The sequence below is a fragment of the Rana temporaria genome, chromosome 3 (assembly GCF_905171775.1).
Source record: "Rana temporaria chromosome 3, aRanTem1.1, whole genome shotgun sequence".
In the NCBI taxonomy this organism is placed as follows: Eukaryota; Metazoa; Chordata; class Amphibia; order Anura; family Ranidae; genus Rana; species Rana temporaria.
The window spans coordinates 258,507,329-258,579,417 of record NC_053491.1 but is presented as its reverse complement, the minus strand read 5'-3'; positions in this window follow the sequence as shown (position 1 = coordinate 258,579,417).

Genomic DNA, 72,089 nt, shown 5'->3' with positions numbered 1-72,089 from the left:
TTTGTGCGCGCATGCGCAGTACGGCCGGACCTTCATTTGCATGGGGTCATGGCTCATTACAATGAAGCACGCCCACTTCCTTCCCACTTGCCATAACCCCGCCTTACGCCTCCGAATTTAGGTTACGGCTGGCGCAATTTTGTGCGCAAATGCGCTGTGGATACGGCACTTACGACACCAACTTAGGGCGCCGTAACTTAAATGACATAAGTTTAAAAAATTTGCGCCGCTGGCTGTGGATTTGGCCCTATATTACTTCCGCTCCCTCCCAATCCCAACTAAATTTTTCACACAAATCAACTCGAAATTGAACAACTTGATCTGATTGGAAAAAAAACTAGAATTGCTTTGTTTACTATGTCACTGAGTAAAGCTAAAGGAGGCCTAAACCTCCCGGACTTACGTCTATATTACTACGCCTCGCTACTTGATCAAATTAAGTACTGGTTTAGATTCAAACGACAAATTATGGTTGAACATTGAACGAGAAGTATCTAAAGGGAAGGATCTATTTTCCCTCTCCATAGCCTGCCATGCCCTACCCAAAATTAATACACCCAACTTCCTAACAATTAAAGCCACCCTGACAGCCTGGAAGTTTGCTCTAACAAAATTACAGCCAACATTTAACCCAGTCCTTATGCCAATACCGCTAGGAGTAATCGAGTACTGTAAAATAAGAATTATCACCTCACCCTGGTCCAAACAGGGAATCAATTTTTTTGATCAATTATCACCTGATAACATACGTAAAATAACGAATAAACTTGAAGCCAAACCGTACAATAACAATTTTAGCCCAGAGAGAGGGGTGGAACTCCCTAGGGCGCTGTGGGAATTTTTCACTTCCTATAAAGTAAGCGGGAAGAGAGGCATTTCACATATATATATAAACTACTTTCATCTTTTCCAACCCAAACCAAAACTTCAAATATGATTAAGTGGGAGAAGGATCTATCCCAAACCTTTACATGGGAAGAGTGGCAGAAAGCTATCCATATTAACAGTTCCTCTTCTTCATGCGTAGAACATTGGGAAAATGCCCAGAAAATACTGAACCGCTGGTATTTGACCCCTTACAGACTATCCAAAATATTTCATAGCTCTTCCTCCATATGCTGGAGGTGTGACTCCCATACAGGCAATTTATTACATACTCTTTGGGAATGTAAAACCCTATCTAGCTTTTGGAATAAGGTTTATCCTTTATCGCATCCTTCACTGGTAATCTAAAAATACTCACACCTGAAGTGGCCCTACTGGGTTTAAATCTAGATGTTTATCCCCCTCATTTTAGAACTATAGGGCCAGATCCACAAAAGGGATACGCAGGCATATCTGCTGATACGCCGTCGTATCCCTGTTTCTATCTATGCTGCTGATTCATAGAATCAGTTACGCATAGATATCCCTAAGATCCGACATGTGTAATGGACTTACACTGTCGGATCTTAGGATGCAGTACCTCGGCCGCCGCTGGGGCATTTCTCGTCGAAATCCAGCGTCGGGTATGCAAATTAGCACTTACGGAGATCTACAAAGCTTTTTCCCTTCGTTATTTCTCCGTAAGTGTTAGTTTGCCGTCGCAAAATTAGGGCTGCTTTTACAAAGTGTAAACTTAGTACACCATGTAAAAGTATACCCTTCTTTCCCGCGTCGCTGAGCATGCGCAGTACGTCCGGCGCGGGAGCACGCCTAATTTAAATGGGACTCGCCCCATTAGATTGGACACGCCTTGCGCCGGACAGACTTAAGTTACACCGCTGCAAATTTCTAGGTAAGTGCTTTGTGGATCGGACACTTAGGTAGAAATTTTGCGGCGGTTTAACTTAAATCGGAACATTTAAGTTGCGCCCGCTGGTTGTGGATCTGGCCCATAGTCGCCAACTTCCTTACAGCAGCGAGACAAACCATAACAAAACTATGGAAATCCACCTTATCACCTAACTTGTCTGATGTTATCCAGCGACTCAATACTCAGGCTCACTATGAGCTAATGTTAGCACATAAGAAAGGAAACATAAATAAATTCATTAAAAATTGGAATGAATGGATTACACATCCTAGGGCCTCGAATTTCCTGAAGAATTCGAATAATTATTAATTGTGCTCCTGATCGACTACGCCCCTTAAAATAGACCGGATATAAAAGATAACTTCCTTCTCACCTTCCCTTCCCCTCCTCCCCTTGATACCCTTTTAAGTTGATTTTGATTTTATAATATTATCTTATGAGCCATAATCCCTTGTTTACAGTATGATCCCGTTGGGGTAAACAGGGATTGCTAGTTACTTGTTTAAGCACTTGTCCATTATCCATCTGGACTAAGGTCCTATGTTATCACTGTTAAGTAAATTCATAATTTGTGGCCTACCCAGGCACACTGATGAACACAATGTATGACTAAGAAACTGTTGTATTATTAAGATTTTATGTGTGCTTTATTGTTTATCTTTGAAAAATACAATAAAATCATTTGAAAAGGAAAAAAATTATCGTGTGTGGGCTAAAACGACGTTTTAAACCCGCGCATGCCCAGAAGCGAGTTATGAGATGGGAGTGCTCGTTCTGGTAAAACTACCATTCATAATGGAGTAAGTACATTCATCACGCTGTAACAGACAAAAAAGCGCGAATCGTCTTTTCCTAACAAGGAATCAGCTAAAAGCAGCTCAAAGGCGAATAGAACTTTCCCTTCAGAATGCTGTTGTACGTGTTGTACGTCTCCGCGCTTTGTTCATCATTTTTCAAAAACGATGGTGTGTGGGCAACATAGTTTTTAATGATGAAGTTGGAAAAACTTCGTTTTTTGGACATGCTGAAAAACAAAATTTTTTCATGCCAAAAAACGACCGTGTGTACACGGCATTAGTTTTTTTTGCAGGCTGCACAATTAATTGGAAGTGCCGTTCCTATTTATTAGCTCCTGTATTGTTGGCCAGTTTCCAAGAGTCCTAAAATGCGAGGCTTGAAACAAACCTTGTTCCAGTAATGCCGCAAAAGGTGCTTTTTGTATACCCGGTAAAAATTGAGGGTTACCTAATATAGGCATCAGTGGGGAATTGTATGTAGATATTTTATCCCTACGGAAAAGATTGTAACATACTCGCAATGTAGGCCCTATTGTTGGATGTTTCTTAGTATTATCTGAGATATTCCTATAACACCAAGGGGCTCTAGTTAACAATTCCCTACATTGTGCTTGTTCTAAATTCGTCCAGACTTTCGTATTTTTATGTCGGCACCAATCTAAAACCTGACCAAAGTGAATCGCTTGATAATACTTATATACCTCAGGGACTACCAACCCACCGTATTGTTTTGGTAAAAATAATAATGACCTCTTAATCCTTGATTTTTTACCTGCCCAAATAAATTTCATAAATAATATTTGAAGATTTCTGAAAAAGGTTATTGGTATTTCAATTGGGAGTGCCTGTAGGAGATAAAGGGCCAGATTCACGTAGAAGTGCGGCCGCGTAACGTATCGTAGATACGTTACACCGCCGCAAGTTTTCATCGCAAGTGCCTGATTCACAAAGCACTTGCAATGAAAACCTACGCTGGCGGCCTCCGGCGTAAGCCCGCGTAATTTAAATGGGCGTGTGCCATTTAAATTAGGCGCGCTCCCGCGCCGGACCTACTGCGCATGCTCCGTTTAGAAATTCCCGCCGTGCCTTGCGCGAAGTGACATCATTTTTTCGAACGGCGATGTGCGTAGCGTACTTCCATATTCTCGGACGTCTTACGCAAACGACGTGAATTTTTTAATTTCGACGTGGGAACGACGGCCATACTTTATACAGCACATACGTGTGCTGTGTAAAGTTAGGGCACCCAAAACGACGACTAAATTTGCGACGGGAAACTAGATTAGCAGCGACGTAGCGAACGCGAAAAACCGTCGTGGATCGCCGTAACTCTTAATTTGCATACCCGACGCTGGTTTACGACGCAAACTCCCCCCAGCGGAGGCCGCGGTACTGCATCCTAAGATCCGACAGTGTGAAACAAACACACCTGTCGGATCTTAGGGCTATCTATGCGTAACTGATTCTATGAATCAGTTGCATAGATACTCTGAGAGATACGACGGAGTATCTGAGATACTCCGTCGTATCTCCTTTGTGAATCTGGCCCAAAGTATCTTAGATAAAATATTAATTTTAATTATATTAATTCTTCCAAACCAGGAAAACATTCCCTTATGCCACTTCTCCAGTAATCCACGTACTTTACTTAATATTGGCAGGAAATTGAATTCATACATTTTAGACGAATTTGCTGCAATATTGGTCCCTAGGTACTTCAACCCTTGGTCTGACCATTTAAATGTATAACTTAATTTTTTTGACTCCATCATTTTCCTCGGGATTGCTACCATCAGTAGTGGTGCACCGAAATGGAAATTTCAGAACTGAAACAAAATCGAAATAAAAAAAAATGTGAGGCCGAAACCGAAACCGAAAATGACTTTTCTTTTATAATAATTAAAAAAATTTTTTATGGTGATTTATTTTTTATTTTTTGCTATTTTTTTTACAGTGATATTTTTTTTTGAGGGGGAGGGTAGTGGATTGTCAGTGTGTTTTTTTCTTTTTTATTATTATTCACAATTTATTTTGTATTATTATTTACATTTTATTTTTTAAATTATTTATTGCAATTTTTTTTTCTTTTTTTTTTATCCCTGTTGGGGGGGCTTTGGTGAGACAGGGAAAGGGACTAGGGACACACATTCCCCAATCCCTTTCTCTGCAGCTTCAGCTGGGCTGAAAATGAATGGACAGAAGCCACTGGCTTCTCTTCATTCATAAACTGAAACATTGTAAACACAGTTTACGATGTTTCAGTTATGTGAATGGACAGTCAGTCATCACTGACTCTGTCCATTTGGAACATTAAGGAGCCGGATTTACCGACTCCTACCCCCCTCTCCATCCTGACAGTTCCAGGGGGTGGAGGAGGAGCACGGAAGGAGAGAGAAACACGGCGCGATACACGGCGGGATACACAGAGGGATACATGGCGGGATACACGGAGGGATACACAGAGGGATACACGGAGGGATACACGGAGGGATACACGGCGGGATACACGGAGCACGGAGGAGAAGGAAACACGGAGGGGGACATGGAGGGAGAGAGACTGCAGCAAAACGGAGGGGGGGGCTGGAGGAGGACACGGGACAGTCAGCGGTGATCGTGCAAACAGTCATTATCGGCAATTTTTAAGCTGTTTCGGCATGTCCCCAAAACAGCTGTTTTCGGCCGATATGTATCGGCCACCCATATATCGGTGCATCCCTAACCATCAAGGCTTCCGATTTGGTGCGGTTTATTTTAAAGTATGAGAGTCTGCCATATAAATCAATCTCCTTAAATAAATTCGGGAGCGAAACTATTGGGTTTGTCATGGAAAAAAGCATATCATATGCTTCGACTATGCTGTATTTTCCCTATTTCAATTCCCTTGATATCCTTATTAAAACCCTATTCTGCACAGAAGAGGCTCTAAAATTAACGCAAATATCAAAGGTGATAGTGGGCATCCTTGCATTGACCATTTGTTATCTTAAAAGATGAGGAAACTACTCCATTCACTTTCACTTGGGCTATGGGGTCTTTATACATGCTCGCAATCCATTTAATAATTTTTTCTCCTACTTTTATATGTCGCAAAACTGCGAACATAAACTCCCATCCCACCCGATCGAAAGCCTTTTCCGCGTCTGTTCCTAAAAAAACACAGGGGGTCTGTGTTATGTGCGCTATATGCATCAGGTTCACAGCTTTGATCGTATTATCCCTAGCTTTCCTTGTAGGTATAAATCCCACTTGGTCTTGGTGTACCAAAAAGGTAAGTTGCTGTTGTAATCTAAGGGCTATTATTTTGCTGAATATTTTCAGATCAGCATTTAATAAAGATATTGGCCTATAGCTACTACACTGCTTAGGATCCTTACCCTCTTTTGGTATTACCGATATCATAGCTTTTACTGTTTCTAAGTGAAAGGAGGCTGTAGCCCCTATTTCATTAAACATTTTAACCAAAAAAGGTCCCAGCTCATGAATAAATGACTAATAGTATTGAGCTGTAAATCCATCTGGTCCTGGTGCTTTTCTGGTTTTTGCTAATTTTATTGCATTCTGGACTTCTTCTAAAGTTATTGGCAAGTCCAACTCCTCACTTACTGCAGTCGTCAGACTCGGCATTCTGCTTGATAATAGGTATTCCTCCAACTCTGCTTGATTTGGTTCCCCCAAATTCAAATTGTACAGTGAGGAGTAGTAAACTCTTGCAAAATTTGTTCCGGTAATTGCACTTCTGTCCCATCTCTTTTTTTAACCTGAAGGTATGTATGTCATAGTTTGTATGTCCCTTAAGGCTCTTGCCAGTTGCCTACCACATTTAATACCTGATTCATAGCTACATTTACGCCCTATCTGTAACGCCATTTTTGCTCTATATTGTAATAACTCCATTACTTGTCTACGTGTTTTTAATAATTCTAGTTCTACATCTGTAGTCTGGGAATGTTTATGACGTGCCTCTAAGTTTTGAATTTTTCTTAATAGCCCTATTAACTTTGCTTCTCTCTCTTTCTTAATCCTTGCAACATGTTTGATCATTACTCCCCATATTACAGCTTTGTGTGTTTCCCAGATTACACACAGTGTACTTTCTGAATTATCTTTTGCCTCAAAGAACCATTTCATCTCTTTCTGAATATCCTCCATCACCAAAGGGTCTTGGAAAAGACTTTCATTGAGTTTCCACCTCATTGAGGTTGAATGGTTTCTCTCTGTCAAACTATACTTCAGAAAGATCGGGGCGTGATCTGACCAGGTTATCATGCCAATGGTAGTTTCCTTGACTGAATATAGTTGTTTGTGAGGGATAACAAAAAACATCTATTCGTGAATACACTCTATGTGGGTTAGAAAAGAAAGAAATATCTCTTTCCTTTGGATGTACTAGTGTCCATATGTCCACAACTTTTGCTTCTATCAGTGCCTTCATAATCTCCTTCCTTATTTTGGGTGATACCAATGATGTCCCTGAGGAAGTATCCTGACTGGGAATTAACGGTATGTTTAAATCTCCCCCAAAATTAACTGCCCTTCTGTAAACTCCATCAATTTCCCCAACATTTTCTTTACAAATACATCTTGCTGTATATTAGGGGCATAATATGACGCGATCGTCAATCTTATCCCTCCAATTGTTCCTTTAATAAACAAAAATCTTCCTTCCACAGCTATAAAAGAGCCTTCATGAACCAAAGCCACCCCACTAGATATCAATATTGATACACCTTTAGTTTTATCGTTTGGATTAATTGCATGATATACCACTGGGTAGTCTCTATTTCTTAACACAGAGGGATTATCTTCTCTAAAATGGGTTTCTTGGATACACGCAATATCAATATGCTGTCTCCTGAGATCTTGTAATAGCATCCAATGTTTTTCAGGGGTATTTAATCCCTTTACATTAAATGACATGATTAAAAGAGATTCCATTATCTCTCACTCCCACCCCCTTGGACAGAGAGGAGCATAAAAATAAAAAATAAGGAGGAGCAAATAGGAAAAAGAGACCCGAGAGGAGGAGAGAGAGAAGGATTTTAAAAAAAAAACCTCCCTTTAAGTCCTACCCACCCCTTCCCTCCCTAACTATGTGCTCCGCGGGTGACAATTGAGTATGTCCTCCAGGGGGCTCTTAAAGCAATTCCTGCTTTTTTAACCTCTTTGCGGATTTGCCGCGAGATCGCCGTTATCGGTGGCGGGAGAGATGCCCCCCCTCCCACCGTGCTCCCGCGCCCTCCGCCGCTTACCGGAGCCGTCGGTAGCGATCGGGTGCGCTCGGCTGCTGACTGGGGTTGCGAGTGAAGGAAAAATTTCCTTCACCCCTTCCCATAGCTCTGCTGGGCGGAAGTGACGTCAAAACGTCAGTCCCGCCCAGCGTCTTAAAGAAATTTTTTTTATTGTCATTTGAAAAAATGACAGTTTAATTTTTTTTTTCTTTTTTTGCATTTTAGTCTAAATATAAGATCTGAGGTCTTTTTGACCCCAGATCTCATATTTAAGAGGACCTGTCATGCTTTTTTCTATTACAAGGGATGATTACATTCATTGTAATAGGAATAAAAGTGATAATTTTTTTTTTAATTTCAGTGTAAAAAATTATTAACTAAATAAAAATAAATAAGAAAACAAAACAATTTTTTTTTTAAAGCACCCCGTCCCGACGAGCTCGCGCACAGAAGCGAACGCATACGCGTAAACACTGAATCTGAAAAACAAGCCCGGTGGGAAAGAGGTTAATTCACTCAGTTCTAGATCCACTGATCCCTTGAGTGTTAACCTATCGGGGGGCCTGGGTTGAGAATAGCTGCTCCAGGCTGAGCGTTCCGAGTGGATTCCACCTGATTATATAAAAAAGAAAAAAAAACATATTATCGCTGGCAAATACTTTTTTGTGTTAATCCAAATTATTACCAAATTATTACCCCCTACTACACTTCTCTCCCCTTCACTCCCCTTATGTGTATAATTCCTACCAGTGTAAATTCTCCACTATAATGCCCCTCCCTCCCCCTATCCCCTTAAATTCCCCACTATAAACCGACTTGTTTAAGAGAGAGTTACGGTACCCCGAGATACTCTCACAAAAAAAAAAAAATTGTCCTCCCCTAATCTATTTAAACCTATTCTATTCCACCTTTAATCCCATTTGTAATGTGTAATTTGAAGTAAAACTATGCCCTCCATTATTAATTAATTAACCCCCCCCCCACCCCCCAAAACCACCAAAAGAAAGCTCTATTTGTGGGGAAAAAAGGACGTAAATTTTGTTTGGGAGTGTAAGGGGTTAGTTCGGTAGCGGGGTGTGTGACCTCCTGAGTGGGTTCACTACACACTGAATTATACAGAGAGGCAGCCGTGGGTGGTTGAAAAACAAGGGTTATGGTTTATTCTTCCATATTGCTGGAAACAAGTGCAAGCATCGAAACAGCATAAACAAAATAAAACATAAAATAAACCCTGGCCACTTGGGCCATCTACCTTCACAACACAGGAGCCTACCTATGGAGTCTGGGACAGCCTACTGCTGGGCAGACACTGCTGGTCTTCCAGCAGAAAACAATAGTCTTTTTGATTTTCTTGTCACACAGCAAAGATATCAACTACCACTTCACCTTCAGAAGTCTTCCTCAGCTCACTGCTCTCCTTAACTCAACAAGCCTCAGGATGCAGCATTGAGTAGTAATCCTCTGGACAATTTATAGAGGCGTTAATTTCCTCATTCTGAACAGCTGAAGCTATCCAACGTCCTTAAACCTTTCTGGCTACTTCTGCAGCCGACACCCGATAGTAATTGGTGAATTTTCTAAACAAGGCAGAAATGTATCTCCCATCTGTGACAACACCCCCAGATTTACCTGACTTCCTGTCACAGAGCCACGTCGCACGACCGTGCAATTGTCAGTTAAAGCGATGCAGTGCCGAATTGCAAAAAAAGTGGCCCGGTCATTTGGCAGCCAAATCCTCCAGGGCTGAAGTGGTTAACAGTGGGAGGGCTTTAAAGGGGCCAGAAATATGCTTAGTTTAAAAAACAAATGCCACTGTAAAAGTATAACTACTTGCAAACATATCCTACATTAAAAGTGTGCAGTGGAGGGTGTCAGTAGGGCAGTGGAAGGTGTCAGTAGGGCTCTAGATAAAACACCGAACTGTACTGCGTTAAACGGAAGATATTGCACTAAAATATACAGCGTTAAACTTGCAGTAACGCAATAAAATATATTGTGTTAAACGGTCACTACACTCACACTGACTAAACTTCCCTACATTCACAATGTAAAGATTAGGGATGAGTCCGATGTTCGAACATCGGGTATTCGCTGAACAGCAAACATTACGCAGTGTTCGCAACAAATTCGAAAGCAGTGGAACACTGTTAAAGTCTGTTAAAGTCAATGGGACACAAAAATTATCACTTTTGCTGTAATGAATTGTCGGATCCTGGCAATATAGATAAATACCATTGAATTTTTTTTTTTAAATGCATTGGTGCCCCCCCCCCCAAATCCATACCAGGCCCGGTATGAATATTAGGGGGAACCCTGCTCCATTTTTTCAAATGGCATAGGGGTTATCAAAGCATGAAACCTGGCAGGCTGCAGGAAAAGGGGGGAGTGTACCAGGCCACATGCCCTCAACATGAGGAAGGTGCTTCTCCCCATGTTGATGGAGAGAAGGGCCTCATCCCCACAACCCTTGCCTGGTGGTTGTGGGGGTCTGCAGGTGGAGGCTTATTGGAATCTGAAAGCCCCCTTTAACAAGGGGGGCCCCCAAATCCCGCCCCCCATGTGAATGGGTATACTCCTACACATTCACAAAAAAAGTGTAAAAAAAATGTAAAACTGTCCCGCAATGTCCATTCATCTTAGATCACAGCGTCCAACGACTCGAGAAAAAAAATGCAACAACTTCGTCTCCATGGGAGTCTCCCGCCGACTGAACCCCCTTCTGACATCATGTGACGTAACATCAGAGGGGACGGGGGTCATCCATTTACGTCACCAGGTGGCCCCGCCCTCAGCTATATAACAGCTGTCATCGCAAAGAGGATTCAGTCGGCGGGAGCCTCCCATGGAGGTGGAATTGTTGCAGAGTTTTTTTTCTCAGGTCGTTGGACGCTGTGATCGAAGATAAATGGACATCGTGGGACAGTTTATTAAAAAAGATAAAAAAACAGGACTTGTCCCAAATTGTCTACTGTAATTTTTACCAAAACCCATTCACATAGGGGGGGCGGGATCTGGGGTCCCCTTGTTAAAGGGGGCTTTCAGATTCTGATAAGCCCCCCGTCCACAGACCCCCACAACCACCGGGCAAGGGTTGTGGGGATGAGGAGCTTGTCCCCATCAACATGGGGACAAGGTGCTTTGGGGGGATCCCAAAGCATCCTCCTTATGTTGAGCGTATGTGGCCTGGCATGGTTCAGGAGGGGGTTGGGTGCGCTCTCTCATTCCCTCCTTTTCCTGTGGCCTGCCAGGTTGCGTTCTTGGATAAGGGTCTGGTATGAATATTGGGGTGGACCCCACTACAACATTTTTTTTTTTAATTTTGGCGCAGGGTTTCCCTTAAAATCCATACCAAACCTGAAGGACCTGGTATGGATTTTGGGGGACCCCTACACCATTTTTTTAAACATTTGGCACAGGGTTCCCCTTAATGTCCATACCAGACCTGCATTGCCTGGTATGGATTTTGGGGGGACCCCCACGCCTTTTTTTAAATTTTGGTGTTTTTTTCAATGATTTTTATCTATATTGTCGGGATCCGACAATTCATTACAGCCTGCTCAGTGGGGGATCTCTCCGCTAAGAGGGAAAATCCATCCAAAAGGATCAGTGGTTTTGCACAGAGCAGTCCAGATCCTTCTCTTCTCGGGTCTCTCGCTGGTGCTCCTGTCCCCTCCTTTCTGACTCTACAGCAAGCAGTTTGCTATGGGGGCACCTGAGCTGAGCAGCTGCTCTCTGTATCCATTCAGACCCACTTCCTCTCTCTCCCCATTGGCTCACTGACTTTGACAGCAGTGGCAGCTAAAGGCAGTGCTATCTCAGCCAATGAGGAGGGAGAGTCCCAGGCAGCCCAGTCTTTCAATCAACATTGCTGGGTCGAGATGGGGCTCAGGTATATATTAGGGTGGCTGAGGGGGGCTGCTGCACACAGAAGGTTTCAACCTTCTGCTTTTACAACCACTTTAATGTATATGAATGCCCACTATTAGGGACCTCTACTTCCTTATACATTTATGGCAGCCACAGATGGATCAAAATTCAGCCCATTCAGCAGGAACCAGCTGGATTCCGATCTGTCTATGGGCAGGCTGGTTGTAAGTCGATCCATCGATGTAGCACCTGATGGCTCAAACTGCATAATCAAATGGTCCGTTCGTGGTCTACAGTCCTCAGTGCCTTTGTAAATGAGTCCTTATAATAACTAATATGTCATTTTAACCACTTCCCGCCCGGTCCATAGGGGATTTACGTCCAGGAAGTGGTTACACAATCCTGACTGGACGTCCATGGACATCCTGCAGGATTTCATGCCGCGCTTGCCCGTGGGGGCGTGCAGCGATGCGATCGGTGATGCGGGGTGTCAGTCTGACACCCTGCATCTCCGATCTCGGTAAAGAGCCTCCGGCGGAGGCTCTTTACCACGTGATCAGCCGTGTCCAATCACGGCTGATCACAATGTAAACAGGAAGAGCCGTTGATGGCTCTTCCTCACTCGCGTCTGACAGACGCGAATAGAGGAGAGCCGATCGGCGGCTCTCCTGACAGGGGGGGTTCGCGCTGATTGTTTATCAGCGCAGCCCCCCCCCCCTCGGATCGCCACACTGGACCACCAGGGAAGCCCCCACTGGACCACCAGGGAAGGGCAAAAAAAAAAGAGGGCAACAACAAAAAAAAAGTCAGTGGAAAAAAAAAAGCAGTAAAAAATTAAAAAGATGCCAATCAGTGCCCACAAATGGGCACTGACTGGCAACATGGATAAATCAGTGCTGTCCCACAGTGTCCATCAGTGCCAGCCCACAGTGTCCATCAGTGCCACCCCACAGTGCCCATCCATGCCCAGTGCCCACCTATCAGTGCCCATCTGTGCCACCCATAAGTATCCATCAGTGCCACCCATAAGTGCCACCCATGAGTGCCTATCTGTGCTGCCTATGAGTGCCCAGTGCCGCCCATGAGTGCCCATCAGTGCCGCCTATGAGTGCCCATCAGTGCCGTCTATGAGTGCCCATCAGTGCCGCCTATGAGTGCCCATCAGTGCTGCCTATGTGTGCCCATCAGTGCTGCCTATGTGTGCCCATCAGTGCCGCCTATGAGTGCCCATCAGTGCCGCATACCAGCGCCGCCAATCAGTGCCACCTCATCTGTGCCCATCAGTACTACCTCATCGATGTCCATCAGTGCCATCTCATCGGTACCCATCAGTGCCGCCATATCAGTGCCCGTAATTGAAAGAGAAAACTTACTTATTTACCAAAAATTAACAGAAAAAAATAAAAACATATTTTTTTTCAAAATTTTCAGTCTTTTTTTAGTTGTTGCGGAAAAAAAAAATCGCAGAGGTGATCAAATACCACCAAAAGAAAGCTCTATTTGTGGGGAAAAAAGACGCCAATTTTGTTTAGGTACAGTGTAGCATGACCGCGCAATTGCCATTCAAAATGCGACAGTGCTGAAAGCTGAAAATTGGCCTGGGCAGGAAGCTGCGTAAGTGCCTGGTATGGAAGTGGTTAAGTAAGATTATAGCCCTTTTTCTTTTTGATGTTTGCCCTGAAATGACACTGAGATTATTGTTTTTGTTGTTGTCCTCCTCCTATCAGTGTATGACGTAGGAATTTACAAACTGCCTAAATTAGGGACCACTCCAGACTCAAATTACCCAGTTAGAAGCCACCTTTCAATGTTCCCATTAAATAAGAAGTACATGATGTATAGTTTTTTTAATAAAAGCCTTTCATTTAATGGATAACCTTCAGTGTATTATGATTCACCTATAGAAGTATCTGCTTTTATACTGCAGAATGCATTAACCTAATGCAATGGCAATTAGAGAACTGGGACAATATTCTGAAAAGGTTTAAAGTTTACTGGTATTTTAAAAGCATCATCCATTTTACTTCCTTAAGACTAGATGGTATATTAGTTCTTTACATATTGCTGAATGTCGTTCCTTTTTCAAAGGTAAAATAATAAAAAAATAAACATATGTCTTTACAGGTCAGTAATTTTTGGCCCAGATCTCAGGACTGAAAAATGTCTGAGTTGAACTGTGAGGATTTAGTACTAAAACTTGTGCCAATGATAAGGTAAGTATACACTTTTGAGCCTCATTCACACTGGTGGCACTCCATACTGTTCCTTTATGGTGGATTGCTTTTCAAAAGGGCAGTAGATCAATGACTGGCAAGCATTCAGGAGGAGGCAATTCTGTATTTTTTCTTAAAATACTGTGCTGCAACCTAAAGTAAATTTTATGGCTTATAGTTGTGGCGCAGCACTAGGTTGTATTTGGCAGAAGTGTTGCCACCTGAATGAAATATGTGCTATAAATGTTGCCATGCTACAAAACATCAAAGCTGTCGCAATATGTACTACCCCCTTCCAGTCATAACTGCAGGGGTAAAAACACAGATTAACCCCCTTTTTTTTTACCCCCCCACCAATACCCATATTAAATAACGTTGTTATGGCAGCAGATAGCTTCCATAACCTGGTATTTCTGAAACACTGGGTGGTCCGCTTTCAGATAAAAGTAGACTATATGGTGGATTCACTTAACGGAGCCGTTGGTAGCACTGGAGAGGATCCAATCCTTTCCCCTCTGAGGCAATGTGTCGAGTGAGGAAATGATGGCCCCCCACTCGACTCAATGACGTTGGATGACGGAAGCGTCGTCAAACGTCACTTCTGCCCAACGACCTTAAAGGGACATCAGGTGTAAATGTGAGATCTGAGGTCTTTTTGACACCAGATCTCACATTATAGAGGTCCTGTCATGCTTTTTTTCTATTAAAAGGGATTTTTACACTCTTTGTAATAGGAAAAAAAGTGATCCAATTTTTTATTTATTTTTTATTTTATTTTTACAGTGTAAAAACATAAAATAAACATTAAAATACATAAGATTTTTTTTAAAGCGCTCCGTGCCTCGGTGCTTGTGTGCAGAAGTGAACGCATACGTAAGTCGTGCCCGCATATGTAAACAGTGCTCAGACCACACATGTGAGGTCTCGCCGTGATCATTAGAGTGAGAGCAATAATTCTAGTAAAAGACCCACCTCTTTAACTCAAAACTGGTAACCTGTAGACATTTTTAAACGTTGCCTATGAAGATTTTTGAGGGTCAAAGTCTGTCCTTATTCCACAAGCGGGTGCAATTTTGAAGCATGACATGTTGGGTATCAATTTACTCGGTGTAACATTATCATTCACAATATAAAATAAATTGGCATAACTTTACTGTTTTGGGTTCTTTTGTTTTCCCAAAAAATGGTGTTTGTAAGACCGCTGCGCAAATACGATGTGACATAAAGTATTGCAACGACCGCCATTTTATTCTCGAGGGTGTCTGAAAAAATGTAAATTACTTAGAACCCCCCAAACATAATATATACAAGTTAAAACCAGTTTTTTTTCACTAGAAAACAACACGTTTGAAAAATAGGCCTGGTCCTTAAGTGGTTTTAAACATTGCAAACGTACGTTTTTTTTTTTTTTTGTGTGTGTGTGTTTACAAAATATGTCCCAAATTACTTATAAATTGCTTTCAAAATTATTGCCTACTCGTTTTCTCTCACAGTGACACTTCCCCAAACTTCAGGAAGGATAGCATACACTGTAGACTCTACTTATACTGTAAGTCACATATGCACCTACGTAGGACTGTAAGTCACATTTGCACCTACGTAGGACTGTATCGCCCATCATCCTTAGGACCATGAAAACAAAGTGCATACACCATAGAGTTTCTACTGATGTCTCTGTTCATAACTGTTTTCGGAATCACTGCCAATCAATTTCTGGAGGAGGCTTTCTTGGGCTTCACAGCTGCCTAAACCAGCAGAAATTGATGCAGGTGGTTACAGGCAACCCATAATGGGTTTTGGATTAGCTTAATTTTTATAGGTTATAGGTTTTTAAACTGATGTTTTATGTTTGCCTTTTTATTATATGAATGCTGTCTTATTTTATATATAATCATTAAATACATAGCAAAGGATCCCTGGAGCACACCCAAAGAAATAGCACAGTAAAAAGCATTCAGCTTGAAGGAATTGTCTAACTGAATGTATTGTCAGATGAAGCACCCCACTAATGAGCAATTTTTTTGTTTATAGACATCCATCAAAACCTAAGGCTAAAAATGACATGCTTTAAGTGAATGAATGTCTTGTTTATAGACACCCTTTAAAACCTAAGGCTAAAAATGACATGCTTTAAGTGAATGAATGTCATTTTTAGCCATATGCCCTGTACACACGATCAGTTCATCCGATCAAAACGGTCTGATGGATTTTTTCATCAGATATCCGATGAAGCTGACTTTCATCAGTCTTGCTTACACACCATCAGTTAAAAAAACGATTGTGTCAGAACGTGGTGACGTAAAACACAACGACGTGCTGAGAAAAATGAAGTTCAATGCTTCCGAGCATGCGTCGACTTGATTCTGAGCATGCGTTGATTTTTAACCAATGGATTTCCCCCCAGACGATAATTTTTTTCTATTGTTTTTTTAACCATCAGATCATTTTAAAACAGGTTCTAAGTTTTTTCACTGATGGGGAAAAAAAACGATGGGGCCCACACACGATCGGTTCGTCTGATGAAAACGGTCCATCAGACCGTTTTCATCAGACGAACCGATTGTGTGTACGCCGCATTAGATTTTGATGGATGTCTATAAACAAAACACTGTTCATTGCATGTAGTAAAAAGATTAAAAGAAAACATGTGAAAAGGAATTTGTAGCTCTGCTTGCTGGCTCATATGTAGTATTTCATAAAAGGGTGTTGTTTTATATACCAAAATGTTTGTATTTCAGTCTATTCACGTCTGAAATTTACACAATTCTGCCCAACAGCACAGCTCTGTCTAACAGAAAAGGGGACCTTATTTTAATCTGATGCAGTTTTGTAAAGTGCTAATCACAATCATGTACTGGAGGTAAACAAAGGCAGTCATATTTTAAGCTCAGCATAGGTGATAAACATGGCTCCCTTCCATAAATACAGTAAAGCAGTGAATGTAGCCATCCAGGGACAAGAAATGTGTTATTTGCTGGATTATCAAGTGAAAAGAAAAGCAAAAAAGACTAAAAAAGAAAATAAATACAAGCATTTAATTTGAGGACTGGTAAGCTGCAATAAACAAAAATTGCTCCTCTCCCCCTCCTCTCCGAGACACCAACATTCAAACTGTGGGCGCCCAGCTGTGGCTTCACAGCCGGGCGCGCACTGTGCATGTGTGAGCGAATGGTTGGGCAGTTTTCTGGGACCTGTGATGTGTCCCAAAAGATTGCAGGGACGGAGGGGGGAGAGGTGAACTTCCTTTTTGGCGCCACAGAGCCTGGGGTGGAAGTGGGAACTGGGTGTCCATAAAAACTGGGTATCTGCTCCCCCCAAAAAAATGTGGCATGTCAGGGGGTCACCATCAGCGGAAGTTCAGTTTTTGGATGGAACTCTGTTTTAAGAAGAGGGCAGGTGGCGATTCTGCGAAACAAGGAAATTCTGGCAGTGAAGTGGAGTGACAGAAGGGATGTCGATCCACTATAACACCTACGTGAAAATCCCCAGAAGGAATGGCCCCATCCAAAAGCCAACATGTGTCCACAAATACAGTGAGAACAGAGAAAAATACTGCGCTAAAAACGACGTCACATCTGACGAAACGTACGTCGGGTAGGAGACGCTCTGACGCATAGCGTTCCAGTTCACGAGGACGGGTGATTGTACAAGCCGGCCGCCTTACCTCTATCTTTTTATCGTTCATCCCTTTGTAAGTGTATATTTTTATATTTTATTAAACCCACATCCTACGGTACTTCACTATTGTCGGATCTATTCATTTTTTCGGTAGTTCATTGTGCCGTGGAAACTGGGGGAGCCCTCTACCATCCACATTGGGGATAGTCCCTTAAAGGCCCTGGCTGGGGTGCAGCTGCTTTTTTTTTTTTTTTGTCAAATTAGTTTATTGGGTTTAAAGTAAAGAGAAAACAGTAGATACAATTGACAATAAAAGATTACAGAAAAATAAAAATGGTATCATGTAATAAGAGAGTATTTGAAACATAGAAAAATCCAATAAATATTTGTAGATCCTATGAGGAATATTAAAGGAATCATTAAAGCAGGTTATAGTCAAACCAATCATGTTATTCTATTGCATTTGAACTCATATAAAATATTATAGAATATTGTGATATAAATGGAACCGGATATAATTATGATATGAACTATAGCTATGGAGCAATTGTAATTTTAGCAATGAATCGGTTCAAAAACTGGCCGAAATAGGGGGGAGAAGGATCTTATTCATGTTAAGTATTAAAACAATAGGAGCAAAATTAGATATCGTATTTACATATTCACATTTACCATTTTATATAATGAGATAGCTTGAGCTATATATTTGAAGAAGTGAGAGATAAAAGAAAGAAAAAGGACAGAATGTGGAGTATAAAAAGTGGAAAGTGATGAAAACAATAGGATAGGAAAGGCAGTACAGGATAGAGGAAAGGCTCCGGGATCGTTACATAATAGAGATAGTAATAATATAGAGGGACTGTATCCAGAATGTTACTGGCTTACAATATCCTACCAAGGTCTCAATAGAGAATCATCTGGGTTAGATGAGATAGTATAGGTCACCCATGGGTTCCATATTGTTTCATATATGTCTATGGAATCATTGGTTATGGCTTCTGATTTTGAGTGGAGCATGGCTTGATGTACTCTATTTCTGGTTTCAGAAACTAGAAGCGTAGCTGTTTTCCAAGCTTTGGAGATGGTTTGCTTTGCGGCTGTGGTGATTTGTAGGAACAGTTTAAATTGAGCATAGGAAATACAATCCGGTTTTAAATTTAGGAGTGCGGTAGTCGGATCAGGAGTAATGGATTTCTTGAAAACTGCTGAAATCATGAGGAATATTTCTTTCCAGTAATTTTTTGTAACAGGGCACTCCCAGAAAATATGTAAATGTGTTCCCGGATCACCACAGCCGCGAAAACAAAGCGGGGAATAATGGGGAGCAAATTTTGCTATTCTAACAGGAACCAAATACCAGTACATGAGAACTTTATAATTTGTTTCAATAGCAAGTATATTTTGGGAGGACGTTTTAGTATTTGACCATACTTTATTCCAGGTAGATATATCTATATTGAAACCAAGGTCGTTCATCCATTTTTCAGCATATGAAGGTAATTTTGCGGTAAGCTTAGTACTTAGTTGGCTATATAGTATTGAAATGAGTCCTCTTGAATGAGGATCTCGTTTACATATTCGTTCAAACTGCGTCATGTCACTCAATTTATTTATACCTTGTAAATATGGTGCAAAGAAATTTTTAATTTGTAAATAGCGAAAAATTTCTGATGCCTGAAGTTTATGACTTTCACGTATTTCTGGAAATGTTTTAAATGAGGCAGGTTTTAAAAAGTCACAACATTGTGTTAGACCCGCTGAAATCCATCTTGTGAAGGTTCTAGGAAATGTGAGGGCTGGGTAAAACTTTGAGTTTCTCATAAAAGATATGAGGGGTACATGTGGGGATTGTAAACCCTGGGTCATTTTAAATCTTTCCCAAATAGTGATTGTATGTTTTGTAATCTTATTGTCGATTATTTTGTGGTTAGAGGAGGTGGACCATATGAGATTTGGTATAGAGATTGGGTCGCTATCAATGGTTTCAATTACTACCCATAGTGGAATTTCGTGGCTTACATGGTATTTGGGAATGTTTGCTATTTGCGCAGCATGAAAATAAGTGGCAAAGTTTGGGAAACCTAAACCTCCTTTAAGTTTAGGGAGGTATAGGGTGTGTGGAGAGATTCGAGATTTTAAAGTGCTCCATATAAATGATTGTGTTTTTCGTTGTAGGTTTCTGAGGAAGTAGGCTGGAATAGGAATGGGTAAAACTCTAAAGAGATATAACATTTTGGGTAATATAGTCATTTTTATGCAAGCCAACTTTTAATATCAGTCTGGTAAGCGCATATTTTAACGGTGATCCCTGTCGGTGGTGGTTCTCCCCTCTAGTGTGCTATCATATAATCCATGACAATTTGTTTGGTACATCACTATGTGAGTTCTTTATTTTTTGGAAATTCCATGCTACCCCTCCTTTGGGAAGGATTCCAACCTCTAATTTGGACTACAGCTCCGGTTAAAGACCCTGGCTGGGGTTCAGCCACAAGCTTTCTATTGCTTGCCTTCTGGTAAGCATACATCTTATATATCCTCTCGGTGTGGATCACGTTTGGCTTCATTTGCATTTATAATTATTTACACGTTATTTATCCTACAATTTTGAGGACTTGGGTGGACCTGTATTTTTTGGACTTATTCACATTGAACTTCAATATAAATTTTTTCAAATTTTTCACTTTATCAGCGCAACATATTATTCTATTGTCCACAAATACAATTTGTTCATGGGGGGAGTCGACTTCAATGACCAAATGCTTGAATTCTACCTTGCCACAAGAGGAACATACCATTGGTATAAAAAAGTAGCAATTTTTTTTTTTAATTTGGCCATATACAACTCCTATATCATTTACTGCAACTCCACCGAAAATCCCAACCCTTCCTTGGCTATCAGGAGGAAATGCACTGTAGGTCCTCGGCAGAGGCCAGCGGTGCTCTGCCCTGTTGCCAGTGCTTCAGCTGGGAGTAGGAGCTTCACTACATCAGCCTGTCACTGGGGAGAGGGGGCATCTGTCCAGGGTCCCTGGAGCTCTGGTGTTGTTGCCGGTGCTGGGCAGAAGTTGGTCACACTCTGCCCTGAAGTCAGCACTTCTGCTGGGGACCCCACATCTGCTCTGGGTGTGGAGGAAGCTGGCGTCCCTCCCCAACAGTTATCCAGACTGTGGATCTGATGCTGGGGAGGAAGGATGATCACCTCCTCTGCCAAACTGTGGATCTGCCTCTGGGGAGAATGGCTTCCTACCCATCCATCATCTCTGACCGCCGCTGGGAAAAAAGAACTGAAACCTTCTCACCCTGGTCCCCGGAACTGCTGCCAGTGTGGTGCAGAGGTCTTGGACCCTCTGTCCAGTTGCCAGTTCTTCAGCTGGGAGTTTAAGGTTCTCTGGGCTGTCGCTAGGGAGAGAGGCCACCTTCCAGGGTTCCCTTGAGTTCTCAAGTTGTTGCATAGTTAGGTAGCACTGCTTTTCCCTCATAGGATTCAGGGGCAACAGCAGGAGCCATTGGAAATGTTGTGAGGAAGGAGCGAGGAGTCGGGCCACACTGTGTATGTCAATAAACGCATGCAGCCTGGCTTGGGATGGATCCTGCATATGTGCCGCCATAGCTAGCTGCTTGCTATGGGGGCACAAAAGGAAGAGGAGGAGCCAAGACTAATGGTGGGGGACCCCAGAAGAGGAGGATCGGGGCTACGCTGTCAAAAACAATTGCACAGAGCAGGTAAGTATAACATGTTTGCTATTCTAAAAAAAAAAAACTTGAACCTTTACAATCACTTTAAATAATGCAGGGCATGGTCAAAATATGAGAAATTATTCTTTAAAGGAAATAGCTATACTATAAAGTAAACCTATAGGTTAAAAAAAAAAAAAAAACGATGATGCAGTCTGCTAATAGCATTAATACAGAAATTCCTTTTACAGCTAAATGTTATAGAAAAAGTTTTAGTCACAAGGGTTGAATCAAATCATATAATACTGACAGAAATGCTCACAATAGCCCTAAACCTGACTTGCTTAAACGTAACTGTCCACAACAATTCTGTGTGATTTCACTGCAGAATTAAGTGTTTTCAATCTATAACCTACGGGAATAAAATAACAGCTCTACTGGTAAGGCTAAAAGGTAGTAAAATAGAATGGACTCAGCAAAACAGACTGCATCGTATATGTTATTTTTAATTCGACCAGTACATTTTGTACTTCTTCCCACATAGTATACACAGAATGCCTAAAAAGGGAAAGTGTTTGAAATAATGATACAACTCTTTATCCATAGAAATGGGTAACCCATAATGTATATAGACATGGGAACCAATAAGACAGTAGAACATATTTTCGAGGGACTGTCCCTGCTTTGGAGCAATGTCCCTCTGTCTCTCATTCCTCCTCATTTGTCCCTCATTTTGGTCTGATCTAAATAGATGTATATAAAATGCATATATAAAATTTCATCTGATTTCTAAATGGCTGTAAATTCCAAAAGCCAATATAAAGGAATAGTAGTGGTAAAATAATCACTTGTGGGTTTAACCAATCGTATTTTTTGTACAATTCTCCTTTAAGGGGGTGTGGCAAAAGTTGTGTCCTATGCCTGCATACTTTTGCTGATAGGTGTCCCTCATTCCCATTTCAGAAAGTTGGGAGGTATGGTATATCTTTCACACCAGCAGACCGTATGTCCGTAATTCATCCATCCATTTTCGAATGAAATACGGACATACATGTATCCCTATGGGATTGCGGATGTCAGCGGATGAACATACGCTGACATCCGATCTCATCGGTCTCCGCTATGGTCCGTTTCTGCAGACGGAGGAAAATCCTATTTTTCCATCCATCTGCGGATCAGATCGGATGAACACGGACAGATGGTCTGTGTTCATCTGATCCCCCCATAGAGGAGAGCGTAGATCTAACAAGGCGGTCCCTGCACAGTGTGCAGGGACTGCCCTGTCATGTGCCGGCTCAGCGGGGATCAACGGAGCGATCCCCGCTGACCAAGCGGATGATAAAGGTATGGATCCTCACGGGATCCGTACATGTGAAAGGGCCATTATGGTTACAGGGTTTTGTCCACTGTCCTGATAAAAAATATATCCCAAAAATATTATATATTTATTTATTTATATGAGCTTGACTGAAACATGTAAATACCTGTCCTTCAAGAGGAGTTTACTGTGCTATCTATTCATTCAGTTGGAGAGCTTTTTGACTAATTTAGTCTATTCTCAACATGACCTGTGTGGTTACAATATCTCATTATTTGATTAGCAAATGTATATTGAAATAAGCATTATTTTCCTAAAAATAAAATGTAGTGTGTGTACAGTCATAAATATACTAATAGGGAAAAAAACTTGAACATAAAATTTAAATTAGCACAAAGGAAAAAGCAGTTTCAACAGACCAGTTCTACTTATTTATTTATACATGTTTTATTACATCTGTTTCATTTCTAGTGTAAGATAGATAGATAGATAATGTGCTTACCTCTTCCTCTTAAAATGGTAGATCTATTAAAAGAGATACCAAAAATGGAACTTGCCTTTAAATGCACAAAAAATATATGTTTTTTTTTTCAAAGTTTTTTATTGTTTTAAAGAGGTAAAATAACATAAAAATTATACAGAAAGAAATCATAAAGTCATGTAACAGTGTACATCATAAAATTGTTTTAATTGTTTCATATTGTGCTTTGGATGTCAAAGAACAAATTCCAAAGCATACAGAAAAAGATATGAAAAAAGAATACATAAAGGTCTTGTTTTGTTATGGCATAACAACCTCACGCAGACTTTAGCTTTGTGCTAACAAAATGTGCTTATCTGTTTTCCAAGGTTCCCATCTACTATCAAATAGGTGCATTCTATCTTGTAGAGTATACAATATCCTTTCCATAATCATCACCATATCAATTCTGTAATGAATGGGGGTTAGGGGTACAACAGGAGACCTCCAGTGGAGAGCAGTGACCCAGAGATATACAGATAGTGGGCAGGATCCACGTACATCGGCGCATATATAGGCCGGTGTAGCGCATCTCATTTCCCCCATACGCCGGCTCAACTCAGAGAGGCAAGCACCGTATCCTCAGAGCATTTGCTTCCAACCTTGCGCCGGCGCAAGCGTAAGCCGGCGTAATTCAAAGTAGGAAGGAAGTGGGCATGTTCCATTTAAATGGACCGTGACCCCATGCAAATGAAGGGCCAAACGAACGGCGCATGCGACGTGACGAGGACGTCTGTCCCGCTCCCCTCTGCGCATGCTCACAACTCGGCCCGGCGTAGCCCCTGAGATACGCCCAGGGCTTAAATACGCCCAGACATGCGCCCGTCGAGCGCAAAAGTACCTTCGCTTGTTTCCCCCCCTGAAGCAAGGTACTTTTTGCTGGTTGGTTTTTTGAGCCATGTCTGCTCCAGCTTCTGAGAAGAGGAGGAAGCTAAATTTTTCTGACCAGGAGAAGGATGTGATAATCAGGGCCATGTCGAGGTATGATGTGTACCTCCATGGTGCAGAGAGTGGCAACACCACTAAGGCCAGGAAGACAGAGATCCTGACGCAGATTTCGGCAGATGTCAATGCCCTGGGATACGAGGTCAGGACCTCCAATGACATCCAAAAAAAAATAAACAACCTGCGTCGCCTGGTCTGAGGTAAGCTGGCCAAGATCAGGACTCATGCCAGGGGCACTGGAGGGGGATCAGCAACTACTCTCACGCTCACTCCTGATGAGCAGGTGGTTGCCCAGTGTCTCCACAGGCATCAAGTGGAGGGAGTGGAGGGCTTTGACTCAATTGAGGATGCCTTGAGGACAGGTAAGTGTGTTTTATCTCCTATCTGGTGTGTAGCATGTGTGGGGGTGGAAGGGAACATGTGACAAGTGTGTGGATCCACCAACATGTGAATGTTTTGTGTCATCCTCAGATGTGCAGGAGGGAGCGGGGGCCATCTGATGACGGTGGCCATTCTACACCATCCCCCGAACATCAGTCTGAGTCTGACCCCCTGGGAAGCCGTGAGTCATCGGTGGAGGGGAGTGGCCACACCTCTACTCAGGAGGCGGTTGAGGAGACAGTGACCAGTGGTAATGAGGTTTGCCTCTACTTGGAGGAGTCTCCCCCTTTGGCTGGGTCCTCTCAGACCTCCACCTCCATCAGGGGAAGCCCCTCAGGGTCCTCCCCCAACAGATCACCCCCCTCAAGGGGCTCCCATTCTAGACGGCCCCAAGCCTCTCCTGGCCCCAGGAAGGCGACCAGGAAGACTAGGGGGTGTCTGAGTTCCTCCCGGAACACCTCAAGAGGAACAGGCCCGCAAGACCCGCCATCTAGGCGAGGTTGCGAGTGGCAGACAGCATGGCCTACTCTGCACAGATCATTGACAGTGTCCAGGACGTCAGTGGCAATGGTGCTGTTGTGGTCACCTGCCTAGGGGATCTGCAGGCCACCACAGCAGGCCTTGTGGAAGAGGTCCACACCCTGGCAGAGGCCGTGCGTGAAAATACTGCTGCCATCCAGGCGGAGGGGAGGCACTCAAGGCTGCTGCAGGCCGAGACCAATGCGGTCCTCACCCGCATCGCCCTGGCGTTGGAGGGCAGGCAGCCAGCCATGGAGATACCAGGGGAGGCTCCTCCTCCTCCTTCCCCCCCCATGAGGCTCCCATGAGGAGCCGGGGCCGTGGCCGTGGCACCAGGCGTGGGTCACGACAGCGCAGATGATTGCGTGTTTTTTGGAATACTCAGGTTATGAGTTTTTTTTTTTTGTAGACCCAGCACACAGTCAGTAGTGCAGGCTACAGTGTGACTGATGTGTGAATGTGGGGGTGACATTCCTACCAGGAAAGGGGTGTCACCCTCGGTCGTTGGGGAGAAGTGATCCCCACAACCCGTGTGAATGTGGTATGAATGGACAGCGACATAATTGGAGCCTTGGCGTAACGTTGCTGCTTCCAAGTCCTGCATGGTGGACTTGGGCTAATCCAATGTGATGTGGATGTGGGGTGTGTGAGCTAGGGACCACAGTGGTATGCATGCGTGCATTCTCCTTGTGCCATGATGAATGTGTGTGTTTAACGTGCAAAGATGCCTACTGTGAGGCATCTCCTGACTGCTCTTCCCTCAGCAGACGGGGTAGCCTCGGTCAGGGAGGGAATGTCTGGTTCGGGGATCAGGTCATCATGTATGTCAATCTCCAGGCCCTTTCTCACGGTGAAGTTGTGCAGCATGCAACATGCACCAATGATCTGGCACACAAAGTTCAGGGAATACAACAGGATCCCCCCAGACTTATCCAGGCATCGGAAACGGGACTTTAGGAGGCCAAAGGTGCGTTCCACCACTGCACGGGTGCGTATGTGTGCAGCATTGTAGTTTATCTCTCCTATGGTTTGGGAATCCCGGAATGGAGTCATGAGATGGGGCCCAAGTGCATATGCAGAGTCACCTGGAAGGGAAAAGACAGGAGGATGTTAGTCATGCATGTGCCCCTTGTGATGTCTGCACCATGGGGTCGGACAGTCATGCCTGACACCCATGTCACTCACCAACCAGCCAGCTGTTCCCGTACACGTTCTGTTCAAATTCTGTTGGGATGTTGCTTTGACGGTATATGTAGCTGTCGTGGCTGGATCCTGGGTGTTTGGCACGGACGTGCCATATGAGGCATTGGGCATCGGCTATCACCTGTACATTGATGGAATGCCAATGCTTACGATTGCGGTATATGTGCTCTGTGGCACGGGGGTGCCGTAGTGCCACATGTGTGCAATCAATGGCCCCCACGGTGCGTGGGAATCTTGCAATACTGTAGAAATCACGCATTGCCTTCTGCCGCAGATGCTCCTGGGTGGGTCTGATAATGTGGTGGGACATGCGTCTGAGGATTGCAGGGACAACCTGGTGCACACATCTGCTAATGGAGGATTGTGCCATCCCAGCCACAACTCCACTTGTATGCTGGAACGAGCCACTGGCAAGGAAATGGAGTGTTGCCAGTACCTTGACCAGTGGCTCCACTGCTTGTGAGCGATCTTTCTGGCTGGTGATGTCATCATGCAGGGTTGTGGCTATTTCCAGGATGGCAGCAGGGCTGAATCTGAAGATGCGATACACCTCCAAATCACCCATGCCAAAGACGTTTATGCGCGGTCGGTATATCCTCTGCCGTGCCCTCCTCCTACGCGCCTGTGAAGCCAGTAGTATAGCTATGACCATGTATGCCCCTGGCATGTTGGCATACAGATTGTTGTCCTGCAAGTGTGGATGCTCAGCTCGTCCATAACGGTGCTGCTGCAGCTGCTCTCCGGCTGACCTGTGCATGTCTGCTGCTGACTTACCCCTGCTTTATGAGAGGTAACTTTAGGCCGGACGTACAGCTTACGCGCGGCGCGCGTAGCCGGCGTCGGGCACACGTACGTTTGTGGATCGCCGTATCTCCCTGATTTGCATATTTGAATAGGAAATCAATGGGAGCGCCAGATGCATCCAGCGTATATATGTGCCCACGCTGCGCCAGCGTAGGAAAGTTACGTCGGTCGGAAGAAGCCTATTTTCAGGCGTATCTAGTTCTGTGGATACGGCGCATAGTTACGCCAGCGCATATATACACTTATGCCGCACATCTCGAGATATGCTGGCGTAAGTGCTTTGTGGATCCGGGCCAGTATGTATAAGACATTCTTCCTTGCGAAGGATCCCTGGGATCGTTGCTGCAAGTAAACACATTGGGATCATGAGCTCCAAAGAAGTTCCAGATATTGCAGAGGCAACAGCAGTCACCTTTTTCCATATAGGGGCAAGGAGCTCACAATCCCAAAAGATATGCTTAAATGTGCCCTGCAGCTGGCAGCACCTAAAGCACAATCCAGACGCTCCTGGGAACATTACTTGGAGTCTGGAAGGAGTGTAATACCATCTGGTCATTATGTTATAGGCTGTTTTTCTAACTTCCAGTGATTTAGTGGCCTTTGTCAAGGTTTGTCAGCATGGCATCCCAATCCTCCGGAGCGAATTTTTCATTACAGTCAGTTTCCCATTTTAGCCTACAAGGAGGTTCACCTAAAAAACCTGAAGCCAATGCAGTTTTATAGAGAGTCGAGATGAGGCCCTTACCTCTGGGGGGTTCTTGGCAGATCAGTTTGTAGGAGGTGGAGGCAGAGGAAGGAGTTAGACCATAGTGGGAGATATAAAAGTGTCTGATTTGCATGAAATGGAGGTATTCCCGAAGTGGAATCTGTTTTTGTGTGCGTAGGAGCTCAAGCAAGGCAAACGAATCTCCAAGCTGGAGATCTCCTAAAGTAGTCAAGGAGTTGGATTTCCACCAAGCAAATCAAATCACTCTCAGGGTGATGAAATGCTGAGGGAAACAATGGATCTCCAAGGAAGGACAAGCCTGAAGGAGAGGGTGATATTAGCCTGAGTTTGCTTTTGTAGCGGTGCCAGAGGATGAAAGAATGGGATACCATCGAATTGAGGTGTGTAAGCTTATGCACAACGTTGGAGGGTGACCATAATATAGACTGAATCTGACTCTATCTTTCCCTATGGCCTCCAAACTTAACCCATGGTACTTTTGATTCTGGGATATTCCATTGCGCTATCTGGGAAAAGCGTGCAGCTAGGAAGTAGAACCAAAGGTTGGGAAGACCCAGACCTCCGGTGGGTTGTGATTTATAAAGAATGTTTTTTGAAAATCTGGGACGTTTATTCTGCCAAATAAATCTGTTAACATCCTCTTGGAGCTTGTCAATAAATGCTTTTGGGATATTGACAGGGAGGGAACGGAATAAAGACAAAAGCTTTGGCAAAAGGGTAATTTTAACCACCATCACTCTGCCCAAGAATGATATGCGGTACGAGGTTCAAGTCTTAAGTAGGCACATAGTAGTTGGGACACACATGTTGGGTAGTTAGCAGCAAAGATGGATGAGTATTGTGGAGTGATAAAAATGCCAAGATATGGAATTTTGTCATTTGACCATTGGAATGGGAAAGATCCTCGGAGAGCTTCACACTGGGCAGAGGGTAGATTAATGGGAAGAGCTGCGGATTTAGTCATATTCACTGTAAGTCCCGAGATAGAAGCAAATTTATTCAGTATAGTGAATAAAACTATGGAACCAGATACAGATGGGGCTGCCAGGAGAACTGGGGACACTGGGCCTGGAAGAGACAGGGTCTGAGGGGTCCGGACCTGAAATCTCCACAACACACCCCTCTGATATGGAGATACCCGTCACTAATAATGAAATTGCAGAGAATTCTAATTTGGATGATAATGCCGCTGTTCCTGGTCGCAAAACTAAGTAGATCTCTGAGGGGGGGAAGTCTTACCATTACAAGTTATGCTGGGGTAGGATGATGAGGAGCTCTCCCCGATTGAGGAGGATGAAGGGAAAACATCCTCAAGGCCAGTGCATCCAGACCTGGATGTATCCAGGGGTGCATTTGGCACCGCCCAATTATAGGATCCTACCTTGGTCAATGCTCGAGAGCAGGTTTCTGTTATTGATGGGGTCTCACTCATACCAGGTGCAGATCAGAGGCTTCCTCATTTTGCGTTGAAAGGGGACTTGGTATATCGAGTGGCTGAGAGCCGAGGGGAAACTGTAGAACAGTTGCTGGTTCCCCAACCATATAGACGGATGCTCCTTAATCTGGCCCACAACTACGCACTGGGAGGACACCTGGGTGCAGAGAAAACAGAGGCCAGGACAACCGACCGGATTTACTGGCCAGGGGTGAAGGCCGAGGTTAAAAGATATTGTGCATCTTGTCCCATTTGCCAGTAAACTGCCCCAGTGCCCCACTATAGAAACCCTCTAGTACACTTGCCAATTATTGAGGTCCCATTTGAGCGGATCGCTATGGATCTTGTTGGACCCCAAGTAAAGTCGGCAAGGGGGCACCAATACATATTTGTCATCCTAGATTACGCAACCAGGTATCAAGAAGCGGTCCCTTTGAGGAAAACTTCCTCTAAGGCCATTGCCAGGGAATTATTTCAAATGTTCTCACGAACTGGGTTCTCCAAAGAAATACTGACGGACTAGAGCACCCCTTTTATGTCAAAGGTGATGGTGGACTTGTGCAAACTGTTTCAGATTAAGCAGTTGCGGACGTCCGTCTATCACCTGCAGACCGATGGCCTAGTTGAGAGATTTAATAAAACTCTAAAATCCATGTTGAAAAGAGTGTATCAGAAAGATGGGAAGGATTGGGATATGTAACTCCCTGTCCTGTTTGCCATCTGGGAGGTTCCACAAGCATCCACAGGCTTCTCACCGTTTAAGCCAGTGTATGGACGAAGGCCCCTGGGGTTGCTCGATCTGGTAAAGGAAACGTGGGAAATGAGTCCTCACCGCATAAAACTGTGGTAGAGCATATCTCTCAAATGCGAGAGAGGGTGGCAAAGGTGATGCCGCTGGTGAGGGAGCACATGCAGAAGGCTCGGGATGCCCAAAGAAGAGTGTCTAATTTTAGCCGACCGGTTATACAGTTTCAAATAGGAGACCGGGTGGCTGTTCTAATACCCACGGTGGAGAGCAAATTCTTGTCCAAGTGGCAAGGTCCCTTTGAGGTAGTAGAGAAGTGGGTGAGGTGAATTACAAGGTACACCAGTCAGGGAAAAGAAAACCATACCAGATCTATCACGTAAATTTGTTGAAAACAAAGAACAGGTATCCGCGGTGGTAGGGGTACAGTCAGGGGACCATGCAGGGAATCGACCTGGTGCAGGTTGCTGCTACCCTGACTAGGCCCCAAACCCAGCGAGCAAACAGGGTTGCCTGGTCTCACCAATGTCATCGAGCATGACATTGTAACCAAGCCCAATGTAAAAATCTGGTTAAAGCCTTACCGTATCCCAGAAGCCCATAGGGTGGCAGTATCTGAAGAGGTTAAAAGAATGCTTAAGCTTGAAGTTATTAAAGAGTCGCAGAGTGAGTGGTCGAGTCCAATCGTGTTGGTACCCAAACCCAACGGCACCCTCCGCTTCTGCAACGACTTCAGAAAACATAATGAAGTCTCCAAGTTTGATGCATATCCCATGCCATGGGTAGATGAGTTAATTGAAAGGTTGAGCCCTGCCAGGTATATCACCATGCTGCACCTCACAAAAGGATACTGACAGATTCCCCTGACCAAGGAAGCCAGGGAGAAAACAGCCTTCTCTACCCCAGCAGGCCACTTCCAATATAAAAGGATGCCATTTGGTCTACACTCTGCCCCACCACGTTCCAAAGGGCCATGGACAAAAATTTGCATCCACATCGTCATCTTCAGCACTGATTGTGAATCCCATCTTCCTTGGGTTCAGGCAGTCGTAGACTCCTTGAGAAGAGCAGGGTTCACCATCAATCCCGGAGAAGTGTGCCATTGGGGTGGAGGAAGCCAAATACCTAGGGTATATTGTGGGTAGAGAGCTGGAGAAGCCCCAAATGAGTAAGGTGGAAGCCATACAGGACTGGCCCCGTCCCCTAACCAAGAAGCAGGTCAGAGCATAGTTGGCTATTATAGGAGGTTTGTCCCCAACTTTGCCACCATCGCTGCACCGCTGACTGACTTGACCAAAGACAGAAAGCCGGTGATGATAAAGTGGAATGTCGAGGCCGAGAAAGCTTTTCAAAAGCTTAAGACGGCATTGTGCCAGGATCTGGTGCTTGTAGCTCTGGATTTTGCGAAGGATTTCTTAGTGCAGACAGATGCTTCAAGTGAATGGTTGGGAGTGGTCCTGTCTCAGGAAATCAACGGGGAGGAACACCCCATGGTTTTTCTTAGTAGGAAGCTGACGGCAGCTGATAAAAACTATGCAGTGGTGGCGCGGGAGTGTTTGGCCATTAAGTGGGCTTTGGACTCCCTACGGTATTTCCTCCTAGGTAGGAAGTTTCGCTTGGTGTCAGACCACGCTCCCCTTACCTGGATGAGACAGAACAAGCACACCAATGCCAGAGTAACAAGGTGGCTCCTTTCTCTCCAGGAGTTCAATTTTGTGGTAGAGCACAGACCTGGGAGACAACATCAGAATGCTGATGCCCTCTCCCGAGTCCATTGTATGATGTCAAGTGGTGCCTCCAACACCTCCGCGTTGAGAAAGAGGGGGGGATATGTACAGGACACAAGGTTGGGTCCTGGATGGGTGCTATACAGCACCAGTATTTGGGTTGTGGTCCCTTTAAAGAGAGCTGTGAGAGTGTTCAGGGGGTCACCCAAAATGGGTGAGGGATTCCTGGGGAAAAGGGTTAATAAAGAGAGAACTGACTTGCATTCCTCTCTGTCTTGATAGAGTCATTTGGGGCCCGGAATTTCAGAGGCTCTAAAGTGCTATTCGGGGGGAAAAGAGCCTCCGCCCCTGACTACTGGGAGTCAGCACACAGGGGGTTAACACCTCCAGAGAACAGCTCATAAAATAGGAAGTGGTGCTGGAGGTGTGATGAGGAGGAGTATGGGGATTGCACCTGTGCATCTGCTGGGAGCTGTTAAGGACACAGCAAGGACTTTTGAAGTTCTGGGGCGAAGACCCATCTACAAACAAACTGTATGTGCTTTTTCTTTAACTTATTTTTGTGCTGAAGACAAGCGGACTTTATTTTATGCTGAAGCTAAGCGGACTTTGTTTTATAGTATTCCCTGTGTGCTGAGTGAAGCCTTATTTTTGATTTGTTTAAAGAAAAAGGCTTTTATTTACAAACGGTTTATGCACTTAGTCCCCCGGAGCTATAATCTCCAAACTTATACAATATACAAACCTTTATATATATATATTGTAATTTTTCATATGAACATGAGGGTATCACGATTGCGCTCGCTCACGGCGACTAACTAACCGCGACGAGCGTACCGTGACTGGGGGTATATGAGTAACTAGGGCCCATATTCTCAAAGAAGTTACGCCGAAGTGTAAATTTGTGCCGTCGTATCTATGCGCCGTACCCACAGAACCAGATACGCCTGAAAATAGGCTTCTTCCGATCGGCGTAACTTTTGTACGCCGGGAGCATCCTGCGCTCCCATTGATTTCCTATTCAAATATGCAAATAAGGGAGATGCGCCGATTCCCGAACGTACGACCGCCCGACGCAGGCTACGCGCGGTGTGCGTAAGCTGTACGTCCGGCCTAAACTTTCCCCTCATAAATAGGGGCAACTTTGTACCAGACGTGTGCAGGTCAGCTGGAGAGCAGCTTCAGCAGCACCGTTACGGACGAGCTGAGCAACCACACTTGCAGGACAAGACTTCTGTATGCCAACATTCCAGGGGCAGGCATGGTCATAGCACTACTAGTGTGTGCCCAGGCGCTTAGAAGGAGGAGGGCACGGGAGAGGATATACCGAACGCGCATAAACATCTCTGGCATGGGTGATTCGGAGGTGTATCGCATCTTCAGATTCAACACTGATGCCATCCAAGAAATAGCCACAACCCTGCATGATGACATCACCAGCCAGACACACCGCTCACATGCAGTGCAGCCACTGGTCAAGGTCCTGGCAACACTGCATTTCCTTGCCAGTGGATCTTTTCAGCGTACAAGTGGAGTGGTGGCTGGGATGTCACAAACCAGCATGAGCAGATGTGTGCACCAGGTTATCCCCGCAATCCTCAGACGCATGTCCCACCACATTGTCAGACCCACCCAGGAGCACCTGCAGGGCAGATTTTGTCAGAATTGCAGGATTCCCACGCACCGTGGGGGCCATTGATTGCACCCATGTGGCACTACAGCCCCCCCGTGACACAGAGCACATATGCCGCAATCGGAAGCATTGGCATTCCATCAACATACAGGTGAGAGTCGATGCCCAAGGCCTCATATGGCACGTCCGTGCCAAGCACTCCGGGTCCAGCCACGACAGCTACATATACCATCAAAGCAGCATCCCAACAGAATTTGAACAGAATGTGTACCGGGACAGCTGGCTGGTTGGTGAGTGACATGGGAGTCAGGCATGACTGTCCGCCCCTATGATGCAGACATCACGAGGGGCACATGAATGACTAACATCCTCCTGTCTTTTCCCTTCCAGGTGACTCTGCATATGCACTTGGACCCCATCTCATGACTCCATTCCGGAATCCTCAAACCCCAGGAGAGGAAAGATACAATGCTGCACACATACGTACCCGTGGAGTGGTGGAACGCACCTTTGGCCTCCTGAAGTCCTGTTTCCGATGCCTGGATAAGTCTGGGGGCACCCTGTTGTATTCCCCAAACTTCGTGTGCCAGATCATCGGGGCATGTTGCATTCTGCACAACTTTGCCGTGAGAAAGGGCCTGGAGATTGACCTACGTGATGACCTGACCCCCGAACCAGACAATCCCCCCCTGCCCGAGGATACCCCGTCTGCTGAGGGATCAGCAATCAGGAGATGCCTCGTGGAACGTATCTTTACACGTTAAACACACACATTCATCATGACACAAGGAGAATGCACGCATGCACACCACTGTGGTCCCTAGCACACACCCCACATCCTCATCAAATTGGATTAGCCCAAGTACACCGCACGGAACTTGGGAGCAACAATGCCACTCCAAGGCTCCAATTATGTTGCTGTACTTCCATACACCTTTCACACGGATGAGGGTGACACCCCTTTGCTGGCAGGAGTGTCACCCCCCCCCCCCCCCATTCACACACCAGTCACACTATAATCTGCACGCCTCACCGTGTGCATTATGATTAAAAATAAATAAACACTCTTCACCAGAGCCATAATATAAATTAAAAAAAATACTCTTCACCAGAGCCATAATATATAACAAAATAAATACTATTCACCAGAGCCATAATATAAAAAAATTAAAATAAAATATTTGCCTTGACTGCTGCCATGCCCACGGCCACAGCTCCGCAACTGCCTGGTTGACGGTGGGGGGGGGGCATCAGGCGGAGGAGCATCCACCGGGGCTGGAGGCCTGCCTTCTAATGCCACCGCTATCCATCTCAGGAGGTTGTTGGTCTCCATCTGGACTCCCACAATGGCAGCTGTGTGGCCCTGGACGGACTCATTTAGGGTCCGCACCTCTGCCACAAGGATAGCCGTGGTGATCTGTAGATCACCTAAACAGGAGATTGTTGCAGTGGTATTGGCTGCAACATCCTGCAGACCATCGGTAATGTGTCCCCTGTCGCCAAGGCTGTCAGCCACTCTACTTAGGTCCTGGGCCATCTCACCCATAAGGCGGGTCTGTGTGTCCTGTGCAGTGGTCAGGGTCACAGGCAGGAATTCGGGTACCCCTCTGGTTTTCCTCGTTGCCTTCCTGGGCCTAAGAGAGGCTTCAGGCGTGGCATAGGGGGAGGGACTTGAGGGAGTGGGTGGGTTGGGGATGGAGACAGAGGGACTTGAGGATCGTGGGCTTGACGTCCAGGATGGACCAGCCGAGGTAGACGAATCCTCTTGGTAGAGTGACAGTGACCCCTCCTTCCTCAAATGCTCCGCATCCTGAATGACCTCCTCACTGGAGGTCTGGCCACCACTCTCCTCCACCAATGCCGCTTGCCTTCCCTGGGGGTCAGGAGCATCTTCATCAGACGAAGAGGGTGTGGGACGGGCAGGGGCATCATCATCAGGGGATGGTGTGGGACGGGGCAGGGGCACCAGATGGGCCCACTCCCTCCAGGACATCTGCGGATGACACAAAACATTCACATGCTGGAGGATCCACACACTTGTCACATGTTCCCTTCCCCCCCTCACATGCTACACACCAGATGGTAGAATAAAAACACACTTACCTGTCCTCAAGGGCGGCTGAACTGAATCATAGCCCGGCATTCCCTCCACTTGCACCCTGGTAAGGCAGCGGGCAACAACCTCCTCCTCAGCAGTCAGATGGACCCTGGAGGCAGGTCCACCACCAGTGCCCCTGGCATGGGTCGCCATGAGAGACATCTTCTCCTTAACCCTCCGGCGAAGATCATTAATCTTCTTGCCAATATCTTTTGGCCTCCTTGCCTCATTGCCCACAGCATTTACCTAATATGTGATCCTCTGAAGGATCTCGTCCCTTCTCCCCTTGCTAGTATTCTTGCTGCGGGACCCATGGGAGCGATCATAGTGCCTCTCCATGCCAGCAAGAATTATGGATTTCTCATCAGGAGAGAAAATATTTCTGCAGCTCCTAGAACGCTCAGCAGACATGTCTCCAATCTGTGCAAAAGTAATGCCACCAAACCACCAAACCAAACAGGTGTACTTTTGCACTCGACGGGGACATGTCTGGGCGTATTTATGCCCTGGGTGTAAACAGTGGGCCGGTGTAACTCAGGAATAACACCAGGCGTAGTTGTGCGCATGCGCAGAGGGGCGCGGGACATACGATCACGTGACGGCGCATGCGCCGTCCGTTCGGCCCCTCATTTGCATGGGGTCACGATTTGAGAATACGGAGCTTGCCTCTCTAAGTTACGTCGGCGTGACGCATCCGAGATGCGCTACGCCGGCATAAAGATGCACCGATCTACGAGAATCTGGGCCTAAGGGAATAAGGGGGAATTTCTAATGAGCATGTAAGACTGGCTGTGATACTTTCACAGCCTGCACTACCTTTGGCCACCACCAGAGGGAGACTCCTCTCCAATCCAGCTAGCTGACCACACACAGGCAGATACAAATCTTACATACAATCTGGTGCACTCTACGGGTTGGGAAACAGTCTAACAATTACTACACACTTCATAGGGTTTCTCCAGCTATCCTGTAAGCTTGAATCCCAGTGTTAATCACTCTTCCCACTGTCCCCACACCCACAAACCAGACACACACTAAACGATAGCCTGCCACCACCCAACAGTTTGTCCACAGACTGGTCTGCTGAGCCACCACACACATAGATCTCCGTCTGGCAGATCTGTTAGCTTACAATCTGCATGCAATCTGCCAACACACAGGGCAACTGCATACCGATTGACACGTAACATAGACTGAGCACTTAGGCACTAAAATACAATAACCTCTCCAGAGATATGAGTCCTAGCTTAATACACAGAGGTCACCTATTAATTTTATCATTTAATATCCTGAAAGTGGGCAGCGCATACAAGAAAAATGAGTTACCAAAAAAGATTTTTAAGGGCCTGGTAGCTCACTTTTATTTAAAAGCACAAAAAGTCAAACACAACAGTATTTCTGCATCTTGCATAACCAGAAGTTTAGCCTCCTGGCTTCCACTTTTGCCATCCGGCTGTTTCAGGCCTTTAGCCTAGGCCTAAGTTCTGTTTCTCAGAACAAACAGTTTCCTAGAGATACGCTCAAATCTAGCTTTCTCCTGATAAGCGTCTTGCTGCTCAATCATCCAACGACATCTGCTTCTTGCAGATATGCATGCTTTAGCTGCACCCTATGCAGTGTCTCTGACTCCTTCCAGAGGGACTGGGAATCCACCTGATTCCCAGGAATAGACTTCCTGTCTGTGGGGTGGGGCTCTGAGCCATGTCAGGTCAGAACTAAAAAGCCCAAGACACAGCTGTGCAATTAATGGCCCAGATTCACGTAGATCAGCGGATCTATAGATCCGCTCGATCTACGTGAATTAAGATCCGCTCCCGCAAGTTTAGGAGGCAAGTGGCTAATTCACAAACCACTTACCTCCAAACTTGCGACGGCGGATCCTAAATCCCCCAGCGGAATTCAAATTCCGCGGCTAGGGGAGTGTCATATTTAAATCAGGCGCGCTCCCGCGCCGATTTAAATACGCATGCGTCGTCCGGGGAATTTCCCGGCGTGCATTGCTCCCACTGACGTCAATAGGACGTCAGTGGTTGCGACGTGATCTAGACTTGCGACGCGCGTGTTCGTGAATCGGCGTACGCAAACGACGTAGGAAATTTCAAAATCGACGCGGGAACGACGGCCATACTTAACAATACTTACCCCTGCTTTTAGCAGGGGTAAGTATACGACGGGTACCGCGCTACGGAAACGACGTAAGAACACCGCGTCGGGTCCGCGTACGGTCGTGAATTTCGCGTATCTCGCTGATTTACATATTATTCAGTGTAAATCAGCGGGAACGCCCCCGGCGCCATTTTTAATTCAAAAAAAAGATCCGACAGTGTAACACAGTGTGACACTGTCGGATCTCAGCCCTATCTATGCGTAACTGGTTCTATGAATCAGGCGCATAGATAGGACCTGAAAAAAGCTGAGATACGATGGTGTATCTGAGATACACCGTCGTATCTGCTTCGTGAATCTGGGCCAAAGTGTCTTTCTCTCCACAATCTGGCATAAACCAGCAATCTTTCACATAGTCCCACCATCACAATATATTTTTTTAAAACAGCATTATTCTGCAACCAGGTTTATTGTCCAAGGAGACACAATTATTCAAAGATAACACTAAACATTATACCTATTAGAAAGGACCTCTCATTTCAACAGCTTTAGACAAGCAGATTATTTAAACAACTACAAAAAGGTGTAGGAAGCAAGCTTGGGTTGGAAGTGTGGAGACACCTTGTGGAGGTTAAAGGTGTTAAATTGGCATTAAGATGCATTCAGAATTTGCAGAGTGGCCCAAAAGCCAAGGCAGGGTGTTATGTGGAAAATAAAAGTAATTATCATTCCTGACACTCCCTACCTACCTTGTCTTAGGACCCAGCCACCCCGGGTGATGCTATTACATTGTGTTTTTAGAGGGGTTTTGGAGCAGCACCATTTATTTCAATGGGCATCTCTCCACTCCAAAAATGTGCTGAAGAAGCTCATGTACCAAATGTTGGCATTGAGCCATACACGTTTTGCAGTGGCCGTTTTTGCAAATTTTTTGCATGTTTCTGTTTCATCCAGATGTGAACGGGGCATTAGTGTGTGTCAATGAACTCCCCCATCACAATTATAAATCAAAGTGGAGCCAGAAAACCACAGATTGGAGCATGACTTCAAGACCACTTTTTTTCAGCCCACATTAACACTTGGGTGTTTTTCTACTAATTTCCTTACGGCTGACTATTCCTTACTTTTGTGCCTGTTCACATAAATTCACTCAGTTGCACCCAATGCTGAAAAAAGTACATAAGCATATTTTTTCCGACTTCAATGAGAAGGCCTATGAATGTGTCACATGCATGTTTTTGCTCCTGAAGAAGTCCTCCCCTATAGAACAGCTCTACTCCCCTGCTGGGGAGATTCATCTTTTCTACTTGTCCTGGAAAACATGATCACAGAGAGAAAATAATGGAAAATTTAACTTTTTACCGTAGTCCCCAAAACAAAAGTTTAGGGCTAATCTTTGAATGGTGACCTATGTGTAGTTGACAACTGTTCAAGTGCTCATGCACACAGCCAATTAAAGCTGTACACAGCCCAGATCAGTATATTTCTGTGGCAGCTATCGCCAGGTGTTTCCAATCACCTGGGTTGAGTGACAGATGTTTGCCCCTGAATGCAAACTCCTGCATCCAGGGGATTCACATTGTAACTGCAGTTAGGGACAAAATGGCGGACTGCATCATAATGCCATTTTTTGTCAGGTTTCCTGTCCATGGCTGATTGGAAAAACCTGGCCACAGAAATATGCTGATCTGGGCAGTATATTGTCCTTTATATTGCTGTGTACATGAACCTTAGGAGTGGAGGTCCCCTCACTTTTGAAGAGATTTCCTCTCACTTTCTGTTGCATCTCCAGAACAAGAAGTAAAGGGAAATCTGAATAACGAGACACAGACAGCATAAAATAACCGTTCTCAATGCCTTCCAACTCTAAGGAAGACATTTTGGTTATTCATACAATTTAACAGAGCACCACAGGTTTCAGGTTTAGTATAGTGTTTTGCAAGAAAAACTAAACACATTGGTAGATACTGTACATCTAGGTATTTGCTTTTCTGTGTTGCTTATAGTTTTACAACTTTAAAATATGCACATTAAGCCGTCACACAGCAAGTGTCATGAACAGGTGTGAACAGTAGTGTTGCTCACAAATATTCGTATTGCGAATATTCTGCTCGAATATGGCATATTCGAGTATTCGCGAATATCTCGAATTTCGCGGTCAATATTCGCTATTCCGAATATTCGGATTTTTTCAATTTTATTTTTAGAACAGATCACATCCTAGTGATCTCCATCGACGTCTAAAAGCATTGCTGGTATGATTAGAGACCCTGGGCCGAGTAGCTGAAGCGATTATTTTATATTGCCGAATATTCGCAATGCGAATATTCGGCAGTAGGAATATTGCGCGATTATTTTCTCCGCCCCCCTTTTCGAAATTCCGCAATAAATATCGCATTCGCATTTTGCGAAATTTCGATAAAATATCACGAATATTCTGAGCCAATCAGAGGGCTCCTACCGCAGTTGTCGAAATTCCGCAAATAAATATCGCATTCGCATTTTGCGAAATTTCGATAAAATATCACGAATATTCTGAGCCAATCAGAGTGCTCCTACCGCAGTTGTCGAAATTTCACAATTATTTTCGCATTCGCAATAGCGAAATTTCGCAAACATTTCATTTCGATAAAATATCACGAATATTCGAATTTAGCGAATATTTCTCGAATATTCGGCTATATATTCGTGATATATCGCGAAATCGAATATGGCGTATTCTGCTCAACACTAGTGAACAGAACCGTGTGAACTGCGACAGAGGAAACCAAACGTATATAAAGTGAATAGTTTTGTATTTATATCACTTATTTAAACACCTCCAATACTAAACGGTAACCCACAAATAACTACATACAATAGATGGGGAGTACCGGAATCATAAACGTAGCCAGGCCAGGGTCATACACAGGAGATCAGCAGATGTGGGCAAGAAACAGAACAGGGAGAAGGTGGACGGAATCAGGCTGCAGGGCAGGAATGCAGCATAAGAGGGCAACAGGAGGGATGGGATCAGGTTCACAGGTTCACGGGTACACAGGATAAACAGGATAACAGGATCAGATTCACAGGATTGCAGGTACAGGTCAGGGCACAAGGAAGATAGTGTGTGAATACTTGCCGGGTATTAATACACACACCTGCAATCAGCCTCAGGTGATGCCTGATCGCAGGAGACACCCGCTGGTGGACATCGGTTCTGTGGCCCAAAGATCTAATGCCTCATGCACTCGATCGGTTTTCATGACAGGAAAAGTGTGATGTGAGTTTTTTGCCAGGAAAACCGACCGTGTGTATGCTCCATTGCACTTTTTCTGTCAGTTTTCCTGCCAAGAAAAGATGGAGAGCGGGATCTCAATTTCGTGACAGGTAAAAATCCTATTGCGAATCGCGTTCATCTGTATGCAATTGCGATGCACAAAAACCCACATGTGCTTAGAATCAAGTACGAGACGGAATCGCTCGGTCTGGTAAAACTAGCGTTCGTAATGGAGATATCACGTTCGTCATGCTGCAAATTATTGGATCTTTTAATGCAGCGCATAATTTTCTTCCTTATAATGCTACAATAATTAAGTTGTTTTGCTGCTGATATTCACACAGAGCTCTGACACACTTATTTCTTTATTATTTCTTGTGATCTCATGAATAATCATTTTTATTTTTAAAGCCAGATCTCCATAATAATGTTTGGAATAAATTTGTGTAGTCATCTATTTCTTTTTTTTAATCCTGATCTCCATTTTTTGGGATTTTTTATTTATTATTTTCTAGTAATCTCCATAATCCCTTTTCTTTTGGGGGGGGGGGGGGGTCAAGTTACCACAACCACATTATTATCTTGTATTTTTTAACCTCAAGGAGTTTGGTTGGTGTCCCTTGTTAATTGTACATTGTTTGTGAGTAGGCAGGTACATTTCAAAACTACAAACTATCCTTTTTTAATCAAAACACATAGGCAAGTATTTACTGAAATAAAAATAACCATTTATTCTGGCTCATAAATAAAATAAAGAGGGAAGGCAATGATGGATAAACTGCTGGAATTTGTGAAGCCTTTGGACCCCAGGGCAGACATCACATTTTTTGAAAAGCAAATTGGTAGCCTGAGGAGCCCATACAATAGTAAGCAGAATCTTGTAATGGACTCCCAGAGATCAGGAACAGCAGAAGATGACATATATATATATATATATATATATATATATATATATATATATATATATATATATATATATATATATATATATATATAAAAGTGACTAATTTTCTCATATATATAAAAGTGACTCAAGCGCTGATGTGAATATTTAAAAAAAACACCAATAAATAGAAGATAAACAAATGATAAAAGCTGCACCTAAAAAATATGTGCTCTGACACTGTGATAAAGTGAATAAATGATATGTGTAGTTGCACTAAAATCAACCTACTATTTATAAAATTGATCATAAAAAATGCCAACAGTGAAATGAAATACCAGTGATAGAATCCAGTGATCAAAAAAAAAAAAAAAAATCACAATACAGGCATACCCCACTTTTAAGTACACAATGGGGTTTATTTACTAAAGCTGAAAATTGCGAAATCAGGCTCACTTCTGCATAGAAACCAATGAGCTTCTAACCACAGCTTGTTCAATTAAGCCTGGTAATAAAACCTGGAAGCTCATTGGTTTCTATGCAGAAGTGAGCCTGATTTTGCACTTTCCAGCTTTAGTAAATAAACCCCATTGTGTACTAAAATGTGGGGTATGCCTGTACAAAATGTATAGGCAGATAAAATCAAAGAAGATATATAAAAATGTCCATATGGTGTGGATGGGCTTGCCTGATTATTATGCAATCACTGCAAGTGAGTCCCTGCTGTTAGTGTGCGCTCCTATTTCACAGACATGCAGGTACTATTCATATGGATTCCTATTTCAGTAATGCTTTGTGAACCATGGCATTTTTTATGATCAATTTTATAATAAGTAGGTTGATTTTAGTGCAACTACACATATAATTTAGATGACATATATGTCCTCAGTCTGTGGTACTACAACAGCCTGCACCTAATGTCAGACCAGACTGAACCCAGGCCATCTCTTTCTTTACTTCCTTCCACGCTTGCTTCCATGCTGTGTCATTGTGGCAGGAGGTGAAGGAGGAGGTGGAGGAGGAGGATGACGGAGCTCACAATGGTGGGTATCTGTAGTCAGTAGGCCTATTAGCCCCTTATTTAGGGTTTGGACAATGATATCCTCACTGATGAGGCGTTGGTCCTGCTCAATGTCCTTCAATTTTGCTTCCACCAGGCAGGCATAGGACTCATGAGCATTGGGGCTGGCTCTCAGGGCCTCACTAGCCTCCTTAATGAGGCCGAGTGCTGCCATATCTACGTTCCTCCCCCTCCTGAGCCTTTTTTGTTGAAGGCGGAGGGGAGGCACCTGGGATTGGGTGTGGCGACTGGGCCCGGTCACGTCCTGGCTGGCACTTGCCCCGCCTCCTCCTGGCTGCCACCTTCCACATCTTCATCCAGGCTTATGTCTTCCTGTGTATAAAAAAGGTACATAGTTTTAGTTTTTGGTTCATCATTCACACACAATTTTCAGCTCATGACTGTTGCAAATTGAATGTTAATAAGTAGAAAAGACTATCATTCTGACCCCAGCAGTTTTCATTCTTGTCCCAATCATTTTTGGCCACTACTGTCTATTGATATGTAAATCAATTTTTGGTTAATCATTAATTTGTTATCAATAATTAAATCTACTTTACATAATTAATAGTAGGACAATAAAAAAAATGTAAAAATACTATACCTGGCTCCAGCTAGGATCCTCCTCTTCTGCCATGTTGGAAGGCCTAGGTTGGTTCTGGGAAGTTTCAGCTGGGGTGGAAGCAAGGGTGGAAGGAAGAGTAGAAAGTGATGGCCTCACTTCAGTCTGGTCGTCCAGAAAACTCATCCCACAGACTGGGTACATAAACATCCGCTGCTGCTGCTCCTGACCTCCTGGAAATCCATGACTTTAATCCACTCATTCTTGTATGTGCCCCTCAAGCCACCAATTTTACTTTTCAAAAATAGGATGTCTGTCTCAGGGATATGCAGCTTTACAAACTCCAGGAGTTTTATCATCACTGCCTTCCTAGCTACTTTGTTTTTATGGAGGGTTTTTTTATTTCCCACAAACAGGGCAGATCCCTGTATCTATCCAGGAATTCTCCCAGGAACTCAGGGTCCTTAAAAATATTAATTTTCTCTGCAAGGCAAAACACAAGAGAAATACTAATGTCAGTCTAAACTCTCAATAATCTAATCCCAATATAGGCCTCAATTTCGAAGCAGTATAGGCCACAGATGCACCAAGTAAAAAAATGACCTTTGCTCTCTCAAATGGCACTTCCTCCGCTCACAGATAGTACTACGCAGGTGCGTTGCACTTTATATACACTGCGCATGCGTGAAACTCTGCACGCATCGTCCGTCCCTGACGTTTATTCTAGTATATTCCCCGCCCCTTCTCTTTCGTTACACAGTGGGAGACAACATGGTGGAGACACAACAGGTGGCTGATAATTCCACTAATGACGAGGAAAGCCCGGAGCCAGAAATGTCCCAATCCAGGAGGAGATATACGGCCTCAAATATGTCCTTTGTAGAGATGGCGGAGATGGTGGACATCTTGAGGAGGACCGACTATTATGGGAAGCATGGGCTGTACAAGAACCCAAATTTGAGAAAGGCCAAGATCACGACTAAAGTTGTGAGAAGTCTGCACAGGAATTTCGGGATACGCCGATCCAAGGAGCAGCTGAGGAAACCCTGGTCAGACCTGAAACTGAGGTAGCATGACCAGTACAAGAGGATCAAGAGAATTCTTCAAAAAGTAAGTATTTGTCCTGTGTTCCTATTATTATTATAACTTGCATGTTGCTCCATGCGCTTTTCTTTACTGCTGTACAGTTTAAAATGGCAACTTGCAGGCTCGTGGACACAGTAAACGATCGTACTTAACATTGTTAGTTCGCCGACTAATAATACAATGTTTTTGTCAGATACATGGTTAACTACATTTGGTCATGCCTATTTGCATTTCATTCTAGTTACAAACACACCAGCCATGATTAAGCACTGACCGCAGTGTGAAACACGTAGGCTGCTATCTCCACTGTCCTGCTGTACTTTGTAGTGCATTTGTCATTTTTTTTAAATAAAGACAACCCAAGGGTTTTTTGGAAGTGCGACTGTCCATTCTTTTAGCCTTTACAATTAGGCCCCATACACACAAGAGGATTTATCCGCAGATACGGTCCAGCGGACCGTATCCGCAGATAAATCCTCTCAAGGATTTCAGAAGATTTCTATGCGATGGCGTGTACACACCATTGCATTGAAATCCGCGCTGAAATCCTCTGCCGATGACGTGTCGCGCCGTCGCCGCTATTATGACGCGGCGACGGGCGCGACGCTGTCATATAAGGAATTCCACGCATGCGTCAAATCATTACGACGCGTGCGGGGAATCCCTTTGGACGGATGGATCTGGTAAGTCTGTACAGACGAGCGGATCCATCCGTTGGAATGGATTCCAGCAGATGGATTTGTTGAGCATGTCAGCAAATATCCATCTGCTGGAAATCCATCCCAGGGGAGATTTATCCGCGGATAAATATCCGACGGAGTGTGCACACCATAGAATCTATCCGCAGAAACCCATTTGATGGGATTTATCTGCGGATAGATTCTATGGTGTGTATGGGGCCTTAGACAACAATGTAATACAATTATTTTAATACAAACTTGATTCAGTGTATAAAGGAGAGCACACTCAGCAGCTGTTTTCACATCTGGACTCGGGAGCACTAGTGTGGGACACCAGAACAACCTTTTTAGGGTGTCCCATACAGGTGCTCCAGTTGATAATTGGGATGTCTACATGTGTGAAACTTGTCCAAAAAATTAAATTATTCCAGCTTTGGTAAGGGAAAAAATCATGTCTTCATCTTGGAATGCTGCCAAAACAGACAATTGTACTTCACTTCCAAGCAATGTTTCATATTCCAATTTCTGGCCTCAAATATCTGTGTGCTAAGTATACCTTTTGTTTCATTCACATAGGGGGGAGCAAAGGTTCAAAGGACACCACTCAGAGGACACCAAGACTCCCAAACCTCATAAAGAACAGAGAGAACCCCAACCCGTGGATGTGGTGAAAGACGTGGGCGAAATTGTCACCACAACAGGTCAGTGTCTGTCACCACAGCTTCAGGAAATAGATGTAGGCCTGCATATTTATGATAGATGTTTTTTTTTTCAAGTGATGTGCTGCTTGTGGACCAACAATCTCCTTATTTCACAAGTGCTAGTGCACAATTATTAATCCAGGACATCATGGTGTGTAGTCTGGATTTAGAAATCATTAAACAAAAAAGCAAGGATATTGAACAAAAACTGAAGAACATGATTGATGTATTAGGAAGAATATGAATAAAAAAACAAAATTGTGGCATTTTGGGGTTGTTTGCCATTAAAACATTTTGTATACATTTTAAAAACCAAATTTTGAAGATGCACAGTGTGTTAACATGTGCTATCTGCCATCAGGGGATATCAATGTCTATGTTTTGTGGGTGCAACCCCTTCCTCGCAACTCAAGTAGGTAAGACGAAGGGGTTGCACCCCCAAAACATGTCCATTGATCCCACATGATGGCAGATATTAGGCATGGGATCAGGAGCGAAATACCCATTTGGAATCTGTATTTGTGTGCATCGTCAAAATTTGGCTTTTACAGGGGTGACATCACCCCCCATCTCATGTAGGCAACAGCAACACATTGTTGACATACTATAATATCTGAAATTGCCTTCACATCTTGTACGTTGTACTCTGTAAGTTCCAGAGTTGTGTATGTTATGTTTTGAAGCATGCCTGTTAAAGCAAACAAAAAAAAACAGCTTCCAGGGCCGGGATAGGATTGAGGTCCTGAATTGCGGCCTCAGGCCCAACTGAGGCTATATAATTTGCATGTTTATGTAGAAAATTGTGCAGAACAGAGCACTCCATGACAATGTGGTTGATTTTGTGTTTATTTTCGCCATATAGATGGATGTATGAAATAGGCGGAACCGGCTGGCCATTATGCCAAACGCATTCTCGACCACTCTTCTGGCTCTGGCCAGCCGGTAATTAAACACCCTCTTCTCAGGGGTGAGGGTCCTTAGATGATTTCCAAGCCCAAACGCTTCATCAGCGATGAACACAAACGGGAGTCCTTCCACGTTGTCTTTGTGGCAATCCCAATCCACCAGTCTTCCAAGACCGATTTCTCCCAACGTCTTCAAACACTCCACCATCCGACATCTGGTCATTTTTCCCCACGTCCACCGCCGACACCACCGCCATTATCACAATACTATGAAACCCCTTGTAGTTGAAATAGTATGACCCAGAATGGGGAGGTGGGAAGATGCGGACATGCTTCCCATCTATTGCCCCCCCACTGCATGGCAAACTGGGATGCCACTGTCTGCCATCCCTGTGGCATGGAAGTCAAACAATAAAAAAAGATATAAGTACTTTTGCACATAACATTGCAAGAAGACTATACAAAAACATTATCTGCCAACATCAGTATAACATTTATTTGAAGGAATATTTAAAGACAAAAATATAAGGCCCACTTATCAGATTCCTCACCCCCTCTGACGCCATTGTAAAAAATTTTAGGGGGGAGGGTTCTAGCTGAGTTTGGGCCTTCAAAAAAAGCCACTGCCACTCTGCCTGAATTTAATGAGAACAATAACATTTGTACAAATTTTAGGGGGAGGGGGGTTCTAGCTGAGTTTTGGGACCCCAAAAAAAAAGCCTCTGCCACTCTGCCTGAATTTAAGGAGAACAAAAAAATTTGTACACATTTTAGGGGGTGAGTTAGGGTAAAGCACTAAAATGGAGCTGACAAAATACATTGTTAAAGTGGAGGTTCACCCGGAAATCTTAATTTTTAACATTAGATTCATGCTCATTTTGTCAAGGGGAATCGGGTAGTTTTTTTAAAAACGAAGCAGTACTTACCGTTTTAGAGAGCGATCTTCTCCGCCGCTTCCGGGTATGGGCTGCGGGACTGGGCGTTCCTATTTGATTGACAGTCTTCCGACAGGCTTCCGACGGTCGCATCTATCGTGTCACGATTTTCCCAAAGTAGCCGAACGTCGGTGCGCAGGCGCTGTATAGAGCCGCATCGACGTTTGGCTTCTTTCGGCTACTCGTGACGTGATGTATGCGACTGTCGGAAGCCTGTCGGAAGACTGTAAATCAAATAGGAACGCCCAGTCCCGAAGACCATACCCGGAAGCGGCGGAGAAGATCGCTCTCTAAAACGGTAAGTACAGCTTCGTTTTTAAAAAAAATACCCGATTCCCCTTGACAAAATGAGCATGAATCTAATGTTAAAAAAATTTTTTGGGTGAACTCCCGATTTAAAGTGATTAGGCTAGGTGTGTATGGGCCAAGGATAGCATGAAGGGAAATTTTCATGAAGGCCAAAAAAGATCATTAAAAGCTTACAGCATGCATGAGGCCAAAGGGGACATTCACAGCATATTACAATCATGGTAATTAGGGAATGATGAAAGAAATTCCATACATTAGCATACATTAAATACATAGAATGTGATGTTAAAGGAGAAAACTTACCTTAATATAGTCCTTATGCAGGATGATGGCAGAACAGGTCTCTGGGATAATGATCCCCAGAGCCTGGGAGGAGATGCCTGTTATGAACTTGAGGTTCTGCAGACTTCTCTCAGTCGTCAAGTACCGCAATGTGGTAAATAGTCTTTGCTCGGCAGTGATGGCTTGTCGCATGCAGGTATCCTGCTAGGTAATACAGGGGGACAGCAAAGCCAGCAGACGGTGAAAAACGGGGTCCGTCAACCGGAGAAAATTCTAGAAGTCATCAGGGTTATTCTCCTGGATCTCCCGCAGCAAAGGCATGTTACAGAATTGGTCACGCTGGAACAACCAATTCCCCAGAACATGCAAACTCACCAAAAGTTCACGCAAACATTTGAACACTGTTAAAGTCTATGGGACTCGAACGTGAGAAATCAAAAGTGCGAATTTTAAAGGCTAATATGCAAGTTATTGTCCTAAAAAGTGTTTGGGGACCCGGGTCCTGCCCCAGGAGACATGTATCAATGCAAAAAAAAGTTTTAAAAACAATTTTTTTCGGGAGCAGTGATTTTAATAATGCTTAAAGTGAAACAATAAAAGTGAAATGTTCCTTTAAATCTTGTACCTGGGGGTGTCTAAAGCATGCCTGTAAAGTAGCGCATGTTTCCGTGTTTAGAACTGTCCCTGCACAAAATGTAATTTCTAAAGGAAAAAAAGTAATTTAAAACTACTCGCGGCTATTCATGAATTGTCGGTCCCGGCAATACAGAGAAAAGTCATTGAATAAAATGACATTTTTTTCAATGACTTTTCTCTGTATTGCCGGGACCCGAGAATTCATTAATAGCGCGAGTAGTTTTTAAATTACTTTTTTCCTTCAAAAATGACATTTTGTGCAGGGAACCAAAATTAAAAAAAAAATGCTTGGGGGTCCCCCCAAATTTCATATGTGGCCCTTCAGGTCTGGTATGGATATTAAGGGGAACCCCACATAATTAAAAAAAATGTCATGGGGTTCCCCCAAATAATCCATACCAGACCCTTCAGGTCTGGTATGGATTTTAAGGGGAACTCCACGCCAAAAATAAAATAAAAAATGGAGTGGGGTTCTCCCAAAAATCCATACCAGACCCTTATCCGAGCACGCAACCTGGCAGGCCGCAGGAAAAGAGGGGGGGAAGAGAGAGTGCCCCACCCTCCTAAACCGTACCAGGCCACATGCCCTCAACATGGTGGGGAGGATGCTTTGGTGGTCTATGACCCCCCCAAAGCACCTTGTCCCATGTTGATGGGGACAAGGGCCTCATCCCCACAAGCCATGCCCGTTGGTTGTGGAGGTCTGCGGGCGGGGGGCTTATCATAATCTGGAAGCCCCCTTTAACAAAGGGGACCCCCAGATTCCGGTCCCCCCATGTGAATTGGTAACAGGGTACAATGTATCTCTACCATTTCACAAAAAAAGTGTCAAAAAAGGTAAACAAAACACACAGACAGCTTGGGACAAGTCCTTTAATAAAAAAAATGTATTTATTCCAGCGATGTACATCCTTCCATGACCTGGACCCACGCTACCCACCGCTAAGAACGATACAGCCTCCTCCATAAAAGGCTCCCGGGCGAATGACGCATGAGCCGTGTGGCATTTCTTTTATAGCCAAGGGTGGGGCTACCCATGATGTGGACGAGTGACTCCGTCCCGTTCTGACGTAATGGGGGTTTCCGGCGGCTTCCCCATGGTGTCACGGGTGACCCCGTCCCCTCTGGCATGTCACTGGGTTTCCTGAAAGGCCTGATATGGAATTTGGGGGGATCCCCACGCATTTTTTTTCCAATTTTGGTTCCCTGCACAAAATGAAATTTTTGAAGGAAAAAAAGTAATTTAAAATTACTTGCGCTAATAATTAATTGTCGGGTCCCGGCAATACAGATAAAAGTCATTGAAAATAATGGTGTTTTTTTCAATTACTTTTCTCTGTATTGCCGGGACCCGACAATTCATGAATAGCCGCGAGTAGTTTTAAATTACTTTACAGGCATACTTTAGACACCCTCCTGGTACGAAATTTAAAGGAATATCTCACTTTTATTGTTTCACCTTAAGCATTAATAAAATCACTGCTCACGAAAAAAACTGAAGTTTTCAAAACTTTTTTTTGCATTGATACATGTCCCCTGGGGCAGGACCCGGGTCCCCAAACATTTTTTAGGAAAATAACTTGCATATTAACCTTTAAAATATACACTTTTGATTTCTCCCATAGACTTTTAAAGAGTGTTCCGCGGCTTTTCGAATTTCGAACATAAAGCTCATCCCTACTCCTCACCCTGTTAATGGACTGAGCTTGGGTCAAAGCAATAAGCTCAACACCAAGCCCATGCACAGCACAAACTCTACTATGATGAGAACGTACCCACAACATGGCTAGAAAATGGCCGGCTAGTCAAAACGAACTAACAGAATGCACTGAAGAACAGCAAGACCTATGAAGAACGACCTGAAAATCCGAAACGAGCGGGCAAGAACGCACTGGAAATCAGATACAAACTCACTACACGCACTGAAAAATAGATACGAACCCACAAGAACAAACTGAACAGCAGAAAACGATCTGAAAGGCACGAAGACTGAAAAGCGCGAATCGCCTGTCACCAAACTTTTACTAACATGAGATTAGCAAAAGAAGCCCAAAGGGTGGCGCCGTTGGAATGGAACTTCCCCTTTATTGTGCTGTTGTACATTTTGTACGTCACTGCGTTCTTGACGGTCGGAATTTCAGCCAAGATTAGTGTGACCGTGTGCATGCAAGACAAATTTCAGCCGTTTCCTGCTGAAAAAAAACATGGCTTTCTTGATGGAAGTCGCGATAGTGTGTACGAGGCATAACCAGCAGGTGAAACCTTTGACAATTCCAGACTGTCAGGAGACACCTGACAGAACTGCGACCCACAGAACCTACAGCGCCACCAAGAGGTAAAACCTTTCCTGACAGAAAGTGAGAAATGTATGTACTCATACATACAGTGTACTTAGTTGTGTCTTGAAACAAAGTTCAAATATTGGTATAAGGAAGGGAAATGGGATAGGGGAATCTGCGCTAGGTGAAAGCAATAATAAAGCAATTAAGGGTGGGTCCCGGGAGGGACGTCCTGCAGCTGAACACAAATGTTTAGATACAAAAACAAAAAAAACGTATGGAAAAAGACAGTGCAGCGCTAGACAAAATATAACATCAAGTGTGAAAAGTGTGTCAATAGAATATTTAAATAAATAAATAAACCATGAATAAAAAATTATATAAGTGAAATATAAAAATAACTCAATCTAATATGGCAATTATCCTCTGAAGTAAACAGGACTGTTGCAAAAAATAAACATGATAACTAAACCTGTGAAGGTAAGTGATGCCTAAAACAAATGTATTTCTGCAGTGAAGCCAGAGAACCTGTCTCAGTGTTCCAACAAATCAGTGTAAATTATGCCACATAAATAATCACAGTGATAATGATACACGGTGTTTCAATATAAGTCCATGTTGCATGGAAAGTATAAATAAAGTTGAATAAGGTGAGTAAAATTAAATAGAGTCCACAAAGGAAAAAAAAGTGAAGGAGGGGTTTTGTAGTCCCCTCAGGTGAAGATGAGTAAAATTAAATAGAGTCCACAAAAGAAAAAACCGCGCGGGAGGGGTTTTGTAGTCCCCTCCGGTGAAGATGGTAAAAAAGCAGAAGATCCACCAAAAGACCGCAGATGGAAATAGGAGGAAGCAATCCACAGACAATCCAATGTAAAGAGAAATGGAGGCTTACCGGAAAGCCTGTGACCCGACCTTCTCAGGAAGGATCTAAACAGGCGTGTTGGGATACAAACGTCCCTCAGGCAGTGGAGATGGATCGATATCCTTCACGAATCAAACGTCAGGGTCCACAGCGTCGTAGCTCCTCATATGGGTCAGGGATGACAGCACTCACAGAGATATGTAGCAACGGTGGTCAGCAGATGTCATATGAAAAAAGGAAAAATTTCCATGGTATAGCCTGCTTGATATTGGTTTATTTAAAAATTCAATTAAAAATCCATTAAAAAGATTTCCCATACATAGGGAACAAATATATAGAGTCCTTGCAAGGAAAAGAAAAAGCTCCAAAATATAAACAGACCGCCTTGGGCCGTTAGCGCATGCACAGTGCGTGTGTTGCAGCCCGACGATCGTTTCGTCGTAATGACATCATCAGGGGCACGCACACCTCACTGTGCATGCGTGATTTATACAGCCCAAAGCTTAAGCGAAATGAGCTCATTGGCCAAGGCGGAGTTAAGACAGAAATCACAATAGGCTGTACTTCTCATTGAGTTACAAAAGGAAAAAGAACCATGCCATCTTGTGGATAAAAAAGCGTATTACCGCTCAAAAATATCTATACTTCAAAAATAATTAAAAATGACATGGAACCCGAAGATAGGGCATAAAGAACATACACTAACAATAATTATAATGGTGTGTATGAACAAAAAATGATTGCCCAACGGAAATATATATATAAAGGTTATATGTTAAAAAAATGTACACCCATAATGTCATAGGGATTTTTTCCTTTGGCAATAATGTCTGATTGATTAAGACTTAGTTACTAAGTTAGTTAGTTACTAAGTCTTAATCAATCAGACAATATTGCCAAAGGAAAAAATCCCTATGACATTATGGGTGTACATTTTTTTAACATATAACCTTTATATATATATTTCCGTTGGGCAATCATTTTTTGTTCATACACACCATTATAATTATTGTTAGTGTATGTTCTTTATGCCCTATCTTCGGGTTCCATGTCATTTTTAATTATTTTTGAAGTATAGATATTTTTGAGCGGTAATACGCTTTTTTATCCACAAGATGGCATGGTTCTTTTTCCTTTTGTAACTCAATGAGAAGTACAGCCTATTGTGATTTCTGTCTTAACTCCGCCTTGGCCAATGAGCTCATTTCGCTTAAGCTTTGGGCTGTATAAATCACGCATGCACAGTGAGGTGTGCGTGCCCCTGATGATGTCATTACGACGAAACGATCGTCGGGCTGCAACACACGCACTGTGCATGCGCTAACGGCCCAAGGCGGTCTGTTTATATTTTGGAGCTTTTTCTTTTCCTTGCAAGGACTCTATATATTTGTTCCCTATGTATGGGAAATCTTTTTAATGGATTTTTAATTGAATTTTTAAATAAACCAATATCAAGCAGGCTATACCATGGAAATTTTTCCTTTTTTCATATGACATCTGCTGACCACCGTTGCTACATATCTCTGTGAGTGCTGTCATCCCTGACCCATATGAGGAGCTACGACGCTGTGGACCCTGACGTTTGATTCGTGAAGGATATCGATCCATCTCCACTGCCTGAGGGACGTTTGTATCCCAACACGCCTGTTTAGATCCTTCCTGAGAAGGTCGGGTCACAGGCTTTCCGGTAAGCCTCCATTTCTCTTTACATTGGATTGTCTGTGGATTGCTTCCTCCTATTTCCATCTGCGGTCTTTTGGTGGATCTTCTGCTTTTTTACCATCTTCACCTGAGGGGACTACAAAACCCCTCCCGCGCGGTTTTTTCTTTTGTGGACTCTATTTAATTTTACTCATCTTCACCTGAGGGGACTACAAAACCCCTCCTTCACTTTTTTTCCTTTGTGGACTCTATTTAATTTTACTCACCTTATTCAACTTTATTTATACTTTCCATGCAACATGGACTTATATTGAAACACCGTGTATCATTATCACTGTGATTATTTATGTGGCATAATTTACACTGATTTGTTGGAACACTGAGACAGGTTCTCTGGCTTCACTGCAGAAATACATTTGTTTTAGGCATCACTTACCTTCACAGGTTTAGTTATCATGTTTATTTTTTGCAACAGTCCTGTTTACTTCAGAGGATAATTGCCATATTAGATTGAGTTATTTTTATATTTCACTTATATAATTTTTTATTCATGGTTTATTTATTTATTTAAATATTCTATTGACACACTTTTCACACTTGATGTTATATTTTGTCTAGCGCTGCACTGTCTTTTTCCAAAAGTTCAAATATTATAAACACACATCCTAACAATATCCCCTTTTTTAGTATGCTTTTGTTATACTGCTGATCAGTGCCAAACCTTTTTGCTTGACTAAGTCCTGTATGAAGCCTTTATCTGAACAGTAAAATAGAGCACTGAAGCAGAGCCTGCTAAAATACCTCATTCTTTAAATAACAGCAACCTACAGAGCTCAGTGAATACAGAAGATTAAAACACACGCCCCATCACTCATATTTAAACTTGTACCATGTTCCTAATAATGAGACCCTACACTGTTTTACAAGGACAAAGGCAAAAATAGAAAGCGCACAAAGGTGCTGCAGCAATTTAGTATTATTATAGTAATATTTAATGGGAAACTCCAACCAAACTGGGGACATGAATCAAGAGGAAATACAAATAGAGATTGCAACCATTTTGCACTCTACCTAAAAAGGTGTTTTTTATTTCTGTCAGATTTTAATTAATGTCTGTGTCACTCCTAAGGAGGTTTGTCCCTCACTTTCTATCCTGGTTATGCCCTCTGTGTAATGCCGCATACACACCATCACTTTATGTGATGAAAAAAAACGACATTTTCTGTGAAGTATAAAACAACGTTTTTGAAACTTCAATTTTCAAAGACGAAGTTGCCTACACACCATCGTTTTTTCACAATGCTCTAGCAAAGCGAGGTTACGTTCACCACTTTTTTCCATTGAAGCTCGCTTTATAACTAGCTTCTGGGCATGTGCGGGTGTAAAAACGTCATTTTAAACGTCGTTTTTTGCTACACACGGTCAATTTCTGTGAAGTAAAAAAACAACGTTTTGAAAAACGACACATAAAATTGAAGCATGCTTCAATTTTTTTTTTGTCGTTTTTCACAAGACATAAAACATTGTTTTCCCCCACACACGGTCATTTAAAGTGACGTTTTTAAAAACGTATTTTTTTTTCATCACATAAAGTGATGGTGTGTACGCGGCATTAGGGTGTTATTGGGTGTTACCAGGCCTGGAAATGAAGAACAATAACTCCTAACAACAATGTTGGTCTTTATTAAAAAAAAAAACATGGTATTGTACAGATAACTCAATTGAATATATATAGCAGTTGCATAGATTGTGTAGCGCTACCCCCGAAGAAGCTGCTGGTTTGTTTTTGGGATCGGCATATTGAGTTACCCTAATGTGGCGTATGGGTGCAGGTGGATAACAAAGCAGTGAGCGAATGTCCAGACAGTGAACAAAGATTTTTCCAATGCTTTATTCCAGGCCAAACATGGCCAACATCAACATTTAGTGGGAAGAGCAGGTTGATGAAGAAGAAAGAAGAACCTTGCAGTGTCAGGCCCGGATATTAATTGAGCAGTACTTGCTTAATATAGTAAGAAACTGTAATTTGTCGCCACTCTCACAAGCCTGGCAGCCGAAGCATCACTTAGGATTTTCTGGGAGGAACAGATCTCTCTCACAGACCTGGCTCTAGGGCCTCTGCCACAGGCCAATTACTTTTAGGTGAGCTAGATGGATAGATTGAGCGAATCCTCCCAGTGGGTTTTTAGCATAGGTCACCGGATGACAGCAGCACATACCTGTCACCATTCCGGTCACCAGATCCCCGATTGGCTCGCTCAAGCCCTGTTGGACAACCTCCCTTCGGGTTGCCCTCAAGCCGACTCCCCAATCGAACGGCACCCAGCCTGGGATCCTTTCAATAGAACCGGGAATCCAGCAAGTCACTGGAGTCCCTTTTTTATCTCAGGATGAGGGTTTAAGTAGACTGCAATTTTGGCCTGGTGGGCCTCGCTGGCGGGGTTCATGGATGCGCACACCCTGAAGGTGGATGCCGCACCTGGAACCGGGACCCCGCGAAACTTGGTTAGCACATGACACCTGTCACAGATATACCCCTCAACAGCATGCCTTGCGAGGGAGAAACTTCTCTGATTGGTTGCTGGGGAAAGTTGCTCTGCCAGAACCCCTCTGGCGCCAACTGCCAGCCAGGGATGGTATTGCATCCCTGGGGCACAGACTGAACCAGTGGACGTTTCTGGAGTGACAGAAGTCCCAATTTTAACAAATACAAAATGGGAGCAAAGTAACTCTCCCATTCCCCACTAACTTTAGTGTAGTGCCCATACTGAAAGTAAGGGGGCGCTACAATTGCAATAACAGACATGTGAGGAACATAAAAGTTAGAACATAATGCCACAAGTTAACAGGTGCCACATTCATAGAGGAATAAACATCCAGTAATCAGGGGGACCATGGGAGAGGGAGGGAAAAAAGCAGGGCCGGCGCTACCACTAGGCGGACTAGGCAGCCGCCTAGGGCACACTGCCGCCTAGGGCACCCGGCCACTGTCCACAGAGCTTGCAGCTGAACCTCTGACATGTGTGAAGCAGGGCAGCACCCCCGCCCCCCACTCCCGGTCTCTGCTCTCCGCTCTGACATCATGTACGTCCACACTGTGCAGAACACCTCCCAGCCGCTCTCTGCCTCTGACATGTTTCCAGCAGATTCACATCCCCCAGTCGGCTCTCTGCTCGGAAAACGCTCCAGTACCCCACCTAGCCCCTCCCGACACTCTCCGCTCTGACATGTGTGTGTCCAGCACCCTGCCCTCCGAGGACGCTCTCCTGGGCTGGCCGTGTCACACTGGAGTGGAGTGCAGTAAATCCTGGAACAGTCTTGTAGCTGACAGCGGCTCTCCGGGCTTGGGGACAGGTGGGTGGAGCCTGGAAGAGGCACGGACAGAGGCAGGTACGGGCATAGACAGCAGAATTTTAGATTGATGTGAGCGAGGAACAGACAGAAAGCAAGCACAGGCCAGGGTCACTCACGTCGGATACAAGTTTTCTGAGCCCAAGACCATCACCTGGTGTGTGATGAGTAAAAACTGTTGTTGTCTTAGATAATAATGACAGGGCTCAAAATTTCAAGTCCGGAGCCACTAGCCAGGCCTTAAGAGTTACTCGCCACCAGTTGCCCCACCCAACCTCTCCCCTGCCCCACCCTTAAGTCTGCCCCTAAACACGCCCTTGTAAATTATCTCATGAAATTACACTATTAAATGTTTAAAGCAAAATTAAGTTCCAAAAATAAATAACAACATCTTTAATAATATCAACATAAAGCATATCAGTGCCCATCAAATGCAGCTTTACGGTGCCCATGAATGCAGCCTCACTGTGCCCATGAATGCAGCCTCACTGTGCCCATGAATGCAACCTCACTGTGCCCATCAATGTAGCTTTACGGTGCCAATGAATGCAGCCTCACTATGCCCATCAATGCACTCTCACTGTGCCCATCATTGCTGCCCCACTGTGTCCATGAACACAGCCTTACTGCCCGTTAATGCAGCCTCACTGTGCCTGTGAACGCAGCCTCCCTGTGACTGTGAACGCAGCCTCTCTGTGCCTGTGAATGCAGCCTCTCTGTGCCTGTGAACACAGCCTCTCCGTGCCTGTGAACACAGTCTTACTGTGCCTGTGAACGCAGCCTCTCCGTGCCTGTGAACGCAGCCTTACTGTGCCTGTGAATGCAGCCTCTTCATGCCTGTGAACGCAGCCTTACTGTGCCTGCAGCCTCCCTGTGCCCCATCAAAGCAGCTTGACTGTGACCCATTAATCCAGCTTTACTGTGCCTTATCAATGCAGACACCTTTTTTTTATGAGGGGGTGTGAGGTGGGTATGGAGGAGGTGTGAGGTAAGTAGTTGTTACTTGTCTACACAGAGATCGCACTAGTCTTAATGGATACCCAGGACTCCGCCCCCTTCTGTGTATACAGACTCACCTGGATGGATCGCTCCTCCTCCCTCTATCTCTCTCCCGCTTCACTTGTCTTGTGTATTCACACACACACAGCGGGGATGTCCCGCTGTGGCACGGAGCTGCATGGGTCTGTGTTCAGCGCGGTGTAACAATGTCCCACTCCCCTAGACGGCCCATTTCTTAGGCGTAACACTGATACTATCACACAAGCCATCTAGGGGGGCGGGATCTTGTTACACTGAGCGCTGAACACAGACCCATGCAGCTCCGTGCCACACAGCGGAGATCACAGCGGGACATCCCTGCTGTGTGCGTGTGAATACAAAAGAAAAGTAAAGCTGGGGAGAGGGAGGGGAGCGATCCAGGGGGCGGGATCTTGTTACACTGAGCGGCGAACACAGCGGGACATGCCTGCTGTGTGTGTGAATACACATGACAAGCGAAGCGGGGAGAGAGTGGGAGGGGAGCGCCACAGCCTCACCTCAGCTAAAGGTGGCGCCTCTGTGTCCTCCAGATGACAGTTTCCTGGCTGATCGCTTCAGCCAGGAAACTGTCAGCCTGGTCCACCCCCATTCCTCACTCGCCCTGCAATAAATTCCACTCGCAAATTGCGAGCAGGCGAGTGGAATTTTTGAGGGCTGATAATGAGATGTGTATATATTGACAATGGAATACAAATTGCAAATCTTATGTGTGTATAATATGTATCTATATTCACTTATGACTGATCTGCCAAAATGCCAAGTATGTACCAAGCCCTCCGCCCTGTGAGGCTGCATTGATTGGCAGTGGTGAAGCGGCATCGATGGGCACAGCTAAGACTGAGATACGCTTAAATGTTGCTAAGATACGACCGGCGTAAGTCTCCTACGCCGTCGTATCTTAGGGTGCATATTTACGCTGGCCGCTAGGTGGCGCTTCCGTTGATTTCCGCGTAGAATATGCAAATGAGCTAGATACGCCGATTCAGAAACGTACGTTGCGCGCGGCGGATTTTTTTACGTTGTTTACGTAAGGCTTTTTTAGGTGTAAAGTTACCCCTGCTATATGAGGCGTAGCCAATGTTAAGTATGGACATCGGGACAGTGTCAAATTTTCCGTCGTTTGCGTAAGTCGTTCACGAATAGGGCTTTGCATAAGTTACGTTCACGTCGAAAGCATTGACTATTTGCGGTGTAATTAGGAGCATGCGCACTGGGATATGTTCACGGACGGCGCATGCGCCGTTCGTAAAAAGCGTCATTTACGTGGGGTCACGATGATTTTACATAAAACACGCCCACATCTTACACATTTGAATTAGGTGGCTTACGCCAACCAATTTACACTACGCCGCCGCAACTTACGGAGCAAGTGCTTTGTGAATACTGCACTTTTCTGTCAAAGTTGCGGAGGCGTAGCGTAAATAGGTTACGCGCTCCCTACCTGAATCTAGCCCAGTATGTTTATAAAAGTTGAATTTGCAAATACATAAGTTACTTTGATGTTTCAGGATCATGGCAGAATTGATCATTTATCCTGTTAAGAGATACAACATTTTTTTTGCACCCAGTTGGCTTCCTAGTATCGTTCCCCCAGAAGGCCATAACAGGAACGCTTAAAGTATTCATTCTTTGTCTGTTACATGGGGAATATTGGGAGCGTGGTAAATTCTACACAGAGGGTCCTAAGTAGATACAGGTATTTTTAAAGGATATCTTAAGCTTTAATTGGTATTGTTGCCCTTCCTATAACATGCAAATATGGAGAAAACAAAAAAAAAAAAAAATACATGAAACTTACATACTACAGCTATTGATTTCTGAATTGTTGCTTCCGTATTCCAGGTAAAAAGAGTATATATAATTATTCTTGTTATTATGACTGTATTTTATACACTGACAAATATGTGGCACTTAGACTCAAGTCAAATACCACCATTACTCATGCTTTCTCTGGATTTGCTGCAGCTGTAAATAACTGTAATTGCATTGAAAAGGTCAGGCATAAAATACATTAGCAACATAAAATGTATAAGTGACTCAGAATGAGAATTCACAAGCATTGCACGATTTCCTTTTTATGAGAGATGGAACAAAAGATTAACAAATATTACTTTGAAGATGACTCTGTGGGGCTGCTAAAATGTATTGTCAGCATTAGAGCTTTTTGTTAATTTTTACCTTAAATAATGTATGCAACTCCTTCAATAGTTTGAGTTAACTGATGCCTGGTGCCTTAAGAAGCATGCCTAGGGTAATCTAGGTGGTGTAAGCTCATTAGTCAGAAGTAGTACTATACCACCAATTTACTGCCTTAGGAAATTCTTAATCACTGAGTTTTAGGCAGCCTGACATACATGTCCAAGCACAAACTTCTATTCATATCTTGTCAATGGAGGGGGCTGTTTGGAGATCTGACTCTACCTATATAATTAGTTGTGTTGAAATTCATTTTTTGCTATGCATGCATGATCCTCAGCCCTTTGGATAATGCCGCGTACACGCGATCGGAGATTCCAACAAGAAAACTGTGGATTTTTTTTCCCAAAGGAATTTTGTCTCAAACTTGTGTTGCATACACACAAGATTCCAACCGCTAAGAACGCGGTGACGTATAACACTACCATGAGCAGAGAAAAATTAAGTTCAATGATTCTGAGCATGTGTCAAATTGATTCCGAGCATGCGTGTTTTTCTGCACGTCAGAATTGCATACAGACGATCGGAATTTCCGACAAGAACTTTTCCCGTCGGAAAATTTGAGAACCAGCTCTCAAATTTTTCTTGTCGGAAATTCCGACTGTGTGTACACGGCATTCGATACAGCTTTGAGGGTAAAGGGATACTATTGCATAAGCATCCCAAGGGATAGGGGATATCATTTTTTTTTTATTACAGCTTGGAGAACTCATATATTTAAGGCATGTTTTTTTTTGCTATAAACAAAAGAGTTTACACCAGGGTAAAGTGCTGCCTATCTCTTGCTCTTTCTTGCTGTGGCTTGGTAATTAGAACTAGTAGTATTTCAGTCATTGCAGCGCTCAAGAGCAAAAAATGCAATGAGCAAGTGACCCAAGACCCAGTGTTATTTCTTGCTACTGTTTAAATTACATTTGTGAGCACCATTCAGAGTGGGGAATAAGTATTGTATAACAAATAATAACGGTACTTTGCATTCTTTTTATGAAGTGGAACACTTCACTGTAAGCCCTTTAACTGCTAAATTAATGTTGTTTACGTGTGCAGCATTGCCTTCTGTAATTTTTATAAAAATATAAAAAAAATTATGTTCTTTCTTTATGTAAATCTGTAGGTGAATAAGCAGAAACGATTCCTACTGTCAAGCTGTGCATCCAGAGCCACTGATTTTTACATCAGATAGTGACTAACATGAAAAACCATTTATCAACTTATCCATATAGGCTGCTTATAATAACACAAGGCAAAAGACAGCTCTGAATATCTACAGGTATTTGTTTGCACTTATCGAACAGAGAAGTTCATTGTTAGATTGTGCATTTTAAAGCAGAACTTTGGCCTCCCATTTTAAAAACATTATGTGTTGCAACACTTATTTATACATGCATTTACACTTACAGATTTCTCTTAGTCCCCCTACAAATCCCCACAAATACCTGTCAATCTTGCCAGTGAAGTCAACCTAATGCTACTTTATGTAATGGGGTGGCAACAATACCGAACTGTTTCAGAATTCAGAGCAGAGGTGCCTACTGTCACATAGGCTGTACCTGCTTGCACTATGGGGGGATAAAAAAAGATTACAGAGGACATGGCTATCAACAATGTCACTGCTGATTCACAATCCTATAGCTTTTCAGTCAGCACCTAATTCTGTCCCCTCATAAGATACGAAGAAAGAGGATGGATAGCCGCACTCCAATGACCAAACGGTTGTCTTTTATTCAAAAAAACACAGCAAGTACATCACTTCACAAGGTGCAACAAAGGAACAGGTAGATAGCCGACGTGTTTCACACTGAGCTAGTGCTTAATCATGGCTAGTGTGCAAACTGGACTGTTTAACCTATATATAGGAAATAGAGGTGAGCATGTGACTCCCATAACCAAATGGCCGGGAGGAATCTGTAATTAGGAGACTCCCCCCCCCCCACACCAGATGGGAGTCACAGCTCACCTGTGCATACTAAAACACATATGTGTGAACACACCTTAATCAACACAAATACTCTGATCCCTCACAAAACTTCTTTTGCATATATAGAGTGAAAATAAAAGGTATATATATATATATATATACATAACACAATCATCATGTAAAACAGAAACACCCTATACAGTAAAAAGTTGTGCATAGTACATGCATTATCTTTATTCGGTCTATATACACTAATAGTGGAACATTTGTGTTTACTTGAGTAAACTGTTCACATATATATTTATGATAGAGAGGCATATAGCGGGATACACCCACATATGGGTGTCTTCTGACATATATATCTCTATATATACACATGACTATGTTATGTTTAGATCACTACACTCATAATGTTTATGTTTATGTACTATGCACAACTTTTTACTGTATAGGGTGTTTCTGTTTTACATGATGATTGTGTTATGTATATATATATATATATATATATATATATATACACCTTTTATTTTCACTCTATATATGCAAAAGAAGTTTTGTGAGGGATTAGAGTATTTGTGTTGATAAAGGTGTGTTCACACATATGTGTTTTAGTATGCACAGGTGAGCTGTGACTCCCATCTGGTGTGGGGGGGGGTCTCCTAATTACAGATTCCTCCCGGCCATTTGGTGATGGGAGTCACATGCTCACCTCTATTTCCTATATATAGGTTAAACAGTCCAGTTTGCACACTAACCATGATTAAGCACTAGCTCAGTGCGAAACGCGTCGGCTATCTACCTGTTCCTTTGCTTTATTTGAGAAACACACTGAATTTATACAGAAAACCATCAGACAAGGGCTACTCCCATTATCTCAGTCAATGGTCACCTTAGACAGTAGAGATAATCCAATTATCATAACAATGACCACCTTAGACAGTCCGGTTTTCCCATAGGACTAACTTATGCATAAGAAGTCAAAAGCAATTAGTGACCAGCCCCATCTGGATAACTTAAGAACACATTATAACACAGAATTCTCTTGCAGCCTAAAGTCTGTGATACATATCAATCTTGCAATCCATTGATCCCTTAAAGGCCTTGTACTCACGAGCAGACATGTCCGATGAAACCGGTCCGCGGACCGTTTTCATCGGACATGTCTGCCCGGGGACTTCTGTTCGATGGCTGTACACACCATCGAACAGAAGTCCGCGCGTAAACAATATGCGGGGCGTGTCCGCGGTGTCGCCGCGTCGATGACGCGGTGTCACCGCGACAATGACGGGCCTGCCTTTTAAATGCTTCCACGCATGCGTCAAAGTCATTCGACGCATGCGAGGGATGGCGGGAGGCCGGACATGTACGGTAGGTCTGTACAGACGACCGTACGTGTCCGGGCGGACAGGTTTCCAGCGGACTGTTTTAAAGCAAGTCCAGGAAACAGTTGTCCGCTGGAAACCTGTCCGATCCGCCCGAAAATGGTCCGCTCGGGCCTACACACGGCCAAACATGTCTGCTGAAACTGGTCCGCGGACCAGTTTCAGCAGACATGTTTGGTCGTGTGTACGGGGCCTAAGACACTGAATCTTCTAGTGGGAGCCGGATGCGGTGGACCAATCTTTGTAAAGAAGCATCTACTTTTAGAATCCTGTCCCACAATTTGGCATCCTTCTGACAAAACCGGTATAGAACAATATTGAAAAGAGGATTGGGATTTTGAAGGTGCAAAAAACACAAATATATATATCAAAAAAATATTTGTAATGTAAAAAAGTTAAAATTGACAGAATAACATACATCTACAAGAATGATACAGTTTCATAGTGTGCACATAGACAAAATTCTCGACATGTTTCACCACTGTTAGTAGCTTCTTCAAGGGAAATTTACATTTGTTGAGCACTATCTATTAAAAAAAAAAAAAAAAGGAAAAACATGATACAAAATAAATGCAATAAAAGCACAAATTAATAAACTTGCATTTACAAACACATATTGACTGACTTATAATAGAAACCTGGCAATTACCTGTATATAGATGGAATGATTTAAATAAATCAAGAGGAAGCCTGAGGGAAAAGGAACCAGGGTTTGACAAATTTGCTTGGAATCAAGGAGCAAGCTAAAAAAGTTAGGAGCCAGAAAACGCACCCCGTCCCGACAAGCTTGCGCGCAGAAGCGAACACATACGTGAGCAGCGCCCGCATATGTAAACGGTGTTCAAACCACACATGAGAGGTATTGCCGCGATTGGTAGAGCGAGAGCAATAATTCTAGCCCTAGACCTCCTCTAACTCAAAACATGCAACCTGTAGATTTTTTAAACGTCGCCTATGAAGATTTTAAAGGGTAAAAGTTTGTCGGCATTCCACGAGCGGACGCAATTTTGAAGCGTGACGTGATGTTGGGTATGAATTTACTCGGCGTAACAATATCTTTCATAATATTAAAAAAAATGTGGATAACTTTACTGTTGTCTTATTTTTTAAATAAAAAAAGTGTAATTTTTTCCCAAAAAGGTGCGCTTGTAAGACCGCTGCCCAAATACAGCGTGACAGAAAGTATTGCAACGATCGCCATTTTATTCTCTAGGGTGTTAGGATAAAAAATATATATAATGATTGGGGGTTCTAATTAGAGGGAAGAAGATGGCAGTGAAAATAGTGAAAAATTACATTAGAATTGCTGTTTAACTTGTAATGCTTAACTTGTAATACCAACGTCCACCACCAGATGGTGCCAGCTCACACAAGGAAGAGCTGGGGACTTCACAAGGCCGCAAAGCCGCGGCCTCAATTACCGGACATCACGGGCCCCTCGCGATCGAGCGGCGGGGGAGGTGGGGGCCTAGTCCGCCGTGATCCTGGGGAAAAGGCGCTCCGCAGACTAGGCCGAAGCTGTGGCCTCACCTAAAACATCCTGCCCACAGCACAGGATGCCACTCGCAGCCTTTTCCCAGGATCGCGGCGAGCTGCGGGCAGGATGTTTTAGGCGAGGCCATGGCTTCGGTCCTATGGAACAAATTTTTTATTTTTTTTTGCCCACCTTCCAAGCCAAGTCGCCAGGATGCTATTTCTAGTCGCCATTGCGACCTGGCGATCGGGATTTGTCGAGCCCTGAAAGGACCATTTGGTATACCATAGAATAAGGTATGTAGGCCAGACATATTCAAAAAAGCTGGGGAGCAGTAAAAGATCCGTCTAAACATGAAAGGGGATGATTTTGGTGAGTATTGATTAATAAGAGGTAATAAATCCCGCAGAGGAATGAATAAATAAAAAAAGACAAAAATACCTGAAATATGCTCAAGCAGTAATAAATCAATTGATTAAAAATGCACAACTTTCACAGATGGAGATGATTGACGTTCAAGAGGCACATGGGAAATCGACAATCCTATAGGAATATCATTGCAAAGTCAGATATCCAAATAAACAGCACTTATTGCCAACTGGCAACTAAATATATAAAGATGTAAATATATAAAGGCTAAACTACCTGTGAATGTGCTTAAGGATACTGATCAGAAGAAAAGAACATCCACAGCTTCCAAAATGAATGGTAGTCAGGAAACCACCATGAAGACTCGCTAATCCTAGAAAGTATCATAGATGAATCAATTGTTCGAAAAGACAGCTTGATAATCATCTCTTAGCAAACCATTATTTACCTACGGCAGAGATATTCACAGAACGATCCTTACCCCGTCATGGCGGTCCTACTCTAAACAAGCTCAACCAGTGTCAATTTATACCCCTCCCCCATTGGTCGCCAATTCGGCGCCAAACAATGCGGAGGAGCGGACGCTTCAGTTGCGTCTAGAAAATGGCTGCATTGCACAGGAAGTGATGATGGTCATGTGATTAGGAAAAACGGAAATGACGCAGGCACATCAAACGCTGCACCGAAAGTGATGACAAATGTCCACTCGGAGCAACTCAGGTGACGCGATCAATGACAGATGCGAATATGGCAATGAGAAAACTAGATGACCAATAGTGACTTATGGGCTAGATTTACCATGTTGGAGCACCAACATGATAAAAACCCAATGGTTCCCAAATTGAAATGACACCAGAACACCCTCCAAACTTGTGGCGCCACTTGGCGGAGTTATAAATAACTGCACCTGAAATGAACACCCTGGGTGTCCGTATGGTAACCTGATTCTTAAAGGGCTCCTCAACAGGAAAAAATGCTCAGATACAATAAAAGGAACCTGGATTCATTAATAAAGGAATTAGTGTTACCTAAATAAATAAAGTAACAGGAAATAAAGCTAGGCAATATTCGGTCATACAGAATCCAGTTACATATGGGTAATAAATTAAAAATAAACACAATAGCAGAAGCTAAAAATATAATACCACCAAATATATTGGTCCAAAGCTAAACATCTGCATAGCATGGCTAATAAAACCCCTCTAGAGGAAAGGTTTGTAACTGATGGACTCTTTCAAACACAAAATGGCCTTTTAGTTTTTTCTACATAGAAGGCGTTACACTCACACTTCATAAGATATACAACCCCAATGGATTGGCACATAGTGAAAAAATTGATTCTACCGAAATACTTCTTCCCAAAGGAACTGTCTACAAACCCAAACATGAATCTGCAGAACTCACATCGGCCACAAGGAGCCGTACCTCTACGAACCTGACCACCTTTTTTGGGCTTGAGGTGACTATGAACCAGTTCTATAAGTTATCTTAGGAAAATGCTGAACATATTTAGAAATTATCTCATCAGTGGATAATAAGGGCCAATATTTTTGGATAATTTGACGAACTTTCCTATGTTCACCAGAAAATCTAATAATTAAACATACCTGCTGATTAGATTTAACAATTTTATTGGAATGAATTAAATCTGCTCCATTTCTTTTTTTGGCTCTCTGATAGGCCTTTTTTAGGATAGAGCGACTATACCCCCTGTTTAACAGGCGGGATTGTAAAGCAGAAGCCTCAAGTTAAAAATCCTGGTCACGGCTGCAGTTTCTCCTTATTCTTAAATACTGGCTGTACGATATTCTCTGTACCAAAGACTTGGGATGGGAGCTAGCGGCATGTAATATTGCCCGCTGATGGTTTTCAGAATAAGGAGGAACCAATCGTGCCATCAGGATTAAGATATACCGAAATATCCAAAAAGTTAATAACTTTTTGATCACAGATCATGGTGAACTTTAAGTTATAACGATTCTTTTGCAATTTGTCCAAGAAAGCAGAAAGTTCTTCTCTAGAGCCAGTCCAGACAACAAAAATGTTGTCTATGAAACAACGCCATATGAGAACCTTGTAAAAAAAAATCCTGAAATTCATCAGAAGAAAAAATGTCCCGCTCCCACCCCCCCAGGTACAGATTGGCATACGATTGGGCACATTTGGTCCCAATTGCAACATCCTGCACCTGGAGGTAGTGGGAGCGGTTAAAAAAATAAAATGTTGTTGGTCAAAATTAACAACAATAGATCTAAAGTAGCAGTCTTCCAGAGAGGAAGGAGTCTAGTAATGGCGCTGGTGGAGGTCCGTAGCGTGTAGCGGGAAGTTTGAACTCCTATCCCCGCACGATGACTGAGACTGAGACAACTATGTCTGCTCCGCCTCTCTGACTGGCTCGACCCCCCCTACCTCCCTATAGCTACAGCGATACAGCTCTTCTATATGGTACTGCTGGTACCGCGGACCTCCAGACTGTAGAGACGCCGATCTTTAGTGTTTGTCGTCCATCAGGGGGGTACCTCTCACTGGCCGTGGCAGCATTGTGGAGGTCGAACTGCCGGATACTTGCGTCAGCCGCAGCGGTAGAGGACAGAGGAGTCGGGATGGAGCTTTCCTCCCCCGTAGGAGAGGGGAGGAGGGAGGAAAGTGTGAGAGTGAGCGGGATAGAGAAGGGGCTGCCTCTCACTGGAGTCTGCAGCCCGCTGTGTGCGGCTCACAGTAGCCGTAGTGATCTTACCCCCGAGCGCTATAAACCTACCGCATCCAGCTGCATTCACCCGCCGCAGTCCGTAGTCCCGTGGCTGCTGAATGTTGAATGTGAAGCCATCCCCAGTTGGACCCATCCGTCCATCTACTGCAGCCGTAGTCCTGCGGCAGCTGACGTAGCTGCTGAATACCTCAGATGCTGAGTTGTCCTTGTATTGCATCCTGCCCTGCATGCCGTGTGTGGGACCCCGTATAGATTTGATCTGCTAGGATGAAACTGAGGTTCTGGATAGACCCCCCTGCAATTCCCTGCCTCCCCTTCGCTGTTGCAAGGATTGTTTTTTTGTTTTTTTCCTCTCCTGGGGCACAAGCTTTCGAACAAGCTGAGCGACTTGGAGGTGGTGAGTACAGAAGAAACTGCTACTTTTTGCCATAATTGCTGTATACAATATCAAAATAGTGTGTGAAATTACTCTGCTATAATTATATGGGAGTGAAGAGTCATAAAAACTTAGAGAGACACCCATAAGCTGTCCCGTAGAGATAAGGATACCTAGGTGGTTATTAACCTGAGTAATCTGGACTGGCTGCTGTATACGGAACTTTGATAAACTTGAATGAGCTTTAAAGATACAGAGCCAGCTAAAGTAGCAGGGGGGGGCGGGATTTAGCTTTGGAATCGCCCCAAAAATTCAAAGAAAGAGCAAAAGAAGGTTCATACTTGAAAAGACCCCCCACACACACTTAATTACAAAAAAATATATAATACTCACCACGAGATAGGGAAAATATCAAGGAGATGATGAGGGGCAGGTAGAACGGTAAAACGGAGATGCAAGTAATGTTAGCGCCTTGGAAAAATTGCTAAACGCGGATATGACAATAATTCATAGAAATCTCGGCCATGCTGGATCGAGTAGAGGAAGTGGAAAAATCAGCGGATCTTAATCTAGTAAAAATATAAAAATTAGAAGGTGAAATAAAAAATATAAAAAGAGACCATCAGGAACAGGCATACAAAATAGAAGACCAAGAGAACAGGGACAGAAGAAAAAACCTAAGTATCCGCGGGATACCTGAGGCACCCCATAATGAAGATCTAATAGAATTAACTAAGAGAATATTCAATCGAGTAATGGACAGAGCAATTACAAATCTAATCAAAATTGAGAGGGTACACAGATTAAGAAAAAAAGGATAATTGCGCTAAACCAAATCATATGAATATATCAAACAAACAATTTAGGCATCTGCATAAGTGCATGTGCTAAACATATAAATTATCACTCTAAAGTATGAACAGTAGTGTGAATCGCATAGAGTCAGGGGGCCCAAAGCCACCTCGCTCTGCTTGAAGTAGTGAGAATGTGAGAACCCTGGTGATAAATGCCACAATTTACTATGCAACAAAAAAACGCGGCCACAATGATACTAGTGAAAAAGAACCACCAAAGTGGTAAGTGAAGTCCGTGAAGTCCAAAAATGAATAAAAATAAGTGAAAATAAGTGATAAGTCCAAATGGCAGGAAGGACACCCGTGTGAACTGCAGAAATGATGTTGTTAGGCACCAGACGTGAATCCATCACCAATCATGCAGCTGCTTACCAGAAATCAAGGTCCTGCCGGACCACTATCAGCATATCTCTCAACCATAGGTTTTAGATCAGCAGTAATTCCTCCACTGGAGCTAGAACCATGCCAGGCTCAACGATGGGTATAAAAGACAAAACAGAGCTCCACATAGCATAACATCTGGGTGATTTATTTTAAACCAAAATGTAACAAATATGCAACTCACATTTAGGTTGATAAAAAACAGCATTGGCCTGTAACGCCGGCCGGACGTATCCAGGAACAAAGCCACTCGTATGAAGTAATGAGGGGGATGGCATCCACACGTCACTCGCTTCACCCGACGCGTTTCGTGAAAGAATCACTTTGTCTCGGGGCACGAGTGGCATGAGGCACCATCCCTCTTTATAAGGAACACATTAACAATCAAACAATAATTAGTTGCACTGACCAAGCCTCGCTCTGGGATCCACACACGCGCAAACCGGAAGTGCGCGGACTGACATCCGTGTCACTGGAACTCACCGGAACTCAGCGATCATAGGTTGCCCGCAGGCCTCGCCCAAAAAGGGCGGACCTTCTGCGTGACGCGTGTGGTATTCTCCAGAGCGGGGCGTGACAGAAACACCACCAAGAGGCGGGACTATGATGTCACGGCTCGAGGCTAAAAAGACATATATTAAAACTTTCCCCGTGGTAGAATACCGCCTGCTGCACGGGATCACACCACGTATGTCCACGTACAGCATCGGATTCCCCACCAGGTAAAGGAAAATTTTGAATAAGACTATGTCACCGTGACCAAGCCTCGCCCTGAATTGCCCGCGCATGCGCCCTTCAAACGCCTCCGAGTCACTGCGCTCCACACAGAGCGATTCGCGATTCGTTGGTGGGGTAGAGACACTACCCCCCGCCCTATTAGGACGGTGAATAAGGCATGACAGCCATAGCAATGCAGAGCTTGGCATAATGATGTTATGTCCCAAAAACGGAAAGGGAACCCGTGGTTCAGGGACATCACTTATGGTGGCTAAACATAGTCAAAATTCAGAAAATTACATACATTTTTAGATAAAATATTAAAATCCATTCCTATTTTATATAGATGACCACACCAGTCAAATCCTGTGTGTTAGTTAAGCATACTCAATGGGTGAATCCCCAAAGTGGGAGGCCATCAATTAACGAAAACAAAAATAAAATGCAATGGAATCAAGTAAAAATTATGATTAAATTTAAATTTAAAAGAAACTTGCCCAAACATCAGTGAGAGTTGTCTCTGAACAGAACACTTACAACTGATTATTAAATCTTCAATGCAAATCACTCAGTCATCCTCTAGTTAGTTATACCTAGAGATCTTAAAGTGAAATGTGCAGACTAGGCATTATTTATGAAGGCATTGATGTCAGTGTCCACGTTGAGGCCATACGGTAGGTATGTCCTCAATCTGTGGATCCATGCCATTCGGTTTTTGAGATTTCTCTGGTCAGGGAACTCCCCCTCCAGTTCGGCTTGTATTTGTCAATGCCCACAAACAGAGTCCCTTCAGGGTTTCTGTGATGAACCAGGTCATAATGCCTCAAAACCGAATGGTTTGGAAAACCATTTCTTATCTTGGCTATATGCTCGTTCAATCTGATTTTAAGTTCCCTTTTGGTCCTCCCCACGTATTGTAGCCCACATGGGCACTGAAGCAAATAAATCACCCCTTTACTAGAGCAGGTGATAAACGGTTTCACTTCGTGGGTTCGTCCAGTACTGGTGGAGGAGAAATGAGAGATCTTCCGATCTCGGCATTTATTTAGATGACATACCTGGCAATTCTTGCACCTGTGATAACCCGTGAGATTTTGCCAGAACACCCTGGTCTCACTGGGGGGGTCCTGTACACTTGGGGCCACACTGGCTCCCAAAGATGAGGCCCCCCGAAACACCACGGACGGTCTTGCTGGTAACACAGGTGCAAGTACAAGATCACTTTGTAATATATGCCAGTGTTTTCTAATTAGACGTTTAATGTTTTGGTGTTGTACCGAGAAAGTGGTTATGAATGGCAAGGAGAAAGAATTCCTTTCTTGTTTGATTTGAACCTTTAACAGGGATTCCCTGTCCATATCACGAACAGATATTTTGTTTATACACAATTTAATTGCCGCTTATTAATCCGATTTTTGATTCACCTTAGCGCAGTTGTCTCCAAATTCTTTTTACACAGATTAAGAAGGCCAAGAGAAATATCGCAGGAAAAACCAAGAGACATTATAGCGCGATTTGAAAGTTGGGAGGAAAATAACCAAATTTGGAGGAAGTTAAGAGAAAAGTCGCCAATAAAATTTGAAGAAAATCACATACAAATCTTTCAAGACCTCTCTCAGGAAACCTTAAAAAGGAGAAGAACATTAAAACCAATTTTAGGAATTTTGCAGGAATATGGAGTACAGCATAACTGGGGTTTTCCAGCATGCCTGATCGGCAAGAAAAATGGGATTTCGGCTAGATTGCGATTTGTAGAAGAAACCACAGACAGTTGTGAAAAATTGGAGATTCCAATTCCAGGAAATGGTTCGAATAGGAGGTTAAGAGTAGAAAAAAAAAAAAAAAAACGGGTAAAGACCCACACTACC